The sequence below is a fragment of the Podarcis pityusensis genome, assembly GCF_964106645.2.
Source record: "Podarcis pityusensis genome assembly, chromosome: 3".
Classification (NCBI taxonomy): domain Eukaryota; kingdom Metazoa; phylum Chordata; class Lepidosauria; order Squamata; family Lacertidae; genus Podarcis; species Podarcis pityusensis.
This window is the reverse complement of record NC_138026.1, coordinates 14,284,432-14,356,520: the sequence shown is the minus strand read 5'-3', so window position 1 is coordinate 14,356,520 and position 72,089 is coordinate 14,284,432. Positions and strand designations below refer to the sequence as shown.

At 44.3% G+C, this 72,089-nt stretch overlaps 3 long non-coding RNA genes across 4 annotated transcripts; 2 read left to right on the top strand and 1 right to left on the bottom strand.

Moving 5' to 3' along the window:
* Positions 1 to 11,920: 11,920 nt before the first annotated feature.
* On the top strand, positions 11,921 to 15,110 carry LOC308473047. The gene is made up of 2 exons (XR_013983874.1): positions 11,921 to 11,999; positions 14,263 to 15,110. It is a non-coding gene; the product is annotated as an uncharacterized lncRNA (long non-coding RNA).
* A 27,368-nt stretch (positions 15,111 to 42,478) lies between these two features.
* On the top strand, positions 42,479 to 48,191 carry LOC308473956. Of its 2 annotated transcripts, none has more exons than XR_013984428.1 (3): positions 42,479 to 42,838; positions 43,069 to 43,189; positions 44,601 to 48,191. It is a non-coding gene; the product is annotated as an uncharacterized lncRNA (long non-coding RNA). The 2 variants fall into 2 exon arrangements; XR_013984429.1 differs by having other exon boundaries at positions 43,853 to 48,191.
* A 72-nt stretch (positions 48,192 to 48,263) lies between these two features.
* On the bottom strand, positions 48,264 to 61,575 carry LOC308473957. The gene is made up of 4 exons (XR_013984430.1): positions 61,435 to 61,575; positions 61,230 to 61,343; positions 60,033 to 60,111; positions 48,264 to 48,411 (listed from the first exon to the last, which is right to left on the bottom strand). It is a non-coding gene; the product is annotated as an uncharacterized lncRNA (long non-coding RNA).
* Between the last annotated feature and the right edge of the window lie 10,514 nt (positions 61,576 to 72,089).

Genomic DNA, 72,089 nt, shown 5'->3' with positions numbered 1-72,089 from the left:
CCAGCATCTGTCTACAGAGGTTGGAAGCTGGTAGGTGTGATCTGGAAGATGCCTGTTCTAATCCACTTCTCTTTGACTGGTGCAAGCTGTCAGTTTGCAAGCTCAGTTCAGAGGAGAGATATGGCAGGTAGAGATGCCAGGACTGTGTCAAAGTATTGACCATGACAACAATCATTATCTGCAGACAAGATGTTGTCACGATAACCAGGTTCTCCATAGCTCAGGGCCTCAGGCAGACACGTAGCTCCCCTTCTCATCTCCTAAACTCCAGCAAGGTCAGTATTCTGGAACACTAAGCATTAAATATAAACAAACAAGCAACACCATAGAAAGGTCTATCCCAATGCACATGCTCAGAACTCTGACATTTACTTGATGGAGGAACACAAGGGTATATATGAGATACGACTATAGCCATGGGACTTCTCTCAGTTCGGGCACCACCTGCCACTAGTGTGGAAAGTAAAATCCTGCACTCACTCTTTGATCATAGTAACGTGTGACCAAAGGTGCAGACAATCAGCTACAAATTTGCTCTGCCGTTGCAGTGATCAAATGACATCTTGCTTGCACAGAGAGAGTAAATATGTTGGCGTGGTTAGAGCGTCGGAGCACGAGTGGGAAGCCGTTGGGTGAGTCACAATCTCTGAGCATAACCCTATCTCACAGCGTTGTTAAGGGGATAATGGCTTCTTACTTAGCATCAATCAGGGAGTGGCTTTACCCATCATTAGCTCCGGCTCCCCCTACTGTCAGTCTCCCTGCCTTCTGCCCTAACAGGCAGAATTGACACCAGCCACCACTCGTATTAAGACTGAGCAGAAATTGAGCAAAGGAAACACTGGGAAAACGGAAGTGTCCATCCATTCCAGGGGTTAGCCCTGGAAATCAGTGTCCTCCTCCTCCACAGTCTCCATCCAGCCCTTGTAGCGGTCAGCAGGGAGGAGGATGGAGGAGCAAGTAGACTTTGTTGGCTCTGCCTGTCACTGGCTGCGACTGCATCTTCTGTCAGCTTTCTTGCCATCCACTGTACCAATCCAAACAGGCACTAGACGTCACAGCTTAGAGGAAAGATGGAAGAGAGATCACTGAGCAGATTCAAAAACTGTACTTTCATATCACTGGGGTGGAGCCCAAGTCATTGGAAGCAAGCTTTATCAAATTATGAGTTACCAACTGATAACATTTACCCCAGCTAATAAAGTGGTTTGTCTCTGAGTGGCAACTCAGCCTGGATCATTTTGACATTGTTTTCATTTTTTTCTGGGCAGATTACAAATGAAAGAAGTCCAAATAAAATGCTTAATACAGAACCAAGCTATATAGTGGTCTGTGTATCACAGAGCTTTATGATTAGTATTTAATTATTATTCATTAAATTTGTATACCGCCCTTCATCCATAGATCTCAGGGTGGTTCACAACATTTAGTAACCTTCAATATTAGGCTGGTGTTTGGGACACTTTTCTATTATTTCAAATACAATTAACGGCTACTTCCAAATTACAGTATATCTATTTCTCTTGGCGCATGCCTGGGAGGACCAATTAAACAAAAAGAAGCCTTGAATATTATCCACACTACAAAATTCTCATTCACTTTTTGTTGCTGGGGAATTAAGAATGAGCTAGAAAAGGAATAAGGCTGCTCATTTATTTATATGTTTTAAAACCACTGGATTCTTACAATTTTATCAAAATAAATGTTTCCCTTTAGTCATTAGAAATGTGAATTGCTTTATTTCTTTCCTTAGCTTTGCTATTGCAAGGGTTTCTAGGTCGGTATTGTTATGTACTGAGTTGAATAGGATCCAAACTGTAGCAGTCTGATTGGTCCTAGAACAATAGGATCCAAAAGGCAGCAGTCTGATTGGTCCTAGAACAATAGGATTCAGAATGCAGCAGTCTGATTGGTCCTAGAACAATGCAGCAGTATGATTGGTTGGCAGGAACCACCCAATCCTGCTCCAGATAGAAGTGAATCCACAACCTGATTGGCTTACAGTAGAATTCCAGAATTAGCCAATCATGTGCAGCCCATTGTGTAAATAATGTATATAAAGCAGATACTGTGAGGGGACATTTATTCATTCCTCCTCACCACTATGAGCTGAATAAAGAGCATGAAATCACTTTGCGACTCTGAGTATATTTCACTGGCGACGAGGATGGGATCCCGCTGAGCTGACTGCCACACACAGCACCGCAGCACCGCCAACTGCCGCACCGCTGCCTCGCACCGTGTATCCAGGCTTCAGCTCCGGGGCACAAGGAACTCAGAATGGCAGCCAACAGCAGCTTCTCGCCATTCAACCCAGCATCTGGAGACTGGGAAGCGTACGCCTCCCGTTTCACCTTCCTCCTAGAAGCCAAAGGGGTCACCGACGAAGAAGACGCCAAGAAGAGGGCGATATTCTTCAGCGTCTGCGGAGAGGAGACGTTTGAAATCGCCCGGGCTCTCCTTGCGCCTGAAGACGTCGCTACTGTTCCATACAAAACAATAATGGAACAGCTGAAGGGGCACTTTTCGCCGCAGCCCTCAGTGGTGGCTCGTCGAAATGCCTTCTACGCAAAGCGGCAAGCCCCTGGGGAAACCATAACTGGGTTTGTGACCTCTCTCCGCCAAGCCGCCCAGTTCTGCAACTTCTCAGAGCTGGAGAACATGCTTCGTGACCGCCTCGTCGGTGGCCTGAAGGATGAGAAGCTGCAACGACGCCTCTACGCTAAGAAGGACCTAACGTTCCAGGTCGCTCTGGAGGAGGCCCTGGCAACAGAAGCTGCCGAGAGGTCGACCCAAGAGGCACGGCCGAGCCTGCCATCCCAACCGAGGGTCCACCATGAAGACCTCACCGACGACTCAGGATCCGACAGGGAGGAGGTGCACCGAGTACAGCAGCGCACTCAAGCAGCGCACAGACCACAGCTGCCTCGACGAGAAGGAGGGAACTGCGCAAGCTGCGGGGAGAGTCACGAGAGGAGGACCTGCCGTTTCCGCAACGCAGAGTGCAGGCAGTGCAGAAAATCGGGACACATCGCCCGGGTGTGTCGGGCTCGGCCCACCCGACACCAGGCATCAGATGACCAATCCAAGAGCCCCAGGTCCCGGGGCCCAACGCACCAAGGCAACTCGACGGAGCTCACGGACTTCCAGGTATACCAGTTGCCCCACCCCAACGTAGAGAAAATTTATGTAGAGGTACAGATAGAGGGGGCCCCATGCCGCATGGAGCTTGACACGGGTTCAACTCTATCCATAATCTCGGCAAGGACCTTAAGGAAACTGTGTCCCACTGGGGGTCCCAAACTCAGGCCGGCCCCATTCACCCTCCGGGACTTCCAGAAACGTAAGGTCCCCACAATGGGGGTGGGGACCTTCAGGGTGCAATACCGAGGGCGGACGCGGCAACTGGACTTGCTTGTGGTCAAGGGCCCCTACATTAGCTTACTGGGATTGGCATGGTTTGGACCACTGGGGCTAGCTGTCACCGGGGTGAACCACACTAGCTTACAAGTGGACGTGGACGCCATATGCAAGGAATTTCCAGGGGTTTTCGATGGGAAATTGGGACAGTATACGGGCCCCCCCATTGCGCTACAGCTTGACCCCGCAGTACGACCGGTCAGGCTCAAGGCCCGCCGGGTCCCGTTCGCCTTGAAACCCCGTATAGACGAGGAATTGGACCGACTCGTAGAGCAAGGAGTGCTGGAGCCGGTGCCTAATGCTCCCTGGGAAACCCCAATCGTTACACCCGTCAAGCCTAATGGTTCGGTCCGCATCTGCGCAGACTACAAATGTACCATAAACAAGGCCCTCACGGCCCACGCATACCCAGTGCCAGTGGTCAGCCATGTCCTTGCCACCCTGGCTGGGTCGAAAATTTTTGGCAAGCTGGACTTGGCCCAAGCATATCAACAGCTGCCAGTAGATGAGGCCACAGCAGAGGCACAGACGATTGTGACGCACAGAGGAGCGTTCAGGGTAAAGCGGCTGCAATTCGGTGTCAGCGTGGCACCAGGCATATTCCAGAATATAATGGACTCTCTCCTTAAAGGGATTCCTGGCGTCACCCCCTTCTTCGATGATGTGTTGATTGCCGGCCCCACACCAGAGGAGTTTGAGGACCGCCTCCGCACCGTTCTGCACCGTTTCCAGACGGCGGGTCTCAAGGTGAAGCGGGAAAAATGTCTACTAGGAGTGCCTCAGGTGGACTTTCTGGGATTTATGGTGGACGCAGAAGGGGTCCACCCGACTGGGGACAAGGTACGGGCCATTTGTGATGCCCCAGCGCCCAAGAGCAAGACTGAACTTCAGGCCTTCTTGGGACTATTGAACTTTTACCATTCCTTCCTTCCCCACAAGGCGGCGGTAGCGGAGCCCCTACACAGACTCCTGGACAAGCGGGCCCCTTGGGTGTGGGGCCAGCGCCAGGAGGCCGCATTCCAGGCAGTCAAGGACTTGCTTGTCTCAAACTCGGTCTTGGCACACTTCGACGAGAGGCTGCCGGTGGTGCTAGCATGCGACGCCTCACCCTATGGCATTGGAGCTGTCCTGGGGCACCAACTCCCGGATGGAAGAGAGGTACCGGTGGCGTACTTTTCCCAGACACTCAACACAACCGAGCGGAACTACTCGCAAATCGACAAGGAGGGTCTGGCAATCGTAAAGGGAGTAAAAAAATTCCATGATTTCTTGTACGGGCGGCCCTTCACCGTGGTGACTGACCACAAGCCGTTGCTTGGCTTGTTTGCCCCCGAAAAGCAGACCCCCCAAGTGCTGTCTCCTCGCGTCCTCAGGTGGTCAATTTTCCTTGCCAGCTACCAGTATGCACTGATTCACCGACCTGGGAAGGCGATGGGCCATGCGGACGCCCTCAGCAGGCTACCACTACCGGAAACAGGCCCTGACCCAGCACCTGCACAAGAGGTTATGAGCCTGGAGCTGCTTCCCGACCGCCCCATTCAGGCACAAGAAGTTGCACACCATTCCAAGAAAGATAGGGTCATCTCCCGGGTCCTGGACTGGGTGTGGAGGGGATGGCCCAGCAGCAGCCCCGGGCCAGAATTCGCCGGCTACACAACCCGCAAACATGAACTGTCGGCCCACAAGGGGTGCCTGTTATGGGGAAGCAGAGTCGTTGTTCCCCAGCCCCTCTGCAAAAGGGTCCTCACAGCCCTACACGAGACACATCCAGGGGTAGTAAGAATGAAGGCCCTTGCCAGGAGTTATGTGTGGTGGCCGGGGATCGATGGAGAGATAGAGGCCTGGGTCAAACACTGCCAGGCCTGCCAAGAATCCCGCCCAGATCCCCCAAGGGCCCCAGTCCAGTCCTGGGAGTCCGCCCGAGCACCATGGTCACGCCTGCATGTGGATTTCGCTGGCCCCTTTCAGGGGAAAACATTCTTCATAGTGGTGGACTCCTACACCAAATGGCTGGAAGTCGCACTGGTACCGTCCACTTCCACGTCCGCAGCCATCCGGGTACTACGCAGGCTGTTTGCAACCCACGGGCTCCCTGACACTCTCGTCTCAGACAACGGGACTGCATTTACGTCAGGAGAATTCCAAACCTTCACAGCGCAGAACGCCATCCGCCACATCCGTTCGGCGCCGTTCCACCCTGCCACCAATGGCCAAGCAGAACGCATGGTGCGGACCACCAAGGACACCCTTCGCCGCATGACGCAAGGGGACTGGGAGTACCGCCTTGCCACATTCCTTCTAGCACAGCACAGCACCCCCAGCTCAACGACTGGCCGGAGCCCCGCTGAACTACTAATGGGTCGGCGCCTTGCAATCAGATTGGACCGCCTTCACCCCGATAGAGCTCAGGATGAGGTAGTGGTGGGGGAAGGCAGGAACCCCCGGACCTTCGAGGCCCAGGACCCAGTGTACGCAAAGAATTTTGGGGCAGGCCCAGCATGGGTACCCGCCACAATCACCAGGGTCACTGGCCCCGTGTCGTACGAGGTGCTAACGGATGGGGGGCAATGCTGGCGCCGCCACTGCGACCAGATACGGCGACGATTCCCGGGAGAAAACCAGGAGGAGGACAGGTCAGAGGAGTCCCAAGGGAACAGCGGGGCAGTGAGGCCCATAGAGCAGGAGGGGCCAGCAGGAGAGGCAGAATCAGTAAATACAGAGAGGACCCGTGAGGCCGAAAGGACACCGGAACCAGAACCACGACTGAGCGAGCCGGTTGCACCAGACCAAACAGCCGCATCACAGCCAGCATCCTTGGAACACGAGCCAGAACCCGGAGCCCGGACCAGGGAACACCCCAGGCCACAACGCACACGTAGGCCGCCGGCATACCTTGAGGACTATGAATGCGACCTCCCGGGCAGGACTGGAACTTAGAGGGGAGGGGTGTTATGTACTGAGTTGAATAGGATCCAAACTGTAGCAGTCTGATTGGTCCTAGAACAATAGGATCCAAAAGGCAGCAGTCTGATTGGTCCTAGAACAATAGGATTCAGAATGCAGCAGTCTGATTGGTCCTAGAACAATGCAGCAGTATGATTGGTTGGCAGGAACCACCCAATCCTGCTCCAGATAGAAGTGAATCCACAACCTGATTGGCTTACAGTAGAATTCCAGAATTAGCCAATCATGTGCAGCCCATTGTGTAAATAATGTATATAAAGCAGATACTGTGAGGGGACATTTATTCATTCCTCCTCACCACTATGAGCTGAATAAAGAGCATGAAATCACTTTGCGACTCTGAGTATATTTCAGGTATCCTGCTTCCCCCATTGTCTGCTTTTGAAAATGAAAGGTTAAATCTCAAATTACTTCCTCTGAGTGGAGGGGGGGGGGGAGGAATACTTATAAGTTAATAGATTCTCAGCAGGTGAGAAGGAGGACACCAAAAGCCACTTAGCACATAAGCAGAAGTGTTAAAATGGAGATGTTTTCTATGTAGTAGATTGCATAGTGACCACTGGCAGTGATGGAGTCCTGCAGACTACAGAATGAAGAGGAATGCTGTTTTTTTATGTATGTAGAAAGAAATTCCATCCACATGGAAAAATTCATGCAGAATGAGGCTGTGAATGGCTGCTAGTTATGATGACTATGTTCTGCATCCATGGAAACCACAGGAGGGAAGAGTGCCTATGTTCTCAGGTCCTGCCTGAGGATTTCTCTGTTTGGCCACTGTGAAAACAGGATGATGCACTAGATGGGTCACTGGCAGGCTCTTCTTGTGTTCTTATATTTAAATGCACATCATAGGCCCTTTTCCCTATCCATAACTTCTCTGGTTCTCAGTCTTGAATAGATGGTTGTCCCCATCGCGTCTGCAGTGCTGTTCCTCCTGGCTAGCTGACTTTGTCCCCTGCCACCCAGTGGCTTCAGTACCCTTCCATTATCTTCTTCCTCTCCCTATTGCTGCAGTCGCAGAATGATGGAACTGTAGAGGTGGAAGAGACCCCAAGGATTGTCTAGTTCAACCCTGTGCAATGCAGGAATCTCAACTAAGGGTGGATCTACACTCATGGTTTTTAACATTAAGGAAGGGTTGAAGAAAGTTTTCATAATGTAGATGGACGCAAGATGTTTTAACGTTCACAATGTGTTTTTAAATTTGAGACCAGAGGGCGCTGCAGAGCAACCAGTGACCAGCAGGAGGGAAATAGGTGTAGTGACAAAAAAAAAGAGGTAAGAAACATTTTTTTTAAAACAAGTATGCCCTGTGACGTTTTAGAATGCTATATTTAATATCATTCTAATAATGTTAAACAGGTCAGTGTAGATCCAGCCGAAAGCATCCAGCCGATAGCATTGGCACGAGCTTTTTGTTGTTGTTGTTGCTGAATCACACTGTTGACTTATGTTAAGCTTGTATTCTACTAAAACCCCTAGATCAGTGGTGGCGGAATTCATTTTGTTAGTTTTGGCCCAGTTCATCTCAAATCCTGATTCTGTCTTCTGTGGCATTAGCTACCCCTCCCAGTTTTGTGTCCCAATAATAATGGAACTGCAGTTTACTGATCACAGAACTACAATTCCCAGCACCCTCAGCAAACTACACTTCCCAGGATTCTCAGGCAGGGGAAATACACTTTAAACATGCTTTAAATGCATGTTGTATATGCAGCCTGAGGCTACCCTTTGGAAATTATTTTGAGGTGTGAAGAGGTGATGTTCATAAGCCTCAAGCCTTATATTTCTATTGTTCATGGCTATTTCAACAGTGATTGTCTCTAGTGCAGTGTTTTTAGGAGAGCGCCTCATGTGAATTACGGTAAATCACACATCGCTTATAAAACCACTTTCCTGTTAAATCTATTTAACTGTCTAAAATGGTTTGATAATGGCCCAGTAGAAGCTTTCATTCACAGATGAAAGAAAGAAAGAATAGCCAAGCTTCATGTTTGCAGAGGGGTATGAAGAAGTCCAGTCAGAATCTGTGGAAGGCTTTGGTACTCCCGAGCGAAACATCTGCATACTTGAGGCTATATGTCTTCCACCATATGTCTTTATACTGCCATGGCCTCCAGCCATGTTCCAAGTGATCTATAGAGGGGCATCTGTTCCTCAGTTGCTCATCTCTTTCTGCAGTTACTTCTCTTCTAAATATTCAAAAAGAAAAACACTGCATCAGGAAAAAGATTCACAACGTAGACAAGTTTGTGCAAATTTGCATTCATTTCACTGGTTTCTCTGAAGCAGGCCTGTATAATCGCAGCTCTGACGAACAGAAATTTGGATTTTATTGGCTTACGCTCCAGGTTTCTCTCCCCCCCCCCAATCCTCCTCAAGAGTTGTATGGGGATGAATATTTGCCAGCTGATGTGGTAAAACTAGTATGGAGTAGGTCCTGCTTGTCCCCAACGGACATCTGAAGCTGGAGCTTTTAGATCCATTTTGTAGCATCCAAATGGATTGCGCCATGAACATTAAGCAGGCTGTCAACACATTGGGATGTATTCAGTGTTACAACTTGGCCCATGCAACTGACTTCCATGCATGCAGTGGAACTTCCTCTCTTGTCTCCTGTCCCCTCGAACTCTCCGTACAACCTTGAAATCAGCTCTGGGATATTGGCTGACCCTCCAGAGCAAATCTGGGGTATGTGTAGAAGGAGGAGAGGAAACAAAAGTCCCTTTGGGTAAGCAGAACTCAGCTAACAGAGCATTGGATTCAGTCCATTTTTATTTGACATGGAAGAGTTCTTTTATTAATACCTTAAGGACCGCCTCTCCGCATATTTGGACTACTGCAATGTGCTCTACATGGGGCTATCTTTGAAGGTGACCCAGAAACTACAACTAATCCAGAATGCGGCAGCTAGACTGGTGACTGGGAGCGGCTGCCGAGACCACATAACATCGGTCTTGAAAGACCTACATTGGCTCCCAGTATGTTTCCGAGCACAATTCAAAGTGTTGGTGCTGATCTTTAAAGCCCTAAATAGCCTTGGTCCAGTATACCTGAAGGAGCGTCTCCATCCCCATCGTTCTGCCCGGACACTGAGGTTCAGAGCTGAGGGCCTTCTGGTGGTTCCCTCACTGTGAAAAGCCAAGTTACAGGGAACCAGGCAGAGAGCCTTCTCGGTAGTGACACCCGCCCTGTGGAACGCCCTCCCACCAGATGTTAAAGAGGAAAACAACTACCAGACTTTTAGAAGACATCTGAAGGCAGCCCTCTTTAGGGAAGCTTTTAATGTTTAACAGACTACTGTATTTTAATACTTTGTTGGAAGCCACCCAGAGTGGCTGGAGAAACCCAGCCAGATGGGCGGGGTATAAATAAATTATTATTATTATTATTATTATTATTATTATTATTATTATACAAACTGACCCAGACCCTGAGCTTGTCATCTGAGGCCCCTCTCTATGTCCCTCATCCCAGAGAAGTTTGGAGGGTTTGGAGAGTGGGCCTTTTCTGTGGTGATTCCCCAATTGTGGAATGCTTTCCCCAGAGAGGATCACCCGGTGCCATCATTACTGGTCTTTAGACGCCAGGCAAAAATGTTCCTTTTTACCCAGGCCTATGACTATTAAATAATCTATGGCCTGTAAATGTGTGTGGGAGAGGACTGTTATTACAGTGGTGCCCTGCAAGATGAATGCCTCGCAAGACGAAAAACTCGCTAGACGAAAGGGTTTTGCGTTTTTTGAGTCGTTCCGCAAGACGAATTTCCCTATGGGCTTGCTTCGCAAGACGAAACGTCTTGCGAGTTCTTGCGAGTTTGTTTCCTTTTTCTTAAAGCCGCTAAGCTGTTAATAGCTGCTAAGCCGCTAAGCCGTTAATAGCCGCTAAGCCGCTAATAGCCGCTCAGCCGCTAAGCCGCTAATAGCTGTGTTTCGCAAGACGAAAAAACCGCAAGACGAAGAGACTCGCGGAACAGATTAATTTTGTCTTGCGAGGCACCACTGTATTATGGTTATTTTACTATTAGGCTGTCTGTCAGTATGTTTTTTACTATGTTTTTATCATTGATGTTTTTTAACGTGTTTCCAACGTTGTACACTGCCCTGAGATCTTTTGCTAAAGGGCAGTACATAAATTGAAATGGTGATAATGATGATGATGGTATTTATGATAAAGTTCCATGTTGCTGACCCTCCTGTGTTCCAAAACTCCAGAAAGACTCTCTGCCATGGTCCATGGAATTCAACCAACAGTAGAAGCCAAGAATTGCTGTCTTGGGGCCAAGGCTATTTTTATTTTATTTATCTGGAAGATCTTTTCCTCTGCCCTGCAGCATTACTGCTCCCAGGGCAGCTGGCAAGGTATAAAAACCAATCAAATCAACCATCAAAATCCACAATAAAAAAGGAAATGGCAGGACAATAAACGTAAGAGATGCTATTCAACTAAATAGTTGTGGTAGTGGAAGGATTAGTGTTATGCTAACAGGATTTCCCCCTTTCTGTTCTGAGTGTACCCTTTGCTGTTCCCAAATCTATTCTGGAGGGTTGGGGTTCAAGGGGGGGAAATAGGTATAAAAGAAGAATTCTTGGATGCCAGTATCCAAGTTTGGAGCAAGTACTCTTTGGTGAGAGAACCCCAGCAGATAATTAAAATCACAAAATATGCAGCAAAGTAAAATGTTGAAATATAGGCTGTTAGACCTTTAAAATATGCCATTTAAATTGAGATCCAAAGTTTCCCTCTTTCCCTAGCATAGAAAAACACCAAAGGTCAGATTCGTGTGCTTCAGAAAGTTGCACAGGCAGTAAAACTTGGCTTAGTTACAGTGGTGAAAGTTCCTAAATTATTGGTACGGGAACTCAAGAGTGGCTTGCGAGAGCCATGCAGTCTGAGCTAGAGCAACCAGCTGAAACCTCTTTGCATGCGGAGATTCTCAGGCAGACTGAGAGAGAACAATAGACTTGCTTACCTAGTTCCTCCCAAGGTGAGGGGAAGCCGACATAGCTAAGCTTGGCAGGACAGCTTACTCTATGGTATTAACCCCTTCATGCACTAATTAGACTTTTGAATGTTGGTTATATGAGGCTGGTTATCCCACGAAGGGAACCCCCAGGATGAGTTTAGGCAGCACATGGGATGATATCCTGACACAAATCAATGTCATAGCAGCAACATCAAACTAGTTTAACCAAGATTTGAAAAGGCCTGAGAAAGTAAAAAGTACCAGCTAATATCTTTCTGACACCAGAAAGATATTAGCTGGTCCTAGGCAAGACTTCCTCGTCTTCAGTCACTATCCTTCTAAGCTTGAAAGGGATTAACTAAAGACAAGTTTGTTATGGATTCTGGTAGGATGCAGTTAACCACTAAAACATATATATGTTACAGTGACTAACAAAACAGATCTGTTACAGTCTTGCAGTTTTGGCTTCTGCCTAATACTGCCTTAACCACTTGCTCTGATAAAAATGACGCTGTCTCCAAGGTGGAAGTTATAGAGTTTTGAGGAAGCGTTTCATCTCCAAAGCTCTAGAACTGCCACCTTGGAGACGGCATCATTTTTATCAAGGCAGTTGATGAAGGCAGAGGCCGAAAGCTTTTGCTATAAGAACGTAAGATTTCTGCTTTGTTACTCAGAGTAATACATATAAAGTGAAATGGTGATATGCAGAAGGGAGTATGGAAAGAGGTGAGAGAGTTGTTTAGGAAAGGTTGAGACTTTACCGTTTCAATAACTTAAAAGCAAAACTCTCTTAAAATGGCAATTTAATGACATTGGTTTCTATAGAAGAACAAGCTGATGAGAAAGGCGGGGGGCGCAGTAAATGTTGGCTTTGTCAAGAAATAATAATAATAATAATAATAATAATAATAATAATAATAATAATTATTTATTATTTGTACCCCGCCCCTCTGGCTGGGTTTCCCCAGCCACTCTGGGCTGCTTCCATAGAAACCAAAAATACACTAAAATATCACACGTTAAAAACTTCCCTGAACAGGGCTGCCTTAAGAGGTCTTCTGAATGTCAGGTAGTTATTTATTGCTTTGACATCTGATGGGAGGGCGTTCCACAGGGCGGGCGCCACTACCGAGAAGGCCCTCTCCCTGGTTCCCTGTAGCTTTGCTTCTCGCAATGAGGGAACCGCCAGAAGGCCCTCGGCACTGGACCTCAGTGTCCAGGCAGAACGATGGGGGTGGAGACGCTCCTTCAGGTATACTGGACCGAGGCTGTTTAGGGCTTTAAAGGTCAACACCAGCACTTTGAATTGTGCTCGGAAACGTACTGGGAGCCAATGTAGGTCTTTCAAGACCGGTGTGATGTGGTCTCGGCGGCCGCCCCCAGTCACCAGTCTAGCTGCCGCATTCTGGATTAGTTGTAGTTTCCGAGTCACCTTCAAAGGTAGCCCCATGTAGAGCGCATTGCAGTAGTCCAAGCGGGAGATAACTAGAGCATGCACCACTCTGGCAAGACAGTCCGCGGGCAGGTAGGGTCTCAGCCTGCGTACCAGGTGGAGTTGGTAGACAGCTGCCCTGGATACAGAATTGACCTGCGCCTCCATGGACAGCTGTGAGTCCAAAATGACTCCCAGGCTGTGCACCTGGTCCTTCAGGGGCACAGTTACCCTATTCAGGACCAGGGAGTTCTCCACACCAGCCTGCCCCCTGTCCCCCAAAAACAGTACTTCTGTCTTGTCAGGATTCAACTTCAATCCATTAGCCGCCATCCATCCTCCAAGAAAATAAACACAGGTCTCTCCCTCCATATTTGATCGAGCAAAGCAAAGAAATATTGGCTAATGGCTGTACATTACACATCAACAAGTGAAGACACCTGTGTTCAGACCTTTGGAGATGATGCTGCAGACATTGACTGTCCCATCCTGATGTATTGTAGTAATGCTTTAAATTTAACAGTTTTAATTTTGAAATGATATGCAACCAACAACCTTCAAGCCCTTAGGGTGAAAGGTAGGCTATACAGTTGTACCTTGGAAGTTGAACAGAATCTGTTCTGGAAGTCCGTTTGACTTCCAAAACGTTCGAAAAACAAAGTGCTGCTTCTGATTGGCTGCAGGAAGCTCCTGCAGCCAATCGGAAGCTGCAGAAGCTCCATCGGATGTTCGGCTTCCAAAAATAGTTTGCAAACTGAAACACTCACTTCCGGGTTGTGGCATTCGGGAGCCAAAACGTTCCAGACCTAAGCTATTTGAAAACCAAGGTATGACTGTACATCTAAATAAATAAACAACCATTATTGAAGAAGTCTTCCAAGTAAATATGGCCACCAAGCCATTACTATCTCTTTTGAACTACATAGAAGGTGTTACAGCCATCAGACAATTCCCAACACAGGTACTGTACATAATTACTCTTGCAAGAATTTTGTATGCTAAAACCTGGAAGCAGAACAGCACATCAACTAAATGGGAACTAATTAGGAGACTATGGGAACACTTACAAGTCATTAAATTGTCAAGAATCCTTTGCTCTCCCCAAACATCAAATTAAGCATTTAATAAATGGAATTGCCACCCCTCTCTTAAGAAAACCAAGCACTTGACAAAGCACTTGAATTTGACTTCTTTTACTCTCCATACCACCACTGTTCACTCATCTTCCCACCTGTGTGTTCTCTGCTTGTTGTGTTTCTTAAACAACAATACTAACACCAATAGCTAGCAAAGTATGGTGCATTACTAGAGTCTCCTGAGGTAATCGGGATAGCTAAAGGAGCTTGACGCCTCTGTCTTCACAATAGGTTTAACAACAACAACAACAATTTATTATTTATACCCCAGCCATCTTGCTGGGTTTCCCCTTTTGAACATGAGTTTGCCCTTGAACAAATGTGTCCTCTCTTTCCTTCTCTAGGTTATATCAGGCTGCTCATTCTCTTGCTGAACAGTGGAGGACACACCAGAAACAATGTTGTGAGGTGTTGCCTTAACTTACTTAAAGCCTACACGGGAGAGGAAGGAAATAGTCGGGGAAGCAATGCGTGAAGGTTATACCTGGACCGATCCTAGCATCTCCAGATTTTGGAGGAGACATGGAAGTGTATCGAGAAGAAGTATGAATTACTGTCTATATCTTCCGCTCCATAGCTTGTCTAGGAACCAACCAGTCTTTTGTCCCTAAGCCATTATGAAAAAGAAACAAAGACGACCGTTTCTGAACTTCAGTTATAGCTATTGTGCTGTTTCATAGAGGGATTTACTCAACGTATGGAAAGGAACAATAGAATATTCCTGCTTCCCAAACTGGGAGAAGAAGAAAACCTGCTGTTGCCACAATGTTTGTTTGTTTTAAGAGAGATGCTCAAGATTTCAACGCGCAAAAGGTTAGAAGATGGCAGCTATGGGATCTCTCGGATTGTGTGTTTCCTTGCAGCTTGCAGGCTGCATTGCAGAAATGTGAGCAGGTGCTCCTGTGTATCTTCTACAGAGGTGAGAACTAACAGGCGGGAACTGAGATCAATGGAGTAGCTACATGTCTTTAATATAGTCAGTGCAGAACTTGGAGGAAAGATGCAGCAATTGAGATGAATGGCTTAAAACAAATACTTGACACAACTTTTATTTATTCCCATGCTGCATCCCATCACTGAGACCGACTCGGCTTGTCTTGTTAAAAGAAACAGCTACAGCAACAGCACATTTCTGTTTGTCTTCAGTGAAGCAAAATAAAATAAAATAAAACCCTTAATGAAGAAGTGAAAAGGTAGCGAAGATCTTTTCCTTTTTTTGACACCAGGTGGTCATTGTATTTCCTCTGTTAATTTTGCTAATGCCACAAGGTGAATTTGCTTTTCAGGGGTCCTGGTAAATATTGTTATGTAGTGCTATAGAAGGTTGAAAGGAGGACACACCTGCCCGAGGGCAAGATGTTCTTAGATCTCTTGGCAAGACAGATTTGCTTAACTCTTTCACTGTCCCACTTCTCAGTTCAGTTTCCATGGGAAGAAAGGGAACTAGGACAGGACCAGGAATGATGTGCAATAAATCTAGCAGAGAGGCAGCATATTTCATCTTGCTTTCTGTTTATTCAGGCTACAGCTGTCAGAGAAGCCCTTTACAATAATTCATTACAGACCTGTGGGATGTTATCCTTCAGAAAGCTGGTTGAAGGTAGCTCTAATGGCTATTACCACTGCTGTAGGGTTCAATTACTTGTCATTCATTAGAACTGGGTCACTCTTTTTTTTTTTTTTAAAGAAAGGACAAGGGTATAGGAAGTTGCCTTATACTCAAACGATTGGTCCGTCCAGCTCAATATTGTCCACATTGGCTTTCTGGAGTTTCAGACTTGAATGAGTCTTTTCCTGCCCTGAACTGGAGAAACCAAGGATTGAACTTGGGATCTTCTGCATGCAAAGTTGGTGATCTACCTTTTACCCAACAGTTTGCTCTTTTTGAGGGATGCGGGTGGCGCTGTGGGTTAAACCACAGAGCCTAGGACTTGCCGATCAGAAGGTTGGTGGTTCAAATCCCCGTGACGGGGTGAGCTCCCGTTGCTCGGTCCCTGCTCCTGCCAACCTAGCAGTTTGAAAGCACGAAGTGCAAGTAGATAAATAGGTACCACTCCTGCGGGAAGGTAAACGGCATTTCCATGCACTGCTCTGGTTCGCTAGAAGCGGCTTAGTCATGCTGGCCACATGACCCGGAAGCTGTACGCCTGCTCCCTCGGCCAATAAAGTGAGATGAGCGCCGCAACCCCAGAGTTGGCCATGACTGGACCTAATGGTCAGGGGTCCCTTTACCTTTACGCTCTTTTTATAGTATTAGGTTGGTCTGCTTTTGGTGGGCCATATGTGCCCCCACCCCACCCCACCTGATTGAAGATGAGCCCTGGCCTCCTGGACAGAGATAGCAGGTGGCCTCAGGGGGAAGGAGGGAACAGGAAATATTCTTCCCATGCACTTCCTAAGATAACTTATCTCCAGAACCAAGACGTTGTTGTTGGCCATCTATTCATTTACGTTTTGTGTGGCTGATAGCCAATCAATGACACCATATGAAATTCCTTTTCGATCTCTACAAAGCAGGGATTGGGAACCTGTGGCCATCTAGATGTTGCTGGATGCCAGCTCCTGTCATCCCTGATCATTAGCTGTGCTAACTGGGGTTGGTGGGAGTTGGAGTCCAGCAGCAACAGGTTGACTGCTATAAAGAGTTGAGCTCCATGTGCCCAGCATGGCACTGGCAGTGAGAGATTGGCTGTGCCACACCTGACGATGATCAGGGGGACCCACGCACTCAGTTAGGGTAGACTCAGGCATACTAATCTCCCTGTGCTGCTGGGATCAAGGCATGGAGGTGCTGTGCCAGACTAGTACCAGAGCAGCACTTTCTGACACTTTCAGCTTGACCTCTGGGGCACATTTGCCATCAAAGATCAGCCCCCACTGATTTAAAGAAGCCCAGAGCTATGCAATACAATTCATACTCAATTCATTACCAGATTTTTTTCAAAGAATCCGGGAACACTTTCTTTTTTGAAAAGAGAATTTTTTTTTTTAAAAAAAGTAATACCTTCTCTTCTGTGGTCTCCTCTGTCACGTGGCCTTCCTCTGGGCCCCGGCCTGCTCTCTTGGAGCGTTATCAGCCGTGGAGTAGTCTTGGGTCGGGCCTGCATCGGCTCTAGGGTTTTCCAGGCCCCGGAGTACCACTGGGCAGTAGGCCGGGTGGCCGGGCACTCTCACACCCGCCTTGATTTGGGTCGCGGTGTGTGTGTGTGTCAGCGGTTCACCACTGACATGGCAGGCATCCCCGGTTCCCCTTTGGCAGTGGCAACGGCAGCCTCAGCAGCCTGTAGTCAGCTTGGTAGCACAGTTGGCTCTGGCTGGCTTCAGGAGCTGCTCGCTGCCATGGCGCCCATATGATGTGTCTTGTGCCGTTGAATCAATCGCGCAACATTGATTCCCTACTAATAAATCTACAACACTTAAAATATAAATCCGGGGACATTAAATGAAATCCGGGGACATTCCGGGGACGGATTTTGTCTGGGGACAGATTTGTAAACCTGGGGACCGTCCCCGGGAAACCATACTTTAACAGAAAGTGGCGTTCAGTCTATGCTCCACTTCCGTTTCTGCTAACATCTTTGATTCCTTTTAAGTTTCTGCATTGAGGTGTTAAGCAATGGGAGCACCACCCACGCTGCAAGGCATGACTGTCTTGCATTTAAGTTTAGAACAACTACAACCGAGACAGCATGATGCATCTTGGACTGAGGAAAGGCTAGAAATGTACCAGTTCTACAGCCAATCAGTACGGCTGTATTAAATTCCTTCCCAACCCTCAGAAGAGTGAAGCTGAGTGTGCCTTTCTGCCTGTGTTTGTGTCTCTGTGTTGCTTGCCTCCCCCAACCGACACTTCTGCTAGGTAGAAATCAGATTTCTGTATCCCCATTTCCAACCCCCACCCCCAATATCCTTCGGCTGGTTCACATCTCATTTGGCTCTTGCAACTCCCTTTTCTGTCTGTCCATCTGGCAGACTATCTGTGACCATTTCAGTGCTGTGTATTTTATAAAGATATTATCGGTGTACAACAGATGGGGGATAATGCTAATATTACAAACATATACAATAAACTAATTGGTGCCTATTCTACTACTAAGTAGCTCTACTAGAAGAACATCAATAAAAAGTACAGGAAGGCAGGAATGCATTCTAAGATACAGAAGGCAGGGTTCAGCTTTAACAAGGGCCTACTTGAGGAGAAAAAAAGGTAAAGGTGAAGTCCAGTCAAAGGTGGACTATGGGGTTGCAGCGCTCATCTTGCTTTCAAGCTGAGGGAGCCGGCGTTTGCCAACAGACAGCTTTCTGGGTCATGTGGCCCCATGACTAAACCACTTCTGGCGCAATGGGACACCATGACGGAAACCATGGAAACGCTGTTTACCTTCCCGTCACAGCGGTGCCTATTTATCTACTTGCACTGGTGTGCTTTAGAGCTGGTTGGCAGGAGCTGGGACAGAGCAACAGGAGCTCACTCCGCCACTCAGATTTGAACTGCCGGCCTTCTGATCAGCAAGCTCAAGAGGCTCAGTGGTTTACACCACGGTGCCACCTGTATCTACCTGGGGAGAAGGTGTGCCTGAAGCAGGTAACTGATGGTAATGAGGGAGGCAGCATTACAGAGTCAGTATCCCAGTGTGAGCCACCAGCAGCTGCCTAGATGATCAGATACAACAAAGGGCAAAGAACTCAAATCTTTAATAGCTGGGGATAAAGCCAGGCACGGTTGGAAGAGGATAACCCCCTTGCTTCCAGCAGCTGATGTTATGGTTTGGGTTAACGATTAAAGGAGTATTCTGCTGGGAGGAGTGAACTTTGTGCCATCCCTCACTCCTGCTCAAACAGGGTAGCTGTCTGGCAAGCAAGCAGTGGGGTGGGTTGCGGGCTCCCTTTGGGGTAAAGGATCCCCGGTTGAATGTTCAGTGCAAGCTTCCTCGTTTACCGAGGGGGCAACCTGCTGTGTCCTCTTAATGTTTCACAGATTTAAACACAATTTGAAACTAAGTGCTGTATCTAAAAGGGAGCATTAATACGGTGGCTCAGGTGGGAAAGACCATGAGGAGGAGGAGGGAATCTGAGCTGACATTTTATGTCTTTTAAAATGTTGACCTTTTGGAAATATCACTGTGTACATTTTAAATATTAATAAAGGAGCTGGCTGTTAGATGGCAGAGTGGCTGTTTGTCGGGGGGTGACCTTTCATTGAAGCAAAAGAAAATTGACAGTTTTATTAGCTGAAGAGGACCATGGAGTGGGCAGCGGGGAGGAGAATCTGCCACTCTAATTAGCTAAACTAGCAACATACTGTAGATGAAACAGAGCCTAAGGCTTCTGAAGGCACAGCTCTCAGGCAATTTCCTCCCCCTCCTGAGCAAATATTTGCTTTGCTAATAAGTAAGTCAAACCTACTCCTTGGAGCAGGGTTTGACACAACTTGTGCTGGTAAATCACACAGAACGTTCCTTACTATTATTTGACCATAAAACCACAGATGTCGTAGGAACATTAAAGTCATGTATCCCAAGTCTCTACCTTAAGTAGGGATGGGTGAATCTGTCAAATTCACTTTCAGTTTCTCATTTTTCCACATTTCCACTTCAGCTTGCAATTGTTTTCGAAACACCCACACAAGTCCTCATGAAAATTCTGTATCATTTTAGTGTGAAATTCTCCTAAAATACACAGCATTGTAATCCTCATGCTAATGGGACCCCCGACTTAGTGCTATGTTTAACACAACCCACGGGGTTTAATTTGCTATTAAATAAGTGAAAAAATTAGGGCTGGTTCTGCACTGTTTTTATTGTAATTATTTGTATGGTTTCAATAGATTAGATAGATAGATAGTTTTGAGTCTATCAATGTTTAATTCTTTTTAACTATTGTTTTTCTTCTATGTTTTTAGCAGTTCTGTAAGCAGCCTTGAGTTCTGTTAGGGAAAAGGGTGGTCTATAAATAAATATAATATATTGATTTGATTTTGTGATTTTATATGTGTTGGAAGCTGCCAAGAATGGCTGGGGCAACCCAGCCAGATGGGCGGGGTATAATAATAATAATAATAATAATAATAATAATAATCCTTTGTAGTCCTCATTGAACTGAATAGGAGGAGAGACGTCCAAAAGACCTTCCTTTTGGATGGTGTCTTAAGAGCTCTCCCTTGCTAGTCCTTCAAATAGCCTTCCTCCCATGGAGTGTGTTAGGCAACACCTTGTCTCTTTTCCTCACATACTGCCGAGCCATTTGCCTGAAGCTGATAAAAGTGTTTGTTTTTCTTATGCTTTCACATCCTTTCACTGTTATTTAAGTTGCTGGCACAGTATCTATCATGCAGAAAGTTTAAGTTCATTTCAAGTGAACAAGTGAGGCGGTGGGGCTCATGAAATGTACAGTGGGAGATCTTGGTTCAAATTCCTGTTTGAATCTGGGCTCTTTTCAACAAAGTGACCATGTTGGAATGATTCCTCTTTTAAAGTGGATTAAATCTAAAAGACCAGCAGACACCCTCCATATTTGTCTTAATTAAATGGAGGGGGAATCAACCTATTCCTAGGGGTATGTTTATGTGGTCAAGCAAACTGCCCCGTCTGAGGGACACAGGCCAGCTTGCAGGCTGCAAAGGGTCGAGGAGGGTGTTTTGACACAACTGCTTATATTGTCATAGATTGGGGGGGGGGACTCCCTAAACCCTAGAAATTAATAAATGGTAGGATTTTGATTATTTGGGATATGAAGGGAGAATACAAGCTGCAGATGAATTCCTGTGCAAAATGACCTGGCCCAGCTAGAGCAATTAAGAAACAATACAGGGCCCCTGAGGGCCTTTGGCAAGGCAAGAGAACTGTCCTTCCCTCCTGCACTGAGGTATGAACAGACTCTGGGGTTTGGAAGGTTGCCAGGATAACTGGGTGTGAGGTGACATTAAAATGGAGTCTAGTAGCAAGAGGTTCTGGGAAGAAGGAGGCTGGCTGGCTGCACAGCAGGCTGGGAGAGATAACTTGAACTCCAGGGCTCCATTGCTGTGGGGAACCAACCCCTCTTGAGATGACCATGCTGAAAGATCTGGACTCCCTCGACTTTAGACATATATACAGTGGTACCTTGGTTCTCGAACTTAATCCGTCCCAGAAGTCCATTTGACTCCTGAAACTGTTCAAAAACCAATTGGTTTCCAATTGGTGGCACTCAATTGGAAGCCGCGTTGGACATTTGGCTTCCAAAAAACGTTTGCGAACCAGAACACTCACTTCTGGGTTTGTGGTGTTTGGGAGCTGGCTTGTTCAATAACTATGCTGTTCGGGAACCAAGGTACCACTGTATGTGAATAAATAATATTTCTGTATACCTGAAGGAGCGTCTCCACCCCCATCATCCAGCCCTGACACTGAGGTCCAGTGCCGAGGGCCTTCTGGTGGTTCCCTCGCTGCGAGAAGTGAGGTTACAGGGAACCAGGCAGAGGGCCTTCTTGGTAGTGGTGCCTACCCTGTGGAACGCCCTCCCATCAGATGTCAAGGCAATAAACAACTATTTTACTTTTAAAAGACAACTGAAGGCGGCCCTGTTTAGGGAAGCTTTTAATGTCTGATGCTGTATTGTTTTTAATATTCGGTTGGAAGTTGCCCAGAGTGGCTGGGGAAACCCAGCCAGATGGATGGGGTATAAATAAATAAATAAATAAATAAATAAATAAAATTCTGAAAGCTGCAGCAGTCTCCACCAAATCTTCAATTCTCCAAAGGAGCACAAGCCCTGGGCGAGTGCCTGGAACCTCATGGGCTCTTGCCACTGCCTGGCAAAGAGCTGGGGAGGCACCCGAGTTTTGTAACAATATAAAAGGAGAGAGGAGGACGCGGGTGGCGCTGTGGGTTAAACCACAGAGCCTAGGACTTGCCGATCAGAAGGTCGGCAGTTCAAATCCCCGTGACGGGGTGAGCTTCCGTTGCTCTGTCCCAGCTCCTGCCAACCTAGCAGTTTGAAAGCACGTCAAAGTGCAAGTAGATAAATAGGGACCGCTCCGGCGGGAAGGTAAACGGTGTTTCCGTGCACTGCTCTGGTTCACCAGTAGCGGTTTAGTCATGCTGGCCACATGACCCAGAAGTTGTCTGCGGACAAACGCCGGCTTCCTCGGCCTATAGAGCGAGATGAGTGCGCAACCCAAGAGTCGGTCGTGACTGGACCTAATGGTCAGGGGTCCCTTTACCTTTACCTAATAGGGGAGAGAGGCTGAGAACTTGAGGCTGCTGGGCAGGTGAGAACATCTTCTGCCTCTGCAAAGCACCATCTGCAGACGAGCATCCTAGAAGTCAAAGGAAAGAAGAGTAATGTAGAGATTGCAACAGAGGGAAGGGATTTGCGAAGGGAGGCTTGGTTAGAAGCCTCCAAGACGGAGAGGTTAAGGAATATAATAGAGCCTGCATCTGAAGAAGAGTGCAGGAGGGATAGTATAGAAAGATATGGTTTGTTTGTTTTTTAAAAAGCTTGTTCACAAGGAGTCTGGGCAGGAAGCCAGGAGTTCGTTTGGTTTGAAAGAGAACCTCCCAAGAGAGTCCGAAGAGGAAAATCCATTCCTATCTCTGAAGTAAGGGAAGCATGCTGTATTCTGGGCGCTTCTGGCAGCTTGTAACACCCGCTTAGTCACATTTTGATGGTTGTTAATAATAATAATAATAATAATAATAATAATAATAATAATAATAATAATAAATTTATTTGTATCCTGCCCATCTGGCTGGGTTTACCCAGCCACTCTGGGCGGCTTCCAACAAAGATTAAAAATACATTAAAATGTCACCCATTAAAAACTTCCCTGAACAGGGTTGCCTTCAGATGTCTTCTAAATGTCAGGTAGTTGTTTATCTCTGACATCTGCTGGGAGGGCGTTCCACAGGGCAGGCGCCACTACAGAGAAGGCCCTCTGCCTGGTTCCCTGTAAATACATAGATACATACAGTGGTACCTCAGGTTAAGTACTTAATTCGTTCCGGAGGTCCGTTCTTAACCTGAAGCACCACTTTAGCTAATGGGGCCTCCTGCTGCTGCCGCGCCCCTGGAGCATGATTTCTGTTCTCATTCTGAAGCAAAGTTCTTAACCTGAAGCACTATTTCTGGGTTAGCGGAGTCTGTAACCTGAAGCGTATGTAACCTGAAGCGTATGTAACCTCCTGAGTGTACATATTTAAATAAGCAACAAGTGAGTGACGCTTCCTCCCCCCCCCCCCATTTGAAGAAGTTCAGATCAGATGTGTTCCCTTACAGAATCTCTGTGGCTTGAAGTTGGTCCTTTTTGAATCAGGTTGGATTCCAGACAGTCTCAAACTGGATTCCTCTGTTTGTCCCCCCGCCCCCTCAGTCTGTGAATGGGACTCTAGACTTCAGTCTCAAAGTTCTGATGCGATGGCACCTCTGTGTGGAACTTCCAAATTAAGGTACTGGGAGCTCAGCGAAGGCTGGAATGTGAAGCGTCGGAGGGTTTTTATTTCATCAGAAAATAACAGATGGCTTCCCTGCAGCCTGACACACATATATGTTTGTCACTTCCTCCATCCTAAAAGGTAAATGCTCCTGAAACTGAAAAATGGCAGTCTTGAGAGCTTTTTCAAAATGACAAAAAAAGGGCAAGTGAACTCATGGGGATGAAAGTACCTGCAACTTTGGCAGCAACAAGACAGAAGGAAGCATTTTTTTCCTCAACTGAAATTGAAATACTTGATTGTCACTTGTACAACTTGTATAGAGTGAGATTACACGAGCACCCCCCACGCAGCTCTCTTAAGTCTTAATTTCCCTCGTTTACTGACGCACACCCACCAAACCCGAAAGTCAGTTGCCCTGTTGTTATCTTTTCATTCAGCAGCCTAACAGCCCACAGATAGAAGATGTTCATTACCCTGTTGGTGCTACTAATCATGCTTCTATATCTTCTGCCTGAGGGCAGGAGATCAAGAAAGTGCCGGCCAGGGTGTGAATCATCCCTGAGAATTTTCCTCACTCTCCTGAGGCAACATTCTTCCACTATTTCATCCAGAAAGAAAGAAAGAAAGAAAGAAAGAAAGAAAGAAAGAAAGAAAATAAATAATAAAGCATGTATGTATGTATGTATGAATGAATGAATAAATAAATAAATAAATAAATGGGTTAGTTTGTTAACCTAGGGAGTTCCAAAAGAGCAAATTTCTTAAGGGTTGTCATGGGGACCAGCCTTACCAAGTTCAGGCTATTTGTACGGTAATTCCTGCTTGACCAACACCACCTCTTAACTCCATGGTGACAGGATCCTTTTGGTCAGGAAAGGCCTAATCCATTGCAGTGCATTGCACTGTTTCCCATGCCTGCTTTTTATTATCATTCTTATTTATTTAGTTAGGTAAGCCTATACGGACATGTAATTTTATTATGCATTTTTAAGACCATTTAGCAAAATATAGATAATTTTATTATGTCTTCTGTTTTTTAATGCCTGCCTTTATCACGATTTTTAATAAATATTTTATGCTATTTCCTGCAAACCACTTAGAGGCTTTCCCCCTTCTTCGTTAAGCAATATATAAATCTTGGTAAATAAATGAATAAAGTAAATTCCGAGCAGGGCTATTACAGCAACAGAAGTCACCCCACGCCATGACAACCTCACCTAGCTATACCTTTGCATTCCTTCCTCTTCCTTAAAAATACACAGGGTTTTGTGTTGGCTTTTGCTGAGATGCTGAGGTTGAAACTACACACAATGCTTTTCACGTAAAGTCCCCCCCTACCCCCACCCCGTTATTTTCTTCCTTCTACAAAAGTGGCTGAGTATCCATTTCTTTTCCTCCATGGTGATAAAGGCAGAGGGCAATATGGAAGTGGAAGAACAGTGGAGAAGAATTTCAGGTGCCCTCCTTGCCACAAAACTGGTGCTCATTGCAGGTGGTAGGGCAGAAGGCAGGGAGACCAACACTAGGGGCAGCCAGAGATAATCACAGTCTGAGCCAACTAATTCTGGTTCTTCAACCCACCTCCCTGCTGCGTTTGACACTGAGACCAAGAAAAGGGAAGCTGACTGCAGTTGTCAATAAGAAGGCAGGGAGATGGATGATAACTGGGGGCAGAATGATGATGGTGGGACACTGGACCATTTGACCGGCCTCCACTGGCAGCAGTTTGTGGTGATGGGATTTAGGCTGCAGTAATTTATCCCAGACAGCATCTTAAAAAGTAGAGACATCACCTTGCCAACAAAGGTCCGTATAGTAAAAGCTATGGTTTTCCCAGTAGTGATGTATGGAAGTGAAAGCTGGACCATAAAGAAGGCTGATCGCCAAAGAATTGATGCTTTTGAATTATGGTGCTGGAGGAGACTCTTGAGAGTCCCATGGACTGCAAGAAGATCAAACTGATCCATCCTTAAGGAAATCAGCCCTGAGTGCTCACTGGAAGGACAGATCCTGAAGCTGAGGCTCCAATACTTTGGCCACCTCATGAGAAGAGAAGACTCCCTGGAAAAGACCCTGATGTTGGGAAAGATGGAGGGCACAAGGAGAAGGGGACGACAGAGGATGAGATGGTTGGATAGTGTTCTCGAAGCTACCAGCATGAGTTTGACCAAATTGCGGGAGGCAGCGGAAGACAGGAGTGCCTGGCGTGCTCTGGTCCATGGGGTCACGAAGAGTCGGACACGACTAAACGACTAAACAACAACAACAACAAATTTATTCCAATTGCTTATTAACCGAGCAGCGTGCAAACTCCTAAAGCCATCCTGTAGCAGACTGCAGTCCCCAAGTCTCCTCCCTCGCCCCTTCCCTGGAAGACTTTGCATTGGGTAAATGAGAAGGAACATTATCCTTTGTTTTTCTCCTTTCCTGACTCTCTCTCATTCCATATTTCACACATAACGCAACAGGAGTGCTTTTGCTTTCAGTCATCATCACCTTGTCCAGACATGAAAACATATAGTCAAAATGCCAGTGGGTCGCAATAGCCAGAGACCTTGCAATTTCACCTTTCCATTTCCAGTTGTTTCAGTGCCGGAGGCACAAAGAGAAATATAACAAGTTGTGGTTTGTCAGTGTTCACACTTTCACACTTCAGTGAGATTTAATGAGGTAAGGAGGGTGCAAAACTCAGAAGAAACTTTACCAGTAGCTCTAATTAAGGCTTCTCTCAAGTGAGATGGGGCACTGCAGTAGGACATATAACTAATTATTTCTAGGCAGAGTTTCTTTGTTGCCTTCTTTAAACAATGCCAAGGAATCTCCTTCTAAACACCCACACACACACCCACACACCCACACACCCACCCTCTATTTTGAGCACAAGTTGGTGTCAATCTGGATATGATGAAGGACTGAAGCTTAAACTCCATCCTTAATCCCCAAGTCCTTATTTTATTGCTGTGAGTTTACTGTCTTTTACAGTCTCAATGGCATTTGCTAAAACGTAGATAAAGGCATCTTAAAAAGCATCTTAAAAAGACAGCATCTTAAAAAGCAGAGACATCACCTTGCCAACAAAGGTCCGTATAGTTAAAGCTATGGTTTTCCCAGTAGTGATGTATGGAAGTGAGAGCTGGACCATAAAGAAAGCTGATCGCTGAAGAATTGATGCTTTTGAATTATGGTGCTGGAGGAGACTCTTGAGAGTCCCATGGACTGCAAGAAGATCAAACCTCTCCATTCTGAAGGAAATCAGCCCTGAGTGCTCACTGGAAGGACAGATTGTGAAGCTGAGGCTCCAATACTTTGGCCACCTCATGAGAAGAGAAGACTCCCTGGAAAAGAACCTGGTTTTGGGAAAGATTGAGGGCACAAGGAGAAGGGGACGACAGAGGACGAGATGGTTGGACAGTGTTCTCGAAGCTACCAGCATGAGTTGGACCAAACTGCGGGAAGCAGTGGAAGACAGGAGTGCCTGGCGTGCTCTGGTCCACGGGGTCACAAAGAGTCGGACATGACTAAACAACAACAACAACAAGAAGAAGATAAAGGATGCTCAAGCCTTATCGTAATGAACATCTGTAACCTAAAACAAAACAACAGCAGGACAAAGTCATCACCACCACCATCCCAGCATCCAAGGCTCTCCAGTTACAATATCAGCTGTTAGAGCACGAGACCCTTAATTTCAGGGCCGTGGGTTCAAATTCCAGGTTGGGCAAAAGATTCCTGCATTACAGGACTAGATGACCCCCACGGTCCCTTCCAACTCTACAATTCTATGATATTTCCTTCCTTTCTTGCAGTTTTGCCTCAGGTACACATTTTTCACAGCTCAATTTCCCCAGATATAACACATATAGCTCATGTATTTTATGAAGGTCTTCTTTGCAGTTCCTGGCATCTCCAGATAAACTGACTTTGGGTCTTGCGAGCTGCTGTGATCGGCCACCTGTTTAGAAGTGAAAAAGAAAAAGTTTGATAATGGAAACCATGGAGGGGTGGAGGGAAGTCTAAGGATTCAGGGAATCTTAAATGTTGATGATTGTGATTAATGTTTGAATTCAAATGTAGAGTGTAAAATTGAATAAAAAATATTTAAGAATAATAAAAAAAATAGAAGTGAATGAGTCAGCCTGACAAATGGCAATGGGGAAGGTTCTCAAGGCACAGACTGCCGCTTTCACAGTTTAAGCTCACGCCATAAGTAATCATGAGTGCTAGAAACCTGTTTTGATTTTGGGGGTTTTGTAGCAAAAACTTATATCCCACTTTGTCAAACAAATGCAATGTGACTTTGCATTTAGAACCAGGGCAACACAATGCATGAAATCTGAAAACAGGCACACACACATGCACATCAAATATAATAACAGAGGAGCATTAGGGGAATATTTTCCCACCCTCTGTAAGAGAAGCAGGACTCAATTGGCAGTGAGACGGCATTCTGGTGGGTTTGAGAATAGTTCCTTGCCTTCGCTGCTCACTCTTCTGTCCACCAGGAAATCCATCCTTATTTCATTGAGATGATTCAAGTTACCACAGCTTCCTTCTCTTTAAGTGATTACTTGTGGCGACCTGTTGAAATTTGTCGTTCTCAGAGATGCTTCTCCCCTGGCCTTGCTTCCCAATTTCTATCTGATTAAATATGTGGGTGGAAAGATAATTGCCACTTTAACAAATGAAACAGAGCTAAATCACACCTGGCTTTACTTAATGGTTTATAATTTGACCCCCCCCACACACATTCGATATTTTTTTGCAAAATGCATTACCAGAGAAGAGCATTACATCATATGATGCTGGAATGCATAGGGAAGAACAAAGAATATTAATAATCATAGACGTAAAGAGAGAGATGGAATGCAGCAATGTTTATTCTGTCTTATAGGAGCTAGTTTTTGCCAGTTTACTCAGTTGGGAAATTAAATCACACAAGATGGGGTTGAGGGTGTTTTTTGTGATGAAGTGGCCTGTTCTCCATGGAAGCTCATGGCATAATAAATCTGTTTGGTGTCTTAGGAGCCACAAAGCTTTTTGTTGGTTTACCTGCGAATGCTGCTTTTATCACTTCTTCTGTGTAAATTTGAATTTGGTATTTGCTCCCCTGCAGAAATCAATACAATGCTGAAAACAATACAGAGATCTCACTCATCCATAATGTTTTCCTCTCCATGGACCACATGACACTTAATAAGAGCTTTCCCTACCGCCATTGCATTTCTCCTCTCTGACTTTATTCAACCCTGTGGCTAATCTTCTGTTGCTGCTTTTGAACCTCAGTTCTTTTGCAGTTGGTCAATTACTTTCCTCCCCACTCCCCCCCCCCGAATGGGCATTACTGAAAAAAGGGTGGGGAAATGATGTGCACCTTGCACTCCTATATACACTTTCTGCCTGCCTGCCCCCTCCCCTTTTGTCTCCCCCTATCTGCTCAAGGGCACCCTGAGAGCTTCATGGCCATGTGGATATTTAAGCTTGGGTCTCCTCAGTCCTACACGGAAATGCTAAATGCTACACCACACTGATGAGGGCTGGCTCTACCATTAGGCAAACTAGATCAATAAGCTCAGGTGGCAGGTGCTGGGAGTCATTATTTCCTTAGTGCCATAGAGAACAGTGTTGATGCCCTTCTAGCTGGGCACTGTGTGTGGAATGTGGGCTGCCATCTTGTCCTTTGCCTCAGGCAGTAAAATGTCTTGAACCATTCCTGACACTAGCAAAGTCAAATGACCTATTCCCCTGTGCTCAAACGAGTAAGACCTGGAGATATAAGAGGATGTTATGGAGTGATTGTAGCTGACGAGTCCCTAAAACACATACAGTCATACCTCTTGTTACGTCCGCTTCATGTTACGTTCTTTCACGATACGTCCCGCGGCGCCCCGGAAATACCAGAAAGGGTTACTTCCGGGTTTTGCTACTCACACATGCGCAGATGTGCAAAATGACATCACGTGCATGCGCAGAAGCGGCGAATCGCGACCCGTGCATGTGCAGACGCGGGTTGCGTTCTGCTCATGTTGCGAATGGGGCTCTGGAATGGATCCCGTTCGCAACCAGAGGTACCACTGTAAATAGATAATGTATTCTATTCTTCTTATTTCCAGCAACCAAGTGGTCCACTCCTCTACCTCTTCCCCTGCCTCATGGATTGGAAACTGCTGACCACCAGATGTTGTTGGACTACAACTCCCATCATCCCTGCTCATGGGCTATGCTGGCTGAGGAGTTGATTTCAACAACATCTGGATGTGCCACATGTTCTCCTTCCTGCCCTACTTCCTTTAATCCTTTGTTGCCCTGCTTTGCTCCCCGCGGCCACAACCACCACTTTCTTTTCTTTTCAACACCCATAATCTTTTTTCCTGGGGCAACTTCTTCTCCTGGAGCTCAACAGATGCTACTTAACTTTTTGTGTCTCCCTAAAACTTTGCATTATAGTTATTAAATAATCTCTTCACTGGGCTGTCCACAGTCAAGTCTGGATATGCAAAAGTATACAACAGTATAATTTTATTAGTATAGTGTTGGAGATACCATTGGGAATGTTTCAAAATCCCACCCCATCTTTCTGTAAAAAGCAGAACCCAAAATGCCGTACCCAAAAATGCAGAATTTTAATGTGGCGTTAGCTTGATAAACAACATTTGCTTATACAACATCATCCCCAACAGATTATACATGAAGGATTAAATGTTTTCCACACAAGCAATCAAACAAATGGATGAACAAGAAGAAAATGATTATAGAACTATAACTGTTCTATTATTAACTAGTGGTGTGCATACATGCCTCCAATTAATGACTAGAAAATAGGATGCAAGTCAGTTGAAACCTAATTACCATCATAACACTTTGTTGATTACGAACACTGTAACAGTAAATTGAGTCTGCTTTATTTGCATAACAGCTCAGTAGGGTGTCAGTCACTGCTCTGTCACTCAGACTGTTTTCTTTCCTGTAGCAATGACTTTGTCTGAACATACTCTCTGCTCCTTGTCACTCACAGTTTAGTAATTGCTCTTAAAAAAAAATCTTGTTCTAAGACAGAAATGGGATTCTGTCTTTCATGTTTTAGTTAATGAAGGGAGTTAACGATTAGATGTCGGTAACTACTGAAGAAAACTGCTGCACCTGGAACGCTTTGAATGTTGGGTGTGAAGCCTATATTTCGAAAAGTTAGCGAAAAAGTTAGGGCAAATCAAATACTTTCAGAATATTCACAGCCCATGAGTTAAGCTGATCCAAGTCACCTACGAAAGGAGGTTGGCTTACTAAGATACAGGATCTTAATAATGTAAGATAAAGGATCAACATAATTAACTTCTAGACTCATTCTGTGCCTAGACTTACTGCACAGACTCATACTAAGATATGCACTCATATTGTATAGACGTATATTTCATAGACTTAAATTGCATGTAAGGTGAGAAAACCCTAACCCTCCTACGTAAGATACCTGCATGAAGTGGCTGCGCAGCTATCCCAGAAGCCAGAATAGCAAGAGAGATCGCTATGCAGAGATCCCTCTTGCTGTTCTGGCTTCTGGGATTCAGAATATTTGTATCCCTTGTTTTCCTCCTCCAAAAACTATGGTCTTATGGTCTGGTGCATTTTATAGAGCGAAAAATACGGTAGTTTCATCTGCAATATACACTCACATTGCACAGACTCATAGGTAAGATAAATACACTAAATATGAGTGCACAGACTCATACTAAGCTACAAGATTGGCATAATGAACTTCTTTGCATAGACTTGTATTCAAGGTTCTCACCTACAGAGAGGCCTTTACCAGGATGACTGCAAAATGCCCCCATCCCCTCTAATGTTCTTTTACAGCCACGCAAAGACTGAGGTGCCAGAATAATTAGCAAATTACTCATTCAGCTTTGAAAAACAATGGCGGAGGGAGAGAGATGGTGTCTCTCTCTCTCTCTCTGTGTATATTTTCAGGGTTAACTTGGTTTCCAAGATAGGAAATGCTATTCAACCAAGAGGCCTCCAGGGGTGTGAAGTGAATAATAAAGTCCGCATTTCTGTTCTTATGAGATGAGGGAGAGCAATTGGCTATGAATAATTCATTCTTTGACGAATTTAATGTCACTTTGCAATGTAGACCCTCAAGGTACATTACCGCCCCTACCCGTTTCTTGTGTACAGTGCCGACTAAACAAGCCAAGGGCCAGTTTGTGTCAATGGCATTTACAACCCACAACTTAATGAGAGGCCATGAAATAGCAAAGCATATGTATTGGAAAGGTGCATATTGAAAGGAGACAAGAACAAACACTGCAAGAGGAAACCGCGGCATAATTAGCAGTCATCTCAGTACTTTGGGAAAGCTTTTATTAAGATGTGCCATTTCAGCTCCCTAAAGTAAATATAAGTTCATTTAATACAACGTACTTTACCTTGCAATGCCTTGCAATGGAAACGAGGGAGGTTTTCCATCCCGAATGGGTGTTTCTGTCAAAGCTGACATTCTCAGGCAAGAGCTACGGGGGTTTCAAATACAGCAACCTTCTTTTTGAAAAAGGATTCCGCTGCTTGCTACCTTATCTGAGCAACATTGATTTTGGAAGGAAAAGCATATTAAGGTATTGGAAAAACCGCTTTCAGCATTTTCTTACATGGCTGTGTTCTGAATGCACCATCCGTTGCTGCAATCGTAAACATCTTACTTCTTTAATAGATTGCTGAGATTTAAACTGGCACATTTTCAGTTCAGGAGATGCTGAAATTTTGCTGTTTCCTTCTTTAGTTCACTTACAAAGTTCAGCTTCTTATCAGAGGTACAAAGCAAAAGAATGGGTTGTAAAAATAATGTATTTCTTAGTTCAGGTAGATCTAGGAAAAACATTTTGTGACAAAAGATTAATTTTATGTATTTAGATATTTGCGTGTGAAGACCCCCAAAACTACCCCCAAAATAAAGACTCAGTAGATACAGATTTTAGTTTAAGGTTTTTGGCATTAATTTTGGCCACAACTTTATTGATTACAGCATGTGAGTGGTTGTTTAGGCATTGGTTCCAGGCTACCTAAACCTGCACAGTGGCAGGAACAAGACTGACACTGGGCACCACCATATGTCAGTAAGGGAAAGCGTTCTGGGGGAGTGAGAAGCTGGCTTCAATCTCATAGCTCACTGCTGATGCTCCCAGGGTCTCTGGGGTGGCCCTAGACCCTTGACAGGGTTCGGACAACAGCAAGGTGAGCCCCTGGATTCCTTTAATGGAATTCCCTAGCAGCAGCAATGGAGGGGCAGGCACAGCTAACCACTTCCCCTCCGCAAAACATTGAACCAATGCCTAACCGCGTTACAAAGTTGTGACGATTTGCTACACGGTAGGCAAAAACTAAGTGGCACCAGCCAATCAGCCAAATGGCAAAATTCCTACCGGGCCCCTGCTCCAAAGCAGACGACCCCTAAACAGGCATGGCAAGGCCAGAAGAACAATCCTAAATATAGGGAGAGGAGGGTGTGTGATCCGCTGCACAAAGAGAAACTCTCCAGCGATGTGCAGCAACCTAAATAGCCCCTCGGCAGCCAATAGCCATTCCAACCAGCCAAATTTCTGCCCCAGAAATTAAGCTCACATCTGTCTATATGCTTATGTCATGGACTGATTGAATGCAGAGGAGTAGTTGAAGACATCAGCTGGGAAACAACAACAACATATTTATACCCCACCCATCTGGCTGGGTTTCCCCAGCCACTCTCGGAGGCTCCCAACAGAATAATAATAATAATAACAACGTAGCGACAAAACATCAAACATTAAAAACTTTCCTAAACAGGGCTGCCTTCAGATGTCTTCTAAAACTCAGATACTTGATTATTGCCTTGACATCTGATGGGAGGGCTTTCCACAGGGCGGGCACCACTATCGAGAAGGCCCTCTGCCTGGTTCCCTGTAACCTCACTTCTCGCAATGAGGGAACCACCAGAAGGCCCTCGGTGCTGGACCTCAGTGTCCATGCAGAACGATGGGGGTGGAAATGCTCCATCAGGTATCCTGGGCTGCGCCTTAAAGAGAAACACACTGGTAAGCTTTGAAGGTGTCACGGGACTGGTTATTTTTGCTGAAACTGACTGAAGTGGCTACCCTGTAAGAAAACAATTATAAAACCCTGCACCACTTCCCATGCTCTCTTCTCCATCCTGCTGATGGAAGCTTCCCCTGGATCAAGGAACTTACAGTCGGGGTGGGGGGATACAACTGGGCACAGATACATAGGTGTATAGGGGTGTATGGGGTGTTAAGGAAGGGCTGGTACCTCAGGTGGAGGACACATCATGCTCCTTCTAGGCTAGTTTGTCCTGCACTCAGCTCCCACCTGTGGCTCCTAGAAGTTGTCAACATGCAACAGCAGCCACACCCCAGGAAACAGCTTCAACTGGCCACCTAAACTAGGTGGGAGTAGCCAATGGATCTCAATCCTTCAATGGGTTAGGAAATTCCCCTGTGTGAGAAGGCAGGCTCTGGCAGATTGAGTGGACAAGACCAATAGTGGGTCCAATGGTCAAGAAGGCAGTTACTGCACATGCTATAGAGGGAAATGTAAGGGGCAGATGGGACTTGTCTACCTGGGAGGGTAGCCCATCCAAGAGAAGGAAAACTAGCTACTCTGCCTTGCAGCTATTCTCAGTCACAGGAAAGGCTTTGGAACTAAACCATGACGAAAAATCCATGCCTTCTGCCTTGTGGGACATCTTCCAGAGAAGAAAAGGTAAAGGAATAAACAATACAGAAATCCAGAGTGGAGTCCCTAAGATGGCTGGATGGCATCTTGTGAGCCTCCTTCCAGCAACTCCTGCAGCCAAGTTAGTGCCAAATGTATTACTCTGCTTTCCTTTGGATCACATCACCCAGGTCAAGAGGACTTGTCATCTGGGCAACCCAGGACCTCCATACACACTGCCCAGGTTTGTGCCCTTGGGAGCTGCTAACATAGCAAAAGCAACATGGGAGACAGCAGTTACAAGTTACTGGTCTCTGCAGCCACAGTAAGTCCTGTGCTTCTCCAGCAGTGTGACTTCACCCCTAGAGGCACACTCCATTGTCTCTAGAAATAGATGGATGCCAACAACATATATAGATAGATAGATTCACACTAAATGCATGTGGTCCCATGAAATGTTTTCAGTTCCTTTGATGGAAAGCATTGAAATAACCTCCCTTTTGTTTATTTTGGTTGGAGAGAAGCCACCTAGAAAATACACTGGGTTTATTTGAAGTTCTAATTATATGCAAACAGAGTCTGCCCCTTATGCATACACAATTGTGCCAGCAAACACTTCTCTTTTAATCTGAGCCCATCTATCACCGGAACAATAATGTATGGCTCTTTGAAACAATCTGCTTTCTCCTTCAACAAGAGCTGATTACCTATAGTCCATTGAACTTATTAAAAACTCAGAAGAAACAAGCTGGGACTTCACACAAGTTTTTTTGGGAAAGACATTGCAGCTTCACCCTATAAATGCAATAGCCGGAGATGAAAATAGTGGAAGATGATTTGAAAGCAATCTGCTCCCCAGCGTCTTTTTAACTCTCAAGCATGGAAAGACCACAACCCTTTTGTTTTGCTCTGGTACTCAGCCTTTGGTCTCAACAATATGCCTGACTCCCAGTTCCTCAGAATCAGAGACAATAGGCAGCTTTATTGTAGACACCAATAAGTCAAGCAACAACAGAGAGATTCAAGAAGCACATGCAAGGATATGAAGGTAGTCAAAAATTAAATTTAAAGAATATTAAAAAAAGAACAATGCATTTTTGTTTTGGCCTAAAGATGTAAAGATCAAATGATCCATACATATGCCCTCAAGAGTAGAGATCTGAACCTTCTGCAGATGCCTACTGGATTACTCATCAAAGCCACCTTTAAAAAGGTAGTTTGGTCCTTTGCAGTTACTTTCTCCATAGCCTAGGCAGGCAGTCCCAAGATGAAAGCCCTGACAGTACTTGCATTGCTCTTTCAGCCACAAATGACTTCACTCAGCCGTCTCAGATATATGTTTCTTAACAGTTTGTCAAAATCCCATGTTGCGAGAAGTGTGGAAGTGTATGGCATTTGTTTCAGCAAGCAATGCCAATAGACTTCAGAAGCCCCTGAAATCTTAAAAATTACCCAAGGCTTCCAAACTGCTTCTTTAAATTAGTCCCTTTGTAGAAATTCCATTAGCAAAGAGGAGAAGATTAATGGAGAAAACTGTTTTAGACACTGTGAAGAACTCTAGCTGGGAGGCAATTTATCGAAAAATGGGCCTGGCAGCCCGAAGCCCATTCACATACTGGATATGTGAGTGGCTTATAAAATGAAGAAGGTGCATAAATTAGACGAAAGGTAGGAGATTTCCCCCCCTGGTTAGTGCACTAAATCCATTCCTTCCTTCTCTCACTGCCAGAGTAGAGCTTTGGGCACCCCTCTAATATAATAACTAATACCATAAATGTGCATATATCCATTATTTTATACCAAGAGACAGCACAATTTTGAGTTCTTAATAGGACATTATTATTTTTTAAATGATAAATTCAGTTAGAAGGTAGGATTTATGGCAAAACGGTTAAGCCTGCCATTTTAATTCTACAGGCTCCCTTGATATGTTTGTTAGCTGGTTCTATTTAAGCACCAGAATCTACTTTGTGGCATTTAAAATCCCCATAGACTTCATGGAACTCAATGGGTGACCTTTGCCCAGTCGTGGTCTCTGAGCCTAATCCACCTCATGGGGTTGTTGTAAGGATAAAATGGCGAGAAAGATAACCATCTATGCCACCTTGAGCTATAGATAGATAAGATAGATAGACAGATAGATAGATGGCATTTATCTATTCCTTCAGCTTGCTTCTTCTGTCACTTGATGATATGCACCAATGACAATGAGGATAAAGAGCTGCAAAGGAAAATACCTTTCAACAGCAAATGACATTTTCAAAAGATCAGAAGTGAGTACTACAGGGCTGGATTTTTTTTTATTCTGAAGATTTCTCATGGAAGGGTAGCGAGGTTATTCAAGGCTACTATTTAAGAAAACATTCTGAACTTGTTTATTTCCTCATTGATTTACTGATTTGACCTTGCCTTCATTTCTCCACTGATTTGCTGATTTAAAACTGCCTTTCTGCCAAAGCATCCAAGGTGGGTTATGTGTTATAACACTGGATTGTAGTCTAAAAGACATGACGCATCAGGAAAAGTGAATGGGGAGGGATGGAAACTATAAGCAAATTCAAGTTCCATCCCTTTAACACTGAGACATAATGAAGTTATAGAATGACCAGGTGGAATGTCCACTGCAGGATTTGATTTGAAGAAGTCCTCATAATGTATTTTTATTTTTTTACCATCCTGAACAATTTGATGTCATCAGCAAACTTGGCCAAACTTGGATTTATCAAATATAAACCACTCTGCTTTTCCATTAGCATTTCTTTGGGATCAGTATCTGGTGGAGAATCACAAACAATTATTGGGCCAGCTCAGTATGGATGTCTTCATTGTGATTTATCAGCTTACTGAAGTTCATAGATAAAAACTTTTAAGATTAACCCAGTGGAAGCTCAGCCATTAATTGGAATGGGTATAATCAGAGCTGCTAATAAACTTGCAACTCTTCTAAAGCAGCTCACTTGAGGCTGCCAATTCCACTCTCGAGAATTGCAAAGATGATGAGCAAATAGTCTCCAAAATCTTTTCTCATCAGTTGCAGAAGTTCCAATTTGCACCTTCTGCCTCGTCTTCAAAACAAAGCTTTATATCTCAGCAAGAGCCTATTTTTGCAAAACTGCAGACAAACATCTTTTGACCAGCAATTTGCATTTTTTTCTTTGCCTTTTATTAAACCTAGTCACTACTTTGGTCTCCATTAAGCAGGGTCCATATGGCAGCAGGCAGCCTTCTCTCCGTCTGGTTTTAGCTCATAACCAAGGAAGGAGGATGCAGCCTAGGAAAATCATTTCTCCAGCAAAGCCCTTGGGCGGGAACCTGGAAGACATTTGCATGGGGTACACAATCTCTGCTGGTTCCACATTCACCCTGGGCAAGATAATGCCACACCGCAGTGCAAACCACAAAAAGCACAAAAATCCACATCAACATGCTACACAGGGGAGAAAAAAATCAAAAAGATCAAAGTAGCTGAGAGTTAAGTTGTGGGTGAACATATCAGATGACACAGCGATTCTTCAAATAGCTCTTGTTTATTCACAGGCCAGAACAGAACTGAACTGAAGGGTTCAGCCAGCCTGCTTATATAGAGCTCCAGTACAACGCAACTGTAACAACTTTCTGTAACTATCCAATCACTGAACGGCACTTTCAATCCCTTATTTGCATATGTGGACCTGAGTGAAAACTATCTACAGTATCCCCCTGCTGGCCCAGGGTGAGAACTTCAGTACATAACACTGAGGATGCATCTAAGGGCTGCACTAAAGATTACAGCAGCACCCGTAACAAACTACAGTTCCCAGGATTCTTTGGGGAAAGTTATGACTTATACTGCTTTAGATATAAAACTGCTTTGCATTTATAATGCAGATGGGGCCATATTCTTACTGAAAGCCCCCTGCGCCTTTGGAATACTGAAGGAAGATTTATCCAAAAGAACCTCTCAGGAATTACCAGCCCAAGGGAGTAAGACGTTTCAGTGCCGGCTCATTAGGCTCTGCTAATCTTTTGGGCCCTAAAGATTATCAGTTAGTTGGCTGGTGATCTGATGCTTTAAGCCAATGCAGAATAGCCCCTCAAAGGTGGGGAATAATGATATGCAAGTATACTCTCCACTGAGTTGGAGTAGGGGGTGTTTGGCTTTTTACCTAGTTATGATTATTGCGAATGAGACATGCCAATTAATAAGACCATGGGCCACGGTTTATCCATGAGTGTGCCTCTTGTCTTCATCCCAGGGATACAGGCGAAAAGACAAAGGTAAACTTTCAGGGGTGCGGGTCAGTAATAATTCACATGGTGTCTCTTCTCCCTCTGACCACTCATTGTCATCCCACCACCAATTCCCAGGCTCTGAGACTTCTTGCCTTGCGTGTCTCCACCCCCATCGTTCTGCCAGGACACGGAGGTTCCCTCATTGCGAGAAGTGCGGTTACAGGAACCAGGCAGAGGGCCTTCTCAGTAGTGGCACCCACCCTGTGGAACGCCCTCCCATTAGATGTCAAGGAAACAAACAACTATCTGACTTTTAGAAGACATCCGAAGGCAGTCCTGTTTAGGGAAGTTTTTAATGTTTGATGTTTTATTGTGTTTTTAATATTCTGTTAGGAGCCACCCAGAGTGGCTGGGGAAACCCAGTCAGATGGGTGGGGTATAAATAAATTATTATTATTATTATTATTATTATTATTATTATTATTACAAGAACTTTTGTTCATTTGCTTCCCCCCATTTTACCTAAGTATTTCCTTCTATTTCTGAAAACTTAACTCACACAAACATTTACAGAATTTAAAAGCAATTATGTTATGATTCACATGCACTTGTTTCCTCGCCCCCTTTTCTTTGAAACCAGCAGTCATACTTTTTTTAAGGTTGTTTTTTTCCAGTTCTTTCCATCCTTCTGCTTGCTATTTTTAGTATTTTGACCAAAGCAGATTTCAGTGTTGAGGTGATGCTTAATGATGTTTGTTTCAAACTTTTTCACACTGCAGGGTTCTACATTTTTCTTTCTCATGCCTGTTCGATCAACACACATCTGTTCACCAGGTTTTCTTTGTTTTTCTCTTTCCTGTAATAAATCTGCTTTCCCTGTTCTGCTCTCTCTCTGTGTGTTTTTTAAACAGAGCAGAATGCAAATTTCAAACAGGGATCTGTACACATCTTTTCTTCTTTGCTTGTGCTATTTCTCCACATTTTAATAGCTGGGCTATGTGTATCTTAAATCCCTTTATTCCTATTTTCACAGTTGTCCTAAATTTATCTTTGACAACACACTTTCAAGCATTTCTTTAGTCTTTTTTAGAAATATTCATGGAATGTTCCTGTCAGATCTCTCCGCCTGCCCTCTCTCTCACACACACCTTGCATGTCACTCTGCTTTGTGATTAATGTATGATGACCTACCTTGAATCGAATACCATTTTGTCACCTATCACCACATTTTGCTTCTATGTCCCCACATTTTTGGGGTGGCATATGAATGGCTTTTCTTTTGCTACTTGTCTCCATTTTATGTTATGCAAGGCTTCCTTCTGCTTCCTGCCACTTTGACATATGAACCTCTTGCTGTTATTGGTACTTATTCTCAGTTTGACAAATTAAGGAAGCATCCAGTAGTGCCCAGATCTGTTCCTGTGCCACTTACATGAGTAAGTGCCACTCACAAAGGTGGGTGTGGTTGCTTGATAGACTTTTGAACACCCTCCCCTCAATTGAGATATCTCTACCCTTTACTACCTGGTGAATGAAGAAGGAGGTGTTGATTGTGATCTAGGTACAACATCACAACATCATTGGGCAGGTGTGGATGCTGTCCCCCATTGCCTACATCTGCAATGAGCTTTTGTTTTCAGAATGGAGCCAATTTCTCAACAAGCACCTTTGAGTTGCAAAATAATAATAATAATAATAATAATAATAATAATAATAATGCAGTAGATCAAGACTGTGCGCAGACTATGTAGAAAAACCAAATTGCAGTTTCTATTGATTCTTGAATAAAATGCTGTGGGTATGCAGCCGTATTCTTGAAGTCATCTTCTAAACAGTCAGCATTTTGTAAACTTTTGCCAGAAAAGGTAGCCCCATAATCACAGAATATGCTTACATTTGGATTCAGAATAACTGCTCTGACATGCAGCAAAACCATCTTTTTCAAAAGAAGCCCCTGAATACATAGACTTCGCTATTAATTTGCTGAATATGCCCAGATTTCTTTTTCCCCTTCTTTCCTTGCTGCCATCTGAAAAGGGCACTGGTAGCGTCATGTTATATAGCCTGAAATTAATCTTTCCACTTGATTTAAATGAGTAATGGATCAGGCCAATGGACGACATCGGCTTTAATGTGAGTTTGGACTTCATTCCTAGGCTAGCATCAGAGACATCTCATTCGGGGGAAGTGTTTCTAACATTCACAGGCTCCTTGAGCTGCGTTTGAGGGGAGAAACTGGCTCTGAAACAGTGCTGACCTCATGTCTAAGCAAAGAGAAGTCAACTCTGGGACTCTGAACAGAGCGCTCCTTTAATCTGCAGCTTCTTCCGTCTCTTATATTCTGACATCTGTAATGATCCTTCTGCCAACCAAGCAGGAAAGGAACAAAAGCAACTCTGCTTGAAAGGGAATGATGATCCCGGCGCTCTCGCTGGGGGATCTGTGGGCTTGAGCACACATTTAGTTTACTCCTCGACTGATGCATCAGAGCAACAAGAGCGGCAGCATTAACCTTGGAGTAGCTGTATATGTTCAGTCCCTGTAAATGATGATAACGAAGAGAAGCAACATACTGCTGGGGAGGGTGCATAGCTCAGAATCTGCACACATGCTTTGTGTGCAGAAGGTCCACAATTCAATCCTTGGTCTCTCAAGATAAAAGGGACCAGTGAGCAGGTGATGGGGGAAAAAATCTCCATTCAGAGTAGGATAAATAGTTTGACCTCTAACCAGACAACTTCCTAATGATACATACCCTCCAACATTTCTCCAATGAAAATAGGGATGTCCTATTCAACAACAACAACAACAACAACAATGCTGCTATTGATCCCATCTGACTGGGTTGCCCTAGTCACTCTGTGGCTTCCAACATATATAAAAACGTAATAATAAAAAAACAGTAAACATTTAAAAAACCTTCCCTATACAGGGCTGCCTTCAGATGGCTCAGAGGGGGTCGGATCTTCTTTGGCAATAACTCGTATCTGAGTAAGATTGTCTTCCATGAACACGGTCTTAACAGTGAGTCCGTAAGTGATTGTGGAGGCCAGTTCTGGATCCACACGTCCTTCCACAGTGGGGACATAGGTTTCTGGGTGGGAGTTGATCATGGTGAGGGTTTGCCAAATGTGCCTTCCTCTTAGCTCATTTCTCCTTTTCACCCTGAGTTCGTGCTTCTGCAAAGTCCATGATACCTTTAGGCTGTTCTCCAATTGGAGCACTCACAGGTCAGTATTTCCCAGTTATCAGTGCTTATACCACATTTTTAAAGATTTGCCTCGAGAGAATCTTTAAACCTCTTTTGTTCTCCACCGGTATTTCGCTTTCCATTCTTAAGTTTGGAATAGAATAGTTGCTTTGGAAGACTATAATTCAGGCATCTGCACAACATGACCAGTCCAATGAAGTTGATGTTGAAGAATCATTGCTTCAAAGCTGGTGATCTTTGCTTCTTCCAGTAAACTGGCATTTGTTCGCCTGTCTTTCCAAGTGATGTGTAAAAATTTTGTTGACACCGTTGATGGAAACTTTTGAGGACTTGGAGATGGTGTTTATAAGTGGTCCATGTTTAACAAGCGTTCAGTAAAGTTGGTAGTACAATAGCTTTGTAAACAAGCATTTTGCTTTCCCTGAGAATGTCCCAGTCCTCAAACAATCTGCAATTCAGTCGGGAGAAACTTGTGCTCGCAGATCTCAGGGGATGCTGGATTTTGGCATCAATGTGGGCCCTTGTGGAAAGATAACTGCACAGGTAGGGAAAGTGGTTGACATTTTCCAATGTTACACCATTTGTGTAACTTTGGAATTTGGATTTGGATTTGTGGTGCTGCAGAGGGGTTGTTTTGTGCTTGTTGGTGCAGCACTTTGGTTTTTTGGATATTGAGCAATAAGCCAACCTTCTGCGAAGATAACTCTATAGCCTCCAATATTTCTCTGATGAAAATACAGACCTCCTAAGGAAAAGCAGGACATTCCAGGATCAGATCAGAAACTGGGACAGCTTCTGTAAATCTGGGACCATCCCTGGAAAATAGGGAGAGTTTCTGATGCTACCTTCCTATAGGATAGAGACTGGCCATTGTGATGTCATGCTAGGCCTTCCTGCCTGAAGGAAGGGCAGGCTGACCAATGGCCATTGTGATCTCATTCTGATGCTACCTGCTGACATCTGCTGATGCAGCTTGCCTGAGAGACCATTATGACCTCATGCGGATGCTGCTAGTGTGAAGGAGACAAACTGGCCACAGTGACTTTATGCTGACGTTGCCTGCCTGAAAGAGAGAGACTGGTCCTGTCTCCACATGCTGTCAGGCACTTTGATGAGAAAGGGGCCCTTTGAACACCGGGCCAGATATGGGTTTCTTAACTTTCTTGCCCCCTGACCCACTCAAGTGTAAGCTACATCTTTCTCTCCACAGGCGGACCCCATTGTGTCAACCAAGGCGCGAGTAAAAAGACGCACAGTTCAGCCAGTTTTTAGGCTGGCGGATTCAGGATCTTGTTGTCACGGAAGTAAAACAGCAGTAGCAAATTGGAGGGGAAGTCTTTCAACCAACCCACTGTAACAGACAGAAACAGGCACGGTGTCTTTCTCACTGAGGTAAGCCCATGAAGGAGCTTTTTTCTTTTGTTTCTTTTTCTCTTATTCAGGTGGGCAGTAGCATGTGTGGGCCAAGAAGTGGCCAGCAAGAAGAGGAGGATTGGCTGGTGGGCATGCCAACTATTACAGTGTTTCTACTTAGACTATGAGTAGAGGAAATGAGGGGCAGGTGAGGCTTGTGAGCCTGGGAAGAAAGAAAACTCTGATCCTAAACCTCTACTGCCTTGCAGGATATCTCCAGGAGAAGAAAAGGTCAAAGAGTAAAATCCTATACAAATCTGGAGTGGAGTTCCTAAGACAGCTGGATGGCATCTTGTATGCCTCCTTCCAGCGACTCTTGCAACCAAGCAGGTACCGAATGAATGAATGAATGAATGAATGAATGAATGAATGAATAAATAAATAAATAAATAAATTTATACCCTGCCCTCCCCGGCCAGAGCGGACTCAGGGCAGCTAACATCAATAAAATCACAGTAAAAACATAACAGGGGAAGGGGGGGGGACACACCAATTTAAAATACAGGTTAAAATGCAATTTAAAATTCAGCCTCATTTTAAAGTAGCTGATAAATCAAGACCATAAGGGGAGGGAAACATAAGGGTCAGACCAAGTCCAAACCAAAGGCCAGGCGGAACAGCTCTGTCTTGCAGGCCCTGCGGAAAGATGTCAAGTCCCACAGGGCCCTAGTCTCTTGTGACAGAGCGTTCCACCACGTCGGGGCCAGTGCTGAAAAGGCCCTGGCCCTAGTTGAAACCAATCTAACCTCCTTGAGGCTTGGGACCTCCAAAGAATTGTTATTTATGGACCTTAAGGTCCTCCACGGGGCATACCAGGCGGTCTCGTAGGTACGTGGGTCCTAGGAAAGCAGAGTAAATGTATTACTCTGCTTTCCTTTGGACCATGTTAGTGAGGCTGAGAGTGGGGAGTCTCGCCTGAGCATACTGCCCAAGCTTGTGCCCCAGGGGAGTCATTTTGGTGCTGTTAGCACAGCGGCTTCACTTCGGCCCCAGAGGCGCATTCCATTGTCTTTTGAGACAGACGGATGCCAACAACCAACAACAACTTACAAGATGTACTCCAGAGTGAACTGGCACCAAGAGAGGTAGCAGTGGTAGAGGTGGGCATCGGGATGTTAGCAGTGCCTCAGATTAAAAAGGGCAGCTGCTTCCAGTCAGAGCTGGGTACCTTTTGAGAAACAAACTGGTAGGCTTCAGGTGAGTAGAAGAAGGGCAGGCAGTGGCATGAGTCCCTATGAAATTTTGTCTGTGGTATGATTATTTTCCACCGAGTCACTTTGATACATTGACACCCTGTTTGCACAATTTAACAATTCCAAAATACAGATGCGCTTTCACTTACATGAGATTAAATATACTGCCTTCAACATCCTTCCCCCAATAGTTGCAGAAAATATCTGAGCACTAATCCTTCTATTTGCCAGAAAGATTTAGTTATTATCCTCCCGTAAGCAAGAACCAGACTTCACATAGACAATGAAAACCTTTTTTAAGATAAATTTATGATCCCTGAACTGTAAAGGTAAAGATGTGGTCTTCTCAAAATTGAGGTTGTGTCCTCTTCACTTCAAACTTACCTCACAAAACACAATAGTACACCGGAAACAACAAACGACAGGCCTAAAGATTTGGTATCATGTTATTTGCTCAATAAAGAAACCCCTCTCTTCTCCATAGAAATTAAGAGTCAAAATATACTTAAATCCCAGGTTTTCAATTAGTTAGCTCTCATCTCCAACAGAATCCCCTCTCCTCAACAACCTTCAGGATCAACCCTATAGTTCACAGGACCACAGACCAAAGGCGCAGATGAGAGACTGTTTCCTTGCTGGCATACAACTTTGAAAGGGAGAGCATAACTCTCGTACTTGGCACTGATCTCAAATCCCTGACTTCGTGCTCCACTTGCTCCAAGGTCAGGTATACCCCCTTCCTATTTTTCTTCCTTTTCGTGTGAGTATACTCTGGCACATTGCTACCTTCACTTTGAGGTAGTGGTGAATTATGTTACTCTATGGCACTAAGGTGTGTGTATGTACTGAACGATTTTTTGCTACCCACATACTTGTAAACCTTGCTGTCCAAATGACCACCCACATACACTCTCTCTCTCATTTCTTCATAACGAACCAATCTTTTCCCCACTTCCTGGTGTGATGGGTTCTTTATTCGGCATAAAGTTTAAAGGTATACACAGATTTCTAATGGCTCCGCATGAAAAAGCAATGCTTGTGTGCTGGATATATATTCACAATAATTATTTATTATTTATACCCTGCCCATCTGGCTGGGTTTCCCCAGCCACTCTGGGCAGCTCCCAATAGAATATTAAAAACACGATAAAATTAAAAACACAATAAACATCAAACATTAAAAACTTCCCTAAACAGGGCTGCCTTCGGATGCGTTCTAAAAGTCACATAGTTGTTTATTTCCTTGACATCTGATGGGATGGCTTTCCACAGGGCAGGTGCCACCACTGAGAAGGCCCTCTGTCTGGTTCCCTGTAACCTCACTTCTCGCAGTGAGGGAACCACCAGAAGGCTCTTGGAGCTGGACCTCAGTGTCCGGGCTGAACGATGGACACAGATGTAGCTGCAGCCATACAGCTCATGTTGTTGTTTAGTCGTTTAGTTATGTCCGACTCTTCATGACTCCATGGACCAGAGCACGCCAGGCACTCCTGTCTTCCACTGCCTCCCACAGTTTGGTCAACCTCATGCTGGTAGCTTCGAGAACACTATCCAACCATCTCGTCCTCTGTTGTCCCCTTCTCCTTGTGCCCTCCATCTTTCCCAACACCAGGTTCTTTTCCAGGGAGTCTTCTCTTCTCATGAGGTGGCCAAAGTCTTGGAGCCTCAGCTTCACAATCTGTCCTTCCAGTGAGCACTCAGGGCTGATTTCCTTAAGAATGGAGAGGTTTGATCTTCTTGCAGTCCATGGGACTCTCAAGAGTCTCCTCCAGCACCATAATTCAAAAGCATCAATTCTTCAGCGATCAGCCTTCTTTATGGTCCAGCTCTCACTTCCATACATCACTACTGGGAAAACCATAGCTCATAACAGCTCATACATACAGCTCATAACAGCCCCTTTTTCTGGGTTGCACCCAGTGAAAAGTCCTTTCCTTCAGCATTCATCTGCCACACTTCAACCGCACCTCACCAGTAGTAGGTAAATCTAATGAGAGAAGAATAAACCATAGGTAAAGTGAGCAGGGGTCTGATCTGCGAAACAAACACTGCAGGGAAGCGTCTGGCAGGCATTCCACATGCAGAATTGACAAGAGAGATAAGTTCACAAAACACTGGTTGCCCCTCTGCTTTTATAGTATGCCTTCCCCTTAAGGATGTTTTCCCCTGACTGAATTGGGTGTTGCTAAGCTGTAGAGCCATCAATCAAAGATCAGAGGCAGGGTTTTTCTGTGTGAATCACAGGGATGAAGGATGCATTTGCAGCGGCTTACATTCTACCAGCAGGGATGCCAATCGCTGCTATTCTTGCCCACCCCACCCCCCACCTTTGGTTTAAATTGCTAGGCAATTTTGCTCCCTAACTTCATGACAGGCAGCTGGGAAGGAATACTGGAGCTAAATTTCATTTGCTCTATATTTCGTTTTAGTTACTGGCATATATTTAAGTGATATATGAACTAAATCTGAATGCATATTCCTAAAACCAGAGTGATAGTCATGTTATACAGCCTCAGCAGCAACAACAGCCAAGAACCTGCGTGGCACCTTAAAAACGAGCAGATGTTCTGTGGCATAAGCTTTTGTGAGCTAGAGAACCCACTTCATTAGATGCATGAGTTGTTACCCTCAGTTGGCAGATTTTGTGTGTGCACGCGCAACAGGCACACACACCCCCCCCCCCCGGCACAGCACAGGAAACTGGAAACTGTGTCATCAGATAAGTGATAAAAATGCAGGCGGCACATTGGATCTGTGATATTTTTCCATGCAAAGCTCAAGTGTATACAATAGCATCTACCGCTTGTAGTTATTTTGAATATCAGTAATATCGTATACAGCAGTACCTTGGGTTAAGTACTTAATTTGTTCCGGAGATCCGTTCTAAACCTGAAACTGTTCTTAACCTGAAGCACCACTTTAGCTAATGGGGCCGCCTGCCGCTGCCGTGCCACTGGAGCACGATTTCTGTTCTCATCCTGAAGCAAAGTTCTTCACCCGAGGTACTATTTCTGGGTTAGCGGAGCCTGTAACCTGAAGCGTATGTAACCTGAAGCATATGTAACCCAAGGTACCACTGTACTGTAACTCCATTTGTTACATGTAAAGAATGTGCTTTTATTGAAAAATAAAAAATTAATGAGTAACGAGGGATTTTTTTTACAGTCAGCAAATTTAGGCTTCAATCCTACCTCCAATCCTCATCCCAATGGGAGTAAATCCATTCAATAGGATGGACTTCTGATAGGTACACATGGCCATGATTGCACTGTTTAGCCTTAGTAAAGTTTCTCTGTGTGTGCATTACCTTTAGCTTGCCAAAGACATGCATTTGTGTGTTTTGACATGCATTTGTGTGTTTTGGGGTGCTACAGAAGATCACGGCTCTGAAAAAAGCTCTTTGGGGGGCAACCTCTCAGAGCAAAGTCATGTGAGATCATGGCACCCAAAATGGCCGCCGTGCTCTTGCGCAAGAAAACAGAATACTCCGTTTTTTCCAGGGCACTTGCAGAGTATGCTGAAGATCTATGTGTGTGTAGAGAGATTGTCATGTTCTACAGTGAAAGTAAATGGTCACAGGGCAGGACCTGAGGAAAAGCACATCAAAGTCCATAAAAGGAAGAGAATATGAGGATGCAGAGAGAGGAGATGGAGTAAAATGGGGAAAGAATATCATTTTGGGGTAGCGTGGGAAGATCCTGGACCCAAATCCAGGCTCAGATCCTAACGTCTCACGGCAGTTCTCACTCCATGTTTTTGATTCATGCGAATCAAATAGTAGTGCAGGATAGAATGTGCAGTGATAGAATCTTTTCTTTTCCCGGACCCATCATTTCAGAGGTCATGACAAGGTACTGGTAGGTAGCAATTTTGAATTACCTTTTAAAAAAAGAAAAAGCTTAGTTTTGTTGACAATTCTCCTTTTACTTCAAACCTTGAAAGTCCTGTCTGGGCTTTGTTGGTTCATTTGCTTGCAATTCCTTTTTATTAGCTGCCTTGCTCTGTGTGTTCACTGCTGCATTCAGGCTTTATATTGCCGTGTAATATTCTAAATGCTCCAGAATGCATTCAGACTTTCCTCCCATTGTTTTAGTGTTTCACTTTCCCTCTTGACAGTCCTGCAATTTACTCTGCGCTAAGGACCAGGAAAGGCCCTGCCTCTGGGTAAGCATTCTGACTGCTGGATATAATAACTAGTGTCACAAACATAATAAAATTTTATATGATTTTTTTATTGGCTCCCTCCTGGAAGAATTATGGCAGCAGCGGTGGCCTGTTGAGCAAATGTGTGTGGCTGCAGGCGGACTGCATCTGTCTCCTCTCTTACAGAAGTCACCATCTCCTCTCTCTCTGCCCCCTCTGTGCAAGGAAAATCCACATTAGTCATAGCAACAGAGATTAAAATAATTTGTTAAAAGGGGCTTACTTTACCCCTGTGCTTGTTTAAACTTAAAACTGATTTCCCACCCTCCTTTCTTTCCTGGAACAAAGCCAATACTGTAGCTTGTTGCTTATTATTGATAAATGGTTCGAACACGGACATCGATGCATAAACTGTGTTTTGCACTCCTTCCTCGTCTCATTTTATGCATCTAGGAACTTCTTTGAGGGAGGTCAATATGTATGACATCCTTTTCTGAAAACTGTGCTGAAAGTGCCAGGAAGCGCCAGCCTAATGAGCCTATAGCCCTCTGCTAGACCACCCTGCAGGAGTCTGCTGTAATAATGTTTCAGATTTATCTACATGTCTTCCTAGTTTATCTCTTGGGTGGCTGCTTTCTTGTGCATCAAAAAAGAGCAACAATAGAATCATGGAACTGTGGAGTTGGAAGGGACCACGAGAGACATCTAGCTCAACACCCTGCGATGCAGGAATTCTTGGCTCAAACCCACAACCCTGAGATTATGAGTCTCAGGCTCTATGAACTGGGCTATTGCATCACAGAAAAACAGACCAGGTATTATAGATTTACGTAAGTTTTGCATATGCTAATCTATATATAAAGATGCAAATTTGGCAATAATTACTATAATTTAAATAGAAACCCAGCACATCTCTGCATAGTGAGGAAGACTGTGGCCAGGTAATCTATGTGTCTGCTCAGTTTTCTGTCTATGTTCTATATGTTGAAGAGCACTTCAAAACTGCCCACCTCCTCCCTGGCTTTCCCTTCTTCTTTATTTAGTAAAACAAATGTTATTTGCCGTTAAACTGAACTTGGGCCAGACACTCTTCAATTAGAGGCCCACCCTCACCAAAGTAGGACATGTGGCCATCCTATTTATATGGCATTATTTATTATTTCTTAAATTTCCATATTGCCCTTCATCCAAGGATCACAGGATGATTTGTAATAATAATTTTAAAAAACCATAATGACAAACCAAAACAATACCACCCCCCGCCACAGTTTAGAAGACCATAGATTGTTTGATTAGCCAAAGGCCTGGGAGAAGAGAGATGTTTTTGCCTGGTGCCTAAAGATATGTAACGGAGGCGCCAGGTGAGCCTCCCTGGGGAGAGCATTCCAGAAATGGGGAGCAACCACCGAAAAGGCCTATTCTTGTGTTGCTACCCTCCGGACCTCTTGTGGATGAGGCACACGAAGAAGAGCCTTAGATGATGATCACAGGGTCCGGGACAGTTCATATGAGGAGAGAGACATGAATCTTGGCAAAACACAGCCATTAGAAACTCTGTGCCATCATGATTCAAGAAAATGAGTCCCGGTTCCATTGAAAGAGACATTGAACTGGAAGAAGCTGTGAGGTCATCCAGTTGCAGCTCTCAACCTGGTACCCACATTTACAGCATCAGTGATGGTGTTTGTTCAGATTCTCTCAGGACTTCCCCCAAGAAATGTGCCTCTGTGATGGTGGCAAAGAGAGGGGCCCGGCTCTGTGGTTTACAATTTAATCCTGGGTTTCTTATTGGCACAAAATTGGAAGCAAGAAGAATTACCGACAAGAGAAGAATGGAGGATGAAACTGATGGGCTATGCAGAATTAGACAAACTAACAGTAAGAATTTGAAACCTGCGGGACCAGAGATTCTCAGAAAACTGGAGTAAATTTACGGACTATTTGAAAAGTAATTGTGAGGATCAGATTACGCTAGTAGGTTTGCAAGAAGTTTTGTAAGGTGAATTATTTGAAATATTGCAAAAAAGACAATGAGGATTGTTAGTCAATATAATTAAAGGTAATATGAAATTAAGAAATGCATAATAAGTGATAAGAATGGAAAATCATCAGAGGTGTTGACGGAAGTCCAAAAAAATGTTGCATAAGATGAGAAGTTTTGTTGTATGAATGATAATTAATATGCTAAAAACTAATAAAAATGTTATATTAAAAAAAATCCTGGGTTTCTGTGGAGTCACCAAAATGTTTAGAAAGTGTAAACTGAAGATGTGGCAGAGAAAACAACAACAACAACGAGGGAAATTAAGTAACAGAGAATCACAGGTATTAACAAAGACAGTTTGGAGTCTCAGGCCATTTAGAGGATGCTATAAAATTTGTCTGAGTTGTCTATTGCTCAGCAGAGGTAATGAAGCCTCACTTTTTGTCAGCAGGATAATTAAACACAACATTGCTGTTGCTGTCCTGGCTGGATGAGGTCAGCTTTTCCAGGGCCTCCGATGATCAAGGCACTGGGGTTTTATTCCTGTTCTTATTTGTATTCATATTCCAGCATGAGTCAAAACACCAAGCAACAGATGATCCATTACTACAAACAAGGAACAAATGTGCTAAATTAAAATAAATTGATATAGATTATAGAGATTACATTCTTAAAAGGCCTGCAGCGCAGATCTGGAAAGGCTATTAGACAGACCGCAGCAGAGAATGGAGAGCCGTTCACAAATACTAATACAGCCTTGCTTCCAGGAAAACACATCTTATTATTTTCATATTTCGCAAACAAGATGGGAATAGAGGGGATATCCAAGATCTGGCTTTAAAAGAATTTTAGAATGTCGGTTGAGGTATTTATATAGATGTAATTTACTGTGTACAAATTACTTACATTCCCCATTTGTGCTTTGATGAAGGCCATTAGCTTTATTGCCCTTTGTCTGGACATCCCACAGGCATCTTGGTGGGTGAGGAACATCATTCGAAACAGCGTGCTAAACCAAATGCACCTCAGTTTCATCCAGTAAGGTACTGACATTTCTTGCCTTCTTGTTAGGAATGGGCAGATCAGTTAATTTCAGCTTCTCCCTGTTTCTCATTTTTCCAGTAACCTTTCCAATTCACCACATTTATAATAATAATAATAATAATAATTTATTATTTATACCCTGCCCATCTGGCTGGGCTTCCCCAGCCACTCTGGGCGGCTTCCAAAAAAATATATATTTAAATACTGTACTACATCAAACATTAAAAGCCTCCCTAAACAGGGCCGCCTTCAGATGTCTTCTAAAAGTCTGGTAGTTGTTGTTCTCTTTGACATCTGGTGGGAGGGCATTCCACAGGGAGGGCGCCACTACTGAGAAGGCCCTGTAACTTGGCTTCTCGCAGTGAGGGAACCGCCAGAAGGCCCTCGGTGCTGGACCTCAGTGACCGGGTAGAACGATGGGGGTGGAGAAGCTCCTTCAGACCGAGGCCTTTTAGGGCTTTAAAGGTCAGCACCAACACTTTGAATTGTGCTCGGAAACGTATTGGGAGCCAATGTAGGTCTTTCAAGACCGGTGTTATATGGTCTTGGCGGCCGCTCCCAGTCACCAGTCTAGCTGCCGCACTCTGGATTAGTTGTAGTTTCCGGGTCACCTTCAAAGGTAGTCCCATGTAGAGCGCATTGCAGTACTCCAAGCGGGAGATAACCAGAGCATGCACCACTCTGGCGAGGCAGTCCGCAGGCAGGTAGGGTCTCAGCCTACGTACCAGATGGAGCTGGTAAACAGCTGCCCTGGACACAGATTTGACCTGCGCCTCCATGGACAGCTGTGAGTCCAAAATGACTCCCAGGCTGCGCACCTGGTCCTCCAGGGGCACAGTTACCCCATTCAGGACCAGGGAATCCTCCACACCTGCCCGCCTCCTGTCCCCCCAAAACAGTACTTCTGTCTTGTCAGGATTCAACCTCAATCTGTTAGCCACCATCCATCCTCCAACTGCCTCCAGTTCACCTTAAAAAAAAAATTCTTAGGTTGGAAAACTGCACTGCAGAATCTGAAGAAAAGCGCATTTTAAAAGACAGCTGGTTGGCATATTGTTCCAGAAAGTGCAAATTTGTTCCCTTTCCCTAGGAAATTCCTTGTTCAGTCTTGGTGAAATGGGGGGGGGGGGGGAGAGAGACGGGTATTACTAGGAAACAAGAGTATCAAGCCAAAGTCCGCACATTGGTTGCTACTCCTGTCTATAATTATGTGTCCCTCCTCCAGTGCCTGAGAAATAAATCCCCTCAAATATATTTCCTCAAACACAATGCAAAGATTGTTTGCTCATCCTGTTCAGTTCCTATTTGTACTGCCTCAATGTCTATATATTGACCATGTGAACTCAGACACATTTAATTGCATGCCAGGATCTACCCTCCCAATCTGAACAGAGAAGTGCAAAGTGTTCCCTTCTGTGAGCAAGTGCAGTGATAGCTGATGCGATTGCCTTCTGGTGTGTTTGGGTGTTCAGGCCCAGAAACCTCCCCCCTAAATAAATTCACACTTGACTCAAGTTTTAGGTTTGCTTTTTGGCAGAATTTAGGCCACAACTTTATTGATTACAGAAAGTGACTGGTTGCATAGGCTCTGATTCGACTAGCTCCCTGCCATGCAGGTAGCGCTGACCCAGGGCACCAGCATAGGTCAGCCAAGGGTGAACACCTGGATAAGTGGAAAGCCGGGCATGGGCTGACTCCGCCACCCAAATGTCTCCCTGGACTCAGGCATGGGCACAATCCCCTCACGGCGGTTGACCAAACCGTCGAGTCCCTGGATTCCTTTAACGGAATACCCTTCACATAGGGATGGCGAGAGCGTTCTCCCATCCCTATCACCTGAACCAGAGCCTATTCGCAACCTTACAAGTTGTGACGATTTGCTACGCGGCAGGCGAAATCCAAATGGCAACAGCCAATCAGCCAAGTGGGGGAAATTCCTGCTGTGCCCCTGTCCCAACGACAGATGACACACGGTGCCATAGCAAGGTCAAGCACAACAAGCTCTAAAAGTAGGGAGAGGTGGGCGGGTGTTCCCAATGCACGCACCGAAAGAGGAAGCTCTGGGTCACGTGCATGGGCATAAATAGGTCCCTCAAACCGTTTGGACTGCGTCCCATTGGCCAGATTGCACACAGCTTCGAGGGACCTACCAATTGAGTGTTGTGGCTTACCACTTGAACCCACCCACAACACAGTGTGTCGGTTGTCCAGGTCTCACCGCAATATGTGCCCTCTTTAAGGGAGGACCCAATTTGTCTAATGGGGGAATGCTCACACCTTTTTGCGATCCAATCTCTTTTATTTGTGGCAGCCATTTTGTGTCATGTTATGCCACCCTTCCCCCATGACAGTCAACTTGTGATGTACCATACTCCCACAGCAGCATACCCTGCAAGTGTCCCGGAAAAGAACGAGATGTTTTGTTTTCTCATTTGAGAACACAGCAGCCATTTTGGGTGCTGTGCTCTCTTGCAATTTCACACTGAGATCTATTATTATTATTATTATTATTATTATTATTATTATTTTCAATTTTATACATTTCAATGATTTTACAATCCTTTTAACATTTCAAAACTTGACTTCCTTCCCCCTCTTTCTGTGGTTTCTTAAATTTATTCTCAATACTTTCTGCATATCCAAATTAACTTAATTTGCTCATTTATTCATTTACTTTAACTATATACTCTTATAAAAATGCAGGTTATTACAACAATCCTGCCAATGTTCTTATCTGTTTACAGTTTATTTGTAAATATTCAATAAACCATTTCCATTCTTTTATAAAAAGTTTGTTATCTTGATTTCTTATTTTTCCAGTAAGTTTCGCCATTTCTGCATATTCCATACGTTTTTATATCCATTCTTCTTTTGCCACTGTAGTTGTATACATGAATAAATTTCTATACAGTTTGGGTAGTTCTGTCCCTCTAATTCCCAAAAGGAAAGCTTGGGGGCTTTTTTTACAATTCACACTGAGATCTTGCCCAGAAAAAAAGCGTGACGCCCCAAAATGCATGGTTTTGGGTGCTGTGCGAGCATGGCCCTGAAAAAATCATGTCTTTGGGGCTCTGTGATCTCTTGTGGGTCATATGACTTACGTGGGAGAACAGGTAGGAATATGCATGTCCCGGTTTTGGGACCCAAGATTTGGAGGATATGCAGCAGTTTTTTCCCCGCCACTGGTACCCACAGCACTTTCCAAGTTGCAAATTTGCCCACTGGCCCCAAAGGATTGGCAACCCCTGAGCTGTGTTATTAGCTAGTTTAAAAAGAGAGATAAAACAGTTGTGAAATATTGCGCATACTTGTGAGGTAAGTCCTTAAGCCCTTCCCTCACTTAATCCAGAGGACCAGTGTCCTTCTCACTCTGTATACAGTGTGAGGAAGCCAAACATGACACAGGCTCTTACCTAGTCTCTTAATTGCATAACAGCTTAAGATGGCTTTACATGAAGCAACACAACTTGGTCTTTAAATGGCCCTCACTAATATGTCCTCCCATTTTGGAATGTTATTTTCAGTAATATATGGATCTATATGCATGCTTTACCTTGTTATATGGGTTTTTGCAAACATTACTTAGGCGGAGAGCTGCATTGCAAAATTCAGAGAGATGCAATTTTGAAGGACAAGTGTGTTTTGGTCTGCATATTGTTTCAAAATGTGTGAGCATTTAAAGTTCACCTTTAAATGCATACTGGGATGAATTTCTACCCCTTCTCTAGCATTGAGTGGGTGTGAGTCAGTCCCCAGAAGCACCTATTGGTTTCCATATTGGTTCCTATGAATTTCCATATTGGTCCCTACAAATTTCTGCTTTGTATTAAGTCCTTGTGGGTTCAATGTGGCTAACTCCCAGGCAGGTGCATTTAGGGTCATAGCCCATGTACCTCATGTGATGTGGGAAAACAGCTAATGTACATTGTGAGTCATAAGGAACGGGTAATTTTCATGTATTCTTTAAGCAAGCACAGAGATATGACTGGCAATTAGGAGAATAATTTTGTAATGGGTAAAGATGTTGTATAAGATGTGCCTCAGATGTGCATCTGGTAGGGCTTCTGGAAGTTTCTCAGCTATTCTCGAATCTGTATCTTATATCTGAGTATGCCCTGCCCATGTCTGAAAAGCATGAGCCCGTCTCTGTTTTCCACAGATGAGTTTGGCTACCGCACGGTTAGAACAACTCCAAAACATGCAGAGAAAGCATAATCTAATTTACATGATGATATTCTGATTGCAAATGGCAAAAGAGCAGCTCCATAGAGTGAGCTGGATTTATGGCATGCATATCTGGTGGTTTAGATCAACTAATAAGCGAACGAGGTACTTTTCAGGACAATCTAACACAGCTGGAGGCATCAAAACAAACAAAAATGGACAGTCTGACTCGGTAAACAACAATAAAATTCTTTTGTAGCTTGATAAGCTCATTGAGGCCCAACTGAATATTTCATTGAAAGACGGAGGAGAGCCTGGCAGCTCAGCATTTCATGTCTCGCTCCCGAAACGAAGGCTGCAATTATGTGCACAGTTAGCTTGGCTAAATCCTATTGATTTCTCTCACGCTGTTACAAGGTAGAGCCTATCCATGAAATTTGTTCAAAATAATAGTGTATATGTATTTTCATATCATAGTTACTTATTGAAAGCGATCCCTTATTGGGATGAAATAGTTTTACGTTCAAAACAGTGCAATGGCAGAATATGAAAATGTTGCCCTTTGCTTCGGCCGAGTGACCAGTTACATGGTCACCAGTGGTGGCTGGTGGGATTTGTGATCCATAACGTGGATCATCTCCTGACCTGGGAAAATTTCGTGCACCAAGGCATATTGATGGAACAGGGTTGGCACTCGTCTATAACCAGAGGCCCATTTCCTAGGAAAAGCTCCAGTAGCCTTTCTCGACTCGACAAATGAGCTGGAACAACTGCTAGCACTGCATGGTGTTTTTCTCCGGTGGAAATCAGAATGACTGTACATTGCTGCAGATTTGTTTTTATGGACCTGCAGTTTTATGGTGGATTTTCATTATTGTATTTTGCTCGATGCTTCATACCTTTAACTGATTTTGATGCCTCTGTATCTACACCCTGGGAGCTGCAGGTTGAAGGGCGGATTACAAATACTTTAAAGCAAATGTCTTGACCAAAAAAATAGCCACTTGCTTGCCACAGCTGGGATTTTTAAAAGTGCAATAGAGCCTCATAGTTGGCCATTGTGAATCTAAAGGAATGAACTGCATTCTGAGAGCAGTATCAGCTGATGGGGTGGTTCACTGAGCAAAATTGTGTGGGGAAATGAAGGAGAACATCCCTTTCTCCACTTCAGGTCAGCTCTGCATTGAAGCTAGGAACTTTAAGGGAGCCAATGCTTCAGCAGTGAAGCAGCTCAGATTACGAATTTATATAGCAAGGATAGCCAAGTATGGGGTCAAACACTGCCACAGTACAATTTCCAGATACTAAAAACAAACAAATGAGGTATGTGCAACAGTGTATGACCCTGATGCTTGAAACTTTTGTCCTTTGACTTGATATGTGTATCTGAAGTCCTGATTTTGCTCTGTGAACAACAACAACAACAACAACAACAACAACAACGTGTGCATTAAGGTAAAAAGGTAAATGACCCTTTGACGGTTGGGTCCAGTCAAAGGCAACTATGGGGTGCAGTGCTAATCTCACTTTTCAGGCCGAGGGAGCCAGCGTTTGTCCACAGACAGCTTTCCAGGTCATGTGGCTGTGGAAATGTTAAGGATAGTAGGAAAGGATATATTGAATAAGCATTATCCTTCCTTCACTCACACTAGTGAGTGATGTAGCAGATCAGCTTCCCCTCAATATAGCAGGAAGCTAGTTTGCAGATTCATTTGAATCTCTTTAGTTAAGTAATCCAATTTGGTTTGCCCAGCTGGATTATTCCTGATGTCCCCTTTTATCCCTCTTAAAAGAATAAAGACACAAGAGTCTTTCCTTAAAAGTAACAAGAAATTTTCTCACATTTCACTTCACGATTTGATCCCTGGAAGGCAGGCTTTACTCACTAGTTACATAACAATCTGTGAGTTCATCTCACATGGAGACTGAGCTCATGTGCTGCTGGCTGAGAACCAGCAGACAGCAAAATTATATTAAGAGAACAAAATGGCTGCAGGAGAGCAGCAAACAAGAGAGAGAGCAAGAGAGAGAAAATGGCTGCGTAACTCGGCTCTTTTACGGAGTCAGCCAGGGCCATACCCATCTCCTAGATCACATGCAGGGGGAGGATGCTCCAGACCAGGGGAACAGGAAGTTATACTGACTGGAGTAACATCCCCCTGGCTGTGCCCGCTCTAGGGAAACAAGGAATGTTGATTTGACTGTACTAATGGATTACATCCCACAGTGGCCAGCATGACTAAACTGCTTCTGGCTTAACAGGACACCGGGACAAAAAGCCTTTTGCCTTCCCGCCACAGTGGTACCTATTTATCTACTTGCACTGGTGTACTTTTGAACTGCTAGGTTGGCAGGCGCTGGGACAGAGTAATGGGAGCTCACTCCATCGTGGGGATTCGAACCACCAACCTTCTGATCGGCAAGCCTAAGAGGCTTGGTGGTTTAGACCACAGCGCCACCCACGTCATATAATGTATGCATTATGCCACAATGGAAGGTGGGCCAGGACCCGGACCATGCCACTGAACCTCCCCTTAACACACTCAGTGTGGGCAAATGCATGGTGGGGCCCTGCTATGTATGAGCAGCTGCTCAGGGTAGGTGCTCCTCACAATCACAACCCACAAATGTCTTGCCGGGATCCTGAACGTGTGACATGCTTTCAGATGGGATGAGCAGGTGCTCATATGCAACCCCCTCTGGGTATGAGTCCAAGCTGGGGCAGGTGTTGAGGGTGGGATTGGCAGAGGAGGGTGTGCAGTCCCGCACCACCTTCGGGCATGATAGCCATAAGCATGAAAAAAGACATGCCAAAAGGAATTCTCTCTTGCACTGGAATCCCAATACTAGAAGACAGCCAGCACAATCCTATGTGTATCTCCTCTGATGTAAGTCCCACTGAGGTCAAAGTCCCCCTTACTCCTAGCGGATATAATATGCTTACTTGATTGTGAAACATGGATCACTTATAAACGCCATCTGCAACTCCTCAAAAGATTCCATCAATGGTGTCTCCGAAAATTTTTACACATCACTTGGGAAGACAGACAAACTAATGCCAGTGTATTGAGAGAAGCAAAGATCACCAGTGTCAAAACAATTATTCTTCAACATCAACTTCGTTGGACTGGTCATGTTTTTCAGATGGCTGATTATCATCTTCCAAAGCAACTACTCTATTCTGAACTTAAAAATGGAAAGCATAATGCTGGTGGTCAACAAAAGAGGTTTAGAGACTCTCTCAAGGCAAATCTAAAAAAAAAATGTAGTATAAACACTGACAATTGGGAAACACTAGCCTCCCAAATGGAGAACAGCCTTTACAAAAGGTGTCATGGGCTTTGAAGACGCTCGAACTCAGGACGAAAGGGAGAAACGTGCTAAGAGGAAGGCACGCTTGGCAAATCTTTGTCATGATCAACTCCCTCCCAGAAACCTATGTCCCCACTGTGGAAGGATGTGTGGATCCGGAATTGGCCTCCACAGTCACTTACGGACACACCATTAAGACTATGTTCATAGAAGATAATCTTACTCGGCTAAGAGTGATCGCCAGAGAAGAAGAAGTACTGCAGCCTGTGTCTCTATGTGGTTTTTTTTTGTTTCATATATGGAGATTACATACAGTGGTATCTCGAGTTACAGACGCTTCAGGTTACAGATGCTTCAGGTTACATACTTCGCTAACCCAGAAATAGTACTTCGGGTTAAGAACTTTGCTTCAAGATGAGAACAGAAATTGCATGGCAGCAGCGGGAGACCCCATTAGCTAAAGTGGTACCTCAGGTTAAGAACAGTTTCAGGTTAAGAACGGACCTCCAGAACGAATTAAGTTCTTAACCCGAGGTACCACTGTATTGGCAAATAGCAATAAAAAGCTACGTCACCCCTCAGTAGCAAAAAGTTTAAAAATGCAATTTCACCAAAGGGAGGGAGGGACAGACCTTTTGCTATAAGAAAGGAAGCGAGAAAACAAAGCTCTGCCCGCATTTCGCATCTCAAGTGCGAATTTCTCTACCCATCTCACTAATGGTTATTGCCCTTATCTCCCCATCCCCCTTCCTATCGATTTCTCACATTTGAGTGGTAATGAAAACAGCTCCAATTTGACAGGAGAAGGGGGAGAAATGATTTCTCTCATCCCTTCTCCATAAATATTGGGGAGGGGGGAGAGAAAAAATACCACTGCATTTATGACATGGATTTGCCTCGGCTGACACTCTTGAAAGCACACCTCTGAGAAAGTTGCGTTCGAGAGAGCACTGCTGTTCTTTTTATAGCGCTGTGGACGAGAGGCCAAGAGATAGTCTCCTGAAAGCCATTTTGTCTTACGATCTAATTCCATTTAAGAATCCACCAGGGTTCCAGGGAAGATTAAAGAATTTGCACAGAAATGGAGCGAAGTTTTTCTTTGTCTTTTATATACACATATATATATATAAAGCTGTATCATGAAAGGACTTTAGGTCGCTATTTCCCTATTACTAGTAGTTTATGTCATAAGACATTCATATCCGACAGACAAAGAGAGAGATTTCCTTGCCCCTTCCTCATATCCACCAGGTTATTCCTCAGGGACCTCATAGGATACCTCCTAAGGGAGCTGACAAATGAAAAAAAAAAGCAACAGCAGCAGCAGAATTACCTGGGTAAGAGAGTTAAGTGACTTACAAAGTCTCACTGTTCCTCACCTCCTCCAAGTTAGCCAAAACTCTGACTGCTACCTAGATAAAAATATAATTGGAGCAGATTGTAACTAAAGGGGATGTTGCCTCCAGCTGGAGGGAGCTGATGATTATTTTTTTAAGTGTCGGATTCTGTCAAATCATAGCTGAAAGTCTGTTTTCCCCGCTTACTATTTTTTAAACAACTGAGCTGATAACAAATCACAGAGAGCTGTCAGGAAACATTGAGAGGTAATATACACAACCAACATAAAAGGGGGGTAGGGGAGAGAGAAAAGAGTTTCAACTGAGCATAATAATTAAGAGTGGCCGATTTCCATGGAGCCGATTAGATTTTCCTCACATATTTTCACACAGGCGTTTTGAATGGATAACGTTGCACTCCCCTTTCCATAGCTATGCATGTTGTTCGTTTCTGTAAGCCCTCTGTATGCATCCTTACCAAAGTCACTAGGGGAGAGGTTTTTGCTTTGGAAATGAAATTAAATCTGTACCCCTGAAAGGGGTGGTGGTGGGGGAGAGTCACAGTGGTTGATTGATAGGCACAGTGAGCCAGAAGAATATCACATCTCTTCAGATTGACTGGATAAAAAAAACAGGTGCAGAAAATGCAAAACAGATAATTCTGTTAGCGATATCTGCTAAAAATTGGCTGGCTTTCCTGCAAATAATGTTATGATAGCCAAATAGAGGTTCGGCTCCGGGCTGCAGGACCTCCTAGCAAAATGTCATTTGGTCCCTGGTAACAGCAGTGTGGGCTTAAACCGCACTGTGACCTGTGGCAGGTTGCTATGAGTCCACCGTTGAAATTTCACACAATACTACATTGTGGGTATCCTGGGTAATTAAAATGGCAGGGTAGCTCACAGACCCAGCTGCCAGGCATGGGCCTCAAAAATTAAAACTTACCAACACAGTTATTTCACTTCTAGTGAGAAGAAAGGGAGTAGAGCAGTATGTACAGTGGTACCTTGGGTTAAGAACTTAATTTGTTCTGGAGGTCTGTTCTTAACCTGAAACTGTTCTTAACCTGAGGCATCACTTTAGCTAATGGGGTCTCCTGCTGCCACTGTGCCGGCAGAGCATGATTTCTGTTCTCATCCTGAAGCAAAGTTCTTAACCCCAGGTACTACTTCTGGGTTGGCGGAGTCTGTTACCTGAAGCGTCTGTAACCTGAAGCGTCTGTAACTCGAGGTACAACTGTACTCTGAATTCTGTGCATCAGCAGATAAAAGCGTCCTTTTGGTCAATTTTCTCAGATTTCTGCTTATCTGTATATTAATGGCAAAACCAAAGCCAGTTTTTGAGGGTGGTGGATACCTACTTTGTTGGAGGGATAAAGAAGAAAGCATAGGACCTTACCACAAAAGAAAAGTCTTTTTCTGTTTTAAAACAACAAAACTGCAAGCCCCAGACATGCTGCTTCCTTCCTGCTTCAGTCTTTGAGAGGGAATATGAGACTGGCCATTGTGACCCCATGCTGATCTCCCCAGCTTGAAGGAGATGCTGGCCACTGTGACCTCATGGTGATGCTATATGAAAGACATCAGCCAGCCATTGTGACCTCATGCTGATGTCAATTTGCAGGAGAAAGCCCACTTACTGCCAGCTGGCTGGGAGCATCAGTTGTGGTCTAGGATGGCAATGGCGGGTCGCGGCAGCATCTTGGCTTTGGTGTGGCCGGGGGATGATTTCACTCCGTCCTCCGGCCACACTGAGCGATGGGGCTCATTCATGGTTGCAGCCAATTGTGGGCGAGCTCAGGGGCATGGTTTGGGAGCGAAACAGAGGGAAATCTTGGGTCAGATTCCATCACCCATTGTTCCCTACTCTGTGTGTTTGTGGGCTGCCCTGTAGAGGACCTTGCTGTGCAAATTTTCAGTCACAGTAGCCAGAGCCAGGGAGAAATTTGCCTTCAGACTGACTGGGTCTGTCTGAGGGTTTTGCCCATCTCATAGCAATTGTGACAACTTATGGTGGATAAGGCAATGAATTGGATCCTTAGTCTAATTGGACAAGGAATAGCTCCTCTCCCAACCCACCCCAAGGGATCAAGAGTATCCCCTTGATGGGATCCTGGGGAGGTGCTTTTGTCTGGAAACCCAAAAAAGGGACCGGCGCTGCATTTGAATGACCTCTGTATAAAATAATAACAAAGAAATAAGGAAAATTGGTACGATACATTGTAAGAATGTACAGTGGTACCTCGGGTTAAGTACTTAATTCATTCCGGAGGTCCGTTCTTAACCTGAAACTGTTCTTAACCTGAAGCACCACTTTAGATAATGGGGCCTGCTGCTGCCACCGCACTGCCAGAGCATGATTTCTGTTCTCATCCTGAAGCAAAGTTCTTAACCCGAGGTACTATTTCTGGGTTAGCAGAGTCTGTAACCTGAAGCGTATGTAACCCGAGGTACCACTGTATTACAAAATATGAAAAGACGAAGGTAATAATCATAGGTACATTCGATCTTAGAAATTTTAAATGCACTGGTAGTTGATGGGAAGTCTATCACGCATTAGTAAGAATGCTGAACAAAAGAGACTGTATAAGATTGAATAAATTTTTATTTGTATATTTACATAAGATTACTGACACAAGATTGTTTTTGGTTTATATAAGTTTGTTTTTGTTATGTATGAAACTTAATAAAGCATGGAAAACTTTTTTTAAAAAATGAACCAATGGGCCATGGCACCCCCAAAATGGTGATATTGTGGGTTGCCCCAATTTGATGTATGTCATAGGGTGATTCTTAACCTTGGTTAACCCTGCCAAATCAGCCAGCAGCCTAAACCTGCTGACACCTGTAATCAATAAAGCTGTGGCCTGTTAAATTCTCAATTGATTGTCCTGTGTTTATGGTAACTATATCATGCCCTGCCCCCCCCCCCACTGCCTGCAAAGGCTGACTATATGCCTCCATATTGATGCTGCCTTCCTGAAGGAGAGACTGGCCACTGTAACCTCAAGCTGATTTTGCCTGCTTGGAGGATGAAGGAAAGAGAAACTATTTTATGTTGCCTGCACATTGCCAACCGCTTTCATTAGAATGGTGACTTTTGTGTCCTGGAACTACAATAATTTTTCCTAGCAAATGCAGGGCAGAATTCACACAGGGCTTCTGCTAGCACAATGAGCTCCCCCCCCCAAGCCCCTCATCACCCCCCAATGGCTTGGGCAAGGGGCTTCAGGAGAACCCCAAGAGCAGTGCTTGGCAAGGAGGAGAAGGGGAAATAATTCTGTCTGGCGAGCAGTGATGCATGCAGTGATGTCACCATATTGTGACATTGAATTCCACCCAGTGAACCAAACTAACACATACCAGAAAGAAAAAAAGTAAGCAATGAAATGAACACAGATTGATTAGAGTATTGATCTTTAATTGTTTATTAGGAAATGGAAAGCAATTTGGCAAGATGCCAATAGTCCACTGCTCTTCTAAATGCCTGACTTTCTTTCCCAGTCCTTCCATCAAATCACCATAATTGGAGTGCCCAGGGAAAATAATAACACTGTAGTCAAAACTTAGATCTGCATGTCAAAACAAAAGATGCCATCCCCACTCAGTGGTGGCGTTTCTCTAGTCAGCTTGCTTCTTTCCTCTTTCAAATGCAGCAGTTGTTTTATATGAAATGGCAAAAAGCAGCATTTTGGGGCACTCGAGTCCACAGAGTGAGCCAGGATTCAAAACACCTTGTTTATGGTGAAATCTGACTTAGAGATATGAAAACCTCACCACGCACACTCAGTGCTGCGGTCTAAACCACTGAGCTTGGGCTTGCCGATTGGAAGGTCAGCAATTCGAATCCCCGTGACAGGGTGAGCTCCCGTTGCTCTGTTCCAGCTCCTGCCAACTAGCAGCTCAAAAGCACACCAGTGCAAGTAGATAAATAGGTACTGCTGTGGTGGGTAGGTAAACAGCATTTCCATGCGCTCTGGTTTCCGTCACAGTGTTCCGTTGTGTCAGAAGTGGTTTAGTCATGCTGGCCACATGACCTGTTGGGTGTAGTGAAGGGTTAACCTTCTGTGCCTCAAGCCTGAGAGGAGGCGCGTACAAGGGAAGTACGCCAGGACGTGACGAAAGCAGCTTGGAATGCTGTGAGCTGAGTGGAAAGCGAAAGCAGGTTGTTGCGTAGCTGCAAGCAGACAGAGAAAATGCAGCTTGAATCTGATGGCTGTTATGGATTGTAAATACACTACTTTTGTGCAAATAAAGGGATATTAGGACAGAAGACACGTGTGGGACTTGTTTACTGCTCTTTCGACACACGCCGCTGTGTAACTCTGCTAATTGCTTTACGATCTACAGAGGCTCCCAGGGGAAGCGTGGCTGGGTGCCGAACAATAAAGCAATAAATCTACCGAACATGACCCGGAAAGCTGTCTGTGGACAAATGCTGACACCCTCAGCCTGAAGTAAGATGAGTGCCACACCCCATAGTCGTCTTTGACTGGACTTACCCGTCCAGGGGTCCATTACCTTTACCGACTTTAAACAGCCTCTGAATCTCCAGTTCTTTCCTGCTTAGACACATTATGTCCAGGCTGCTTTGGGTTAAAAACACATGTGTATAACAGAGTTTCTCTCAATGAGAAGATTGAGCTGAAGAGCATGCAAATGAACATCCAGGCTCTTTCACCCTCCCTATTTATCTTACATGAGTGTTTCACATCCATAGGCTACCTGTCGCCTAATGATGACAAATGCCTACCTTTGTTTCTGGTTCTGTGCACTTAGGATTGTTGTCCGTACATCTTTATGAACTGTTGCACATTAAGAACAAGCCTTACAAATGAGATTGCTGCAGCAAAAATTGAATAAACTTCCATCCCACGTCAACCACAGAGATTAGACCTGAGCCATAGAAGCCTATTGATTCGTTTATGGATAACTGTGCAATGATACCCAGGCAAGAAAATAAATATTCCAGGTGTGCCCTCAGTCTGATTTCCTAAAAATCAAACCTTTTCTACCTGTCAAAAATGATGCATTTATTGGGTTAATGCTTGGATCTGCACAATCCAATTTAGTCATACTACTTAAGCAAATTGGGGGACATTTCAAATGAACATACAAACTCAGTTCTGTGAGTCATTTGTCACAGACACACAGATGCTGAACTAACTTTAGAAACTTCTACTCAATGTGCTAGCAAACCTTTTATTTTAATTTTTAAAGGGTGGGGAAGAAAAAAACTCTGTTGTTTCATATTTAAAGGCATTAGAACTCCCCCCTGAAGATGTACTTGGTCCACCTTTATGAAGGTTGGATAGTTCAGCTCAGCAGCCATTTGCATGATGTGCAGAAGTAGTCAATGTTTTCTGCACCATTAATACAACCAACTAGGCGATCAAGTGGCTTCATGCATTGTCTCTTTCCTCCCACAGCTAATTAGAGCTGCAGTGGTGATCCACGTGGCATGTGTCAGAAAGAATTAATCAATTGCTCCTCCCACCTAGTTTTCCATTCCTCCCCAACAGTCAGCCAGCATCCCATCACCACTGATACCTTTGTTTTGCTAGTGGGTGGTGCCATTTTTTGCTACATTAGGATCTACTCTCACCTTTGAACTTCAGAACGAGAGGGAACAAGTGAGACCTGCAGCAAAATGTTGCAGCGCTTCTGTTTGGGGTCTTGGGAATTGTAGCTCTGAGTGGGGGGAACTACAGTTCCCAAGGTTATTTGGAGGATGACATGAGCTTTAAACAGATGGTATGGACTGAATCTATCCTGTGCCTTTATCCTCCTGTTCCAGCTGCCCATTCTATTCCCATTTCTCCCATTTCCTTCAGTCAGTCTCTCAACTTTCCATGCCACTAAGTTCTTATTGGGGCTGTTGTACGTTTTCCCCACATCTCTCCCTTTGGTTGTGGGGAGCTAGTGTGCTCATCCTTTCTATGCACCCAAATGTGCTTGATCTTCATTGGATCTGAATGCCTAAACTGTTGGCACCCATCTGTCTCAAGTGACAATGGAGGGCACCTCTGGGGTTGGAGTCAAATTGGTAGAGAATCACAGAGAGCGTGTAAGGAGGTCCTGGGCTGCCCAGATGACAAGACCTCGCTCTCAGCCTTGCAGATGTGGGCCAAAGGTAAGCAGAGCAATATATTTGGCACCAGCAACATTTTAGGGACTCCGCTCTGGATTTGATTTACTCCTTAGCCTTTTCTTCTCCCAAAGGTGTCCTGCAAGGCAGCAGGTACGGGTTTCTCCTCAAGGAGTAATGCCTGTTAGAATATAGTTCTGTTCCACCTTAAAAGGAACAGGCATGACTGTTGTGTGTCACATGCCTGTTTACATTCTAGCACAGCTTGCTGGAACTTCCGTTTGTATATTGCTTTTGCTATAATGCTGTTGTGCTTGGACACGAAGGGAAGCAGACATGTTTTTTCCTTTGTTCCTGAACTATGCTGAATAAACGCCTGTAAATAATGCTTACACATGTCTCCGTCCACCTCTTCCATTGTGATAAGTTATTCACTCTGCTGATAAGAGCGCGCTCAGCTTCTGAAGGTTTCTGAGGTTCGAATTGCTGATGATGCTGTTTTGAGAACCGGAGTTCGCCCGGCTGCCGGCCGGTGGCTGGAGCCAGCTGGGGGCCTGCCAAATGCCCCCGTATCCCCAGCAGCACCCCAATAATGCCTGCATAGGACTATAGAAAACCAGCAGCATCAGTATTAGGGAAAAGACTAGTTAGCCAATTTTCTCATGAAGGAGGTGAGATCACACACCTTCAATACACACAGATACAAATGCAACAAGCGGATAGAAAGAGAACTTATCAGATTGGACCCTTTCTGAACTCGAAGCATGGGTACCCCCAACAAAAATTTAAACTTCAGCAAAATATTTGGATTTTATGATATGTATTGGTATAATTCGGAATAATTAATGTGATATGATTGGATTGTTAAATGGGAAAATTAATAAAAATTATTTTTAAAAAAGAAAGAAAGAGAACCTATCCAGTTGACGTTGACACAAAACCCCACACGTACACTGTAAAAAAATATAAATTTCTCCACCACCCATCCTCTCCCCTCCCCTTCTTCCTGACGTTATACTTTACTCAACACGAATGTCTCATAACAAATGTAACTGATCTGTAGAACCTGTACAACCTGAAAAAAGAGACAAGGTCTTTTTTTGTAAACCCAGAAAATCTTTAGTAAAAAATTATTTTGAAACAAAAGAGAAGCAAATGGCACCAGCAGCGTCAACAGGGAAGATGGCATTGGAAGATGGCACTGGATAGGCTAACAGCTGGAATGGTGAATCACTGAAATGTGAACAGTGTATTTTGATGCATGCTTAAGAAGCGAAATATTAACACAATAGAGTAGCACAGAGGGAGGGCACCAAAAAAGAAAAGAAAGACCCCCCCTTTCAAAAGTCCCTGCTGTCTTCCAGTTTGTATATTAATTACACAGCTATTTTGGGAACAGTGGAATAAAAGATCTTTTCCTTTAATTATAATTCCATGTGCTTCAGTCACAGTGTGTGGTTTGAATAAAGAAAATGATTTTGTTTTGGGGGAAAGTTTTTTAAAAATTAATAATAGTAATAATAATAATAATAATAATAATAATAATAATAGAACATAGTAAATTAAGAAATCGCAAAGTGTGAGATAGCCCTGTGAATTTGAAGAAAACAATGCCAGAAAGAAAGAAAAAAATCTCTCTTCCTTTTGCTGATCAGGGGCTACTGGATTTCCCAAAGAGACTTTTAATTGTATGACATGCCTGGTATGATTCTCAAAGTAAGCAGTACCAAGTTCAAAGAATACAATTCTATGCAGGACAGAACACCATTTGTCTTACTTTGCAAGATTCATACCGAAGCCTTGGCTCCCTAGGTTGTGTAGTCAAAATCAATTCATACCTTCATTCATTGTGCCTGAGGGAATGAATAGAAACCGTTTCGGTGTTACACATCCATAAGAACTGCTTTCCATTCCCAGGAAAATAAGTCTAATTCAACTGCTTTTTGTTTTGGTTTTTTGTTTCTTCACTCATCTGAGGCCTCCAACAAATTACTCTGGTGCGGACCCATCAAAAGAAGCTGACTGGGTCCAAAAGAATGGCAGTTTCAAGGCTGGTGTGATCGGGTTGCCAAATGGCTGGAAAACAAAATAGCCTGGCCATTTGAAACCACTTTGAGGCTTTATTAAAACCAAGCGGTATATAAATATTGATAATTAATTTTTGTGGAGATCCTGGGCATTCTCTGCTGGACAGGAGAGGAAAAGACCGATTTACCCTTTTATTACGGGGGCTTTGTCCTTTCTGATTAGGCCCTCCTCTTGTCTGCTGAACTGTCAGAACTCCACGTGTCCCTATTTTTCCAGTCTCGGATTTACAGAAACAGCCTCAGTTTTTGATTTGATATCGGAATATCCCGCTTTCCTTAAGAACACCCTATTTTCACTGGATAAATGTTGGAGGGTATGGAGTTATGCAACCCCCAGCCAAGGAGATAAGTAACTATACAACCTTTAGAAGACACCTGAAGGCAGTCCTGTATAGAGAAGTTTTTTAAATGTTTTATTATGTTTATATATAGGTTGGAAGATGCCCAGAGTGGCTGAGGCAACCCAGTCAGATGGGCGGGATATTATTATTATTATTATTATTATTATTATTATTATTACCACCCCTTTTTTCATCAGAGAAAAGTTGGAGAGTATGGACTTTACCTCATTACTGCTGGACCCTGACCCTTGACCCTGCTGGGCTCCACTGCTTAACTTTGTGAGGCTCAGTCACCTAGTTCTTCTCAGATACTAGCTTTTTTATTTTAAGATATGGCTCTCCTAGGTGGAAAGCCTGAAGCATTAACATGAGGATGCAAAAAACGAGATAGACTGAGCCTCACTCCTATGTTCCTATGACAACAATCCCTTGAACTTTTCACAAACACATTCCAAACCTCAGTGAAATATGAAAGAAAGATTTTATTAAGAATAGCAATTAAGAGACAAAGGGAAAGCAGAATGCTACTTTAAGAAAACAAGCAAACATTGAAGAACTAACTAATCTGTGGAAGACTATTGGAGACAGCCCTGGTGCTCACTCAGGACAAGTTCCCAACGTAGATTCCACATACAGCAACCTTGGATGGTTAAATGTGTGGATGAAGGCATATGGGGACAATATCCTACTTTTATGATGTTCCTGGACCATAGCTGTCAACCGTCCCTTATTTGGCGGGAAACTCCCTTATCCCAGCGCCGTTTCCTGCTGCTGTCCCTTATTGATGATGTCCCTTAAATGTCCCGGGTTTCAAAGGAAGCAGCTCCTCTCCCTCCCTCCCTGCCGGCCAGGGAGGAGGGAGGCTCCAACTGTGTTGCTTGGCTGCCCGCCCCGCCCCCCTCCGGCCTCCTCTCATTAGCTTGGGCCCCCGGGAGCCCCTCCCCACCGGGACTGAGGAGCCTTGAGAGGCGAGCGAGGGCAACCATAGAGAAAGCAGTTCAGAGAGAGGAGGAGGAGGCAGAGGCGGAGGCGCGGGCAGGTGTTCCAAGAGCTAACCATAGAGGGGGAAAGTGGAGGAAGGACCGCAAGTGCTTCTCCCATAGATTTGTAGTGGTAGACTAGCATAGATGGTCTGATCTGCAGGTTTACCTCTGGCGCTATTCCCCCCCTTCCTCCAGCCCTGCCTGATGGAACTGAGAGCTGCTGATGGAGCACGAGAGAAAAGATACAGAACTGCAGCAGCATCTTCGTAGCTTGGACTTTGTTTTACGTGAAAAGTGGTTGCTGCTTGTAGTTATTTAATTGCAGTGTTTCATCAGCTGGTGTCTTGAGCAGCAACCTCTGGAAACGAAGGGCTAAAAACCGGCACTGCTCTCCAAAATTATCTGGTCCCTTTTAACTTCATATTTCAGCTGGTTGACTTTCTCTCTCTCTCAATCTTTTTTTAAAATAAATTTTTATTAACCAATTTCAACATAATCAATTATCAATCATATTATTACATACATTGTTTCCCCCCTACTCAGCCCACCCTCCCCCCCAAAAGACTTCCCTCAGCTCCTTTCTCTGATTTCTCAACACATGTTATTCTCTGCATATTATAAAATTGTACATATCTTTGTTTTATCTATCATATATTCAATTAATAAATTTGTGAATGTTTATTCAAAACCTGCCAAAGAGTCCAATTCTTTTTGTTGTCTTTTTAAGTAATTTGTAAAAAGCTCCCATTCTCCCTTGAAGTCAAAATTGTCCTTGTTTCGCAATTTGTATGTCAATTTAGCCAGTTCTGCATAGTTCATCAATTTTTCTTGCCACTGTTCTTTCGTCAGGATTTCTTCATTCTTCCATCCTTGTGCTATCAAGACTCTTGCCGCTGTTGTAGCCTACATAAATAAGTTCTTTATTTTCTTTGGCAGGTCTTGTCCTACAATCCCTTCTGGTTTTTTTTTTTTATAAATGTCATTTTAAACATTTTTTTCAGTTCATTGTAAGAAGAAGAGTTTGGATTTGATATCCCGCCTTTCACTCCCTTTAAGGAGTCTCAAAGCGGCTAACAATCTCCTTTCCCTTCCTCCCCCACAACAAACACTCTGTGGGGTGAGTGGGGCTGAGAGACTTCAGAGAAGTATGACTAGCCAAGGTCACCCAGCAGCTGCATGTGGAGGAGCGGAGACGCGAACCCGGTTCCCCAGATTACAAGACTATCGCTCTTAACCACTACACCACACTGGCTCTAAATCATTCCCCATTTTTTTTTTCATTTCTCTACATTTCCACCACATATCATAAAAGGTCCCATCTTTTTCTTTACATTTCCAACATGTGTTTGACTCTGTTTTGTACATTTTTGCGATCTGTACTGGTGTAACATACCATCTATACATCATTTTCATATAATTTTCTTTCAAAAGGGAACAATCTGTAAGTTTCAAGTTTACTTTTCTCTCTCTCAATCTTTGGAAAAGTTAAGTGTTGTGGGAAATGGTTGCCATTTCAAAAAAAAGAAGTACATTTGAGGAGGTGGCATACAGCTGACATTTTGCTCATTTCCCTCTTATTCTCTCTACACATGAAATCACTCCCATTCACACTCCTGAAATAAATTAAACTTGATAATCTTCTAGCTTGCCATTAAAGAGATCAAAACGCTTCGGGCTAGAGATGGCCTTTACTGCTGATGAAATGACCCTCACAGGTTTTAATTACAATGTGATCTGGATGTGGAGTGTTAGATCACAATCGTTTCTCTCTCAATACAATTTTTACAGTGCTCCTCTAAGTTTATGTAGGGAGACTCCCTCCCCCTGCCTGCCCCACCAACCTTCAGGTTACTGCAGCCGAAAAACTCGCTGCCGCTGAAATTTCATTGCTGTCAGCAAGAAGTTTTGATAGATTTCCTACTCATGTAAACTGAAAACTTTCAAAGGATTGACTCACTCGGCATATTCCTAGGATATTTAACACCTAGAGCTGCCATTTCCAATATTATCTGTATGCTTTAGTATTGTTTCAGCACTCTTAATTGTGACATTGACCTTAAAGGCAAAGTTTGTGGGATCCAGGAAAAAACAGCAACCCCTCACCTGATTTTCTGCCTCCCTGCATTATCTGTAAAGCCGTCTCTGTCACTCTTTAGGGCCAGGTTTGTGTAGGTTGGTGGCCCCTGTTCCCAAAAGGAACTATTTCTCATTTGCACAATGGGAGTTTTGGATCCTTGCCAATATTTCCCTTTTTATCCTTTTACATGCAAATGTGTGAAATATTTCTAGAATTATCTTCAAGAGTGTGATAGAGATTTGGCATATGCAGAATTCAACAATCCAAGCCTCTGTACTGCAATTACCGTATATTTTGCTCTATAAGACTCACCAGACCACAAGACGCACCTCGTTTTTGGAGGAGGAAAACAAGAAAAAAAAATATTCTGAATCTCAGAAGCCAGAACAGCAAGAGGGATCGCTGCGCAGTGAAAGCAGCAACCCCTCTTGCTGTTCTGGCTTCTGTGATAGCCACGCAGCCTGCATTCGCTCCATAA